General features: G+C 43.4%; 2 protein-coding genes across 5 annotated transcripts in view; both read right to left on the bottom strand.

Annotated features, from left to right (window-relative positions):
- Positions 1 to 15,523, bottom strand: part of Dhx9 (DExH-box helicase 9) — a 34,212-nt gene extending 18,689 nt beyond the window's left edge. The window contains exons 1-7 of one of the 2 annotated variants that reach the window (XM_055624542.1): positions 15,400 to 15,523; positions 12,960 to 13,092; positions 11,966 to 12,106; positions 7,659 to 7,773; positions 4,403 to 4,518; positions 3,649 to 3,797; positions 1,319 to 1,365 (exon numbers count right to left, since the gene is read on the bottom strand). In XM_055624542.1, the coding sequence (XP_055480517.1) occupies positions 1,319 to 1,365; positions 3,649 to 3,797; positions 4,403 to 4,518; positions 7,659 to 7,773; positions 11,966 to 12,106; positions 12,960 to 13,070 (679 nt within the window). In that variant the 5' untranslated portion in view covers positions 13,071 to 13,092; positions 15,400 to 15,523. Of the gene's footprint in view, positions 1 to 1,318; positions 1,366 to 2,064; positions 2,199 to 3,648; positions 3,798 to 4,402; positions 4,519 to 7,658; positions 7,774 to 11,965; positions 12,107 to 12,959; positions 13,093 to 15,399 lie in introns of those variants that run through there. The other variant, XM_055624543.1, reaches the window with a different exon arrangement.
- Positions 15,524 to 27,060: 11,537 nt separating this feature from the next.
- On the bottom strand, positions 27,061 to 68,519 carry Npl (N-acetylneuraminate pyruvate lyase). Of its 3 annotated transcripts, none has more exons than XM_055624360.1 (12): positions 68,332 to 68,397; positions 64,487 to 64,570; positions 53,882 to 53,955; positions 52,296 to 52,383; positions 49,256 to 49,313; positions 45,921 to 45,996; positions 44,059 to 44,151; positions 38,829 to 38,977; positions 38,671 to 38,717; positions 34,889 to 34,973; positions 32,709 to 32,748; positions 27,061 to 27,185 (listed from the first exon to the last, which is right to left on the bottom strand). In XM_055624360.1, the coding sequence occupies exons 2-12, from the start codon at positions 64,552 to 64,554 to the stop codon at positions 27,082 to 27,084; spliced, it is 882 nt and encodes a 293-aa protein (XP_055480335.1). In that variant the 5' UTR covers positions 64,555 to 64,570; positions 68,332 to 68,397; the 3' UTR covers positions 27,061 to 27,081. The 3 variants fall into 3 exon arrangements, with proteins under 3 accessions (XP_055480335.1, XP_055480337.1, XP_055480336.1); XM_055624362.1 differs by lacking the exon at positions 27,061 to 27,185 and adding an exon at positions 27,352 to 27,752 and having other exon boundaries at positions 68,332 to 68,519; XM_055624361.1 differs by lacking the exons at positions 27,061 to 27,185; positions 32,709 to 32,748 and adding an exon at positions 27,646 to 27,752.
- Between the last annotated feature and the right edge of the window lie 2,701 nt (positions 68,520 to 71,220).

The following is a 71,220-nucleotide window of genomic DNA, read 5'->3' as shown; positions in this document are numbered from 1 at the left end:
CCATCATCTCACATGAATGACCTCACATGAATGACCTCTCAGGGTTTAGGACTTTCTCATGGTTGGTTGCTTTTCATTTAACCAGAACACAGTATCCAACAGTCTGTAACAAAGGATAACTTTTAAGTATTTGTGTTGTTTTAAGATTGAGAAGCTCTTATGTAGTCCTGAATGGCTGGCTACTCCCATACTTTTCTGATTCCCTGCCTCATCTGCCAGTGCTGGGCCTGTGCCACCTTACCAAGCTTATGTGGTACTTGGGATCAAACACCCAGGCCACAGAAAGTTATGCAAACACTTTATCAAATAAGCTTACAACTAGCCCGGCCCTTATATTTCTCAAGTTTTGGGTCTGTTTTGTAGAAGAGATGCAATCAGGACCTCACAACCATTGAGACACAGGACTCCCCCAAAAACAAAACAAAACAAAAAACAAACAAACAAAAAAAAACCCACACAAAACAAACCAAAAAAACCCCAAAAAACAAACTGCACAAGATACTGATACAAAGCCCAGGGATTTGTTTCATGGCAAGCAAGCACCTTAGCTTCTTGTGGTACAGGGGACTGAACCCCTTAGCCTACAAGCAAGCATTCTACTAATTTGAACTATCTCTTAAATCCATAAACTTACCTATTTACTTTCTAACTACTTAACCTATTTTTTTTTTTTTTTTTTGAGACAGCGTTTCTCTATGAACCCCTAGCTGTCCTGGAACTCACTCTGTAGACCAGGCTGGCCTCAAACCCCGAAACCCACCTGCCTCTGCCCTTTGAGTATTGGGATTAAAGGCATGCACAACTGCCCAGCATTTTTTATTTTTAAATAGTTTCACTGTATTTCATAGGCTATCGTCCTACCTTAGCAATCCATACAAGGAATAGTGGCACCCACCACCATATCTACCATTCACTACATGGCTCTCAAATGTAACTGTTACCACCTTCAGGTATTTAATTCTATTACCTTATTAAATTCCATCTTCCTACTTTAATCTTGAACTCTGAAACTCCTTGGTGCATCTCCTTTACCTCCTAGATACCCAACTCTTCCATATCCATGAAATTACATACCTATTTCTCACTTTACAGTATTAGCAACTGCCACAACCCTACATGTTACTCAATCTCCTATTGTTCTTTCCCATTAACAAATGGCACTTTATCAATTTATGCAATAGTCTAAAATCATCTTCACGAAAAGTTAGCTTTATAATTTCTCTGTAATGTTATATGTTCTACCATAGAAGCCCAAGCCTCTAATTTGAAAATATCTCTGCAAAAACATAAGGAGTACTAAAAAAGCAATTATACTTACTTCTGCCCAGCTGCTTGATATAAATGGTCATTTCTGCAATAAAGCTCCTGTAACAACATATACAAACAATGTTAGTAATTTACCATTGTAGATTGCTAACTCCGCTAGCTCCCTGGTCAGGGAGGTTTTCCAACTGCATTAGGCAAAATTATAGCAAAAACCATTCTGAACACTTATTTCTGTCCAATCCTAGAACAAAAAGTATGTAAACTGCAAATATATATGACATTAGTTATAATCAGCTGATGCGCTTTCATGAAAAGAAAATGTTACGGTTTTGAATTACAAAATTACTTAGTTTTATTCCAATGTAGAGTTTGAATATGAGAATGCTTTCAATGAAAGAAAATTTTGTTTATCTTGGAGCTAAGAAAAACACCAAACTCAAATTATCTATGTACAAATTTACAACTGCAACCTGTTAGGGTAAGTTTATACATGCAACCACTATATACCAGTAGCTCCTGTGGCAGAGTCCGGATTTATCTATAGCTGGAAGAAGTCCTTGGTAACAAAAAATTTAGCCTACTTTTAGATATTTAAACCAGGGCCTAGAGAACAAAAGTCACACAACTAAAACTGCTAACAGGTTCTAAGGAGTAAATTTAGGTTTTTAGCAAACATATACTGGTCCTTCACTGCTCAGGTACATTCAAAATTGTCTTTGTGCTGTGAATAAAAAGGTTAGAGGAAGCTTAAGGGGAAAAAAGTGTTAGTTTCCTTCCTGTACTTCTTTGTCAACTGACCTTCAGGCACAAGGGCTTCAAGGGGTCAAAGGCCACTGGCTTTCAGGGGAACAACATCCACCCTTTCATTAATGACACCGATGACAGTATGTTTCTCAGCCAGGCTTAAAGTCAGCACTCAATCTCATTCTCCTCCACCTAGGGGGGAACAGCAACACCAGAAATCAGTTTACAATAGTAGCCCATGTGATTGCTTAGTTCAGCCTAAGCATCAGCACATGTGTATATGAACACAGACCTCTGGTGTTGCTGTCTGTTATGCCTTTCATTAAGGACATACAGGAGCAATGTGTCCCAGCTCCAACTGTCTGCCTCTTACATTGTCTTGTCCTGAATTCTTTGTTTTACATCAGAAATCAGTAAGATACATCAAGGGTTGGTGTTTTTTGGGAGGGCAGCAATTTATTGAGTTTTAGGCACTTAGGTATATTATAATTTTTAATATAATAAACATTACTGATGCTGGAAATTTGAACTCAAGGCCTCACATATGCTATGCAGACGCTCAACCCCTGAGCTCTACACCAGCCTTTCTAATTACTCTTTAAAATGCTGCCATGTCCAGTAAGTTGTAGGCAAAGCTTTAACAAAAACAAATTATTTCTTCTTATGGCCTCAGAGTTTTGTTTTAAATTCTGACACCAAAATGGAGAAACTATTAAAAAATGACACTGAGCATATAATATTTGAGAATTCAGGACTGAACAAAGCAGTAGGAAGCAGGAGGAGCCATGCTCTCATCATTTTGAATATGTGGTCAATTTTTTGTTTTGTTTTGGGTAATGATTTTAGGGGTTGCTACTTGCAACCAAGGGAGAACACTGATTTAAAAAAATGTTTTAAATTTATTTTTGGATAATTTCGCATAATTAATTAATTAAATCGAATCAAGATGTTTTCCAGAACCACTTCCTTTCTCTTCCAATAGAAACGCAGTGCCTCCCTGTAGAGTCTAATCTGTATGAGCCTTCCTGGGAGTAATAAGTACTACACCCTGGAATGCTCTTAGGAAGAACATCAAGCAGGCTGAGAAACATACGGTCACATATCTTCCCTTACATTCAGTTTTATAAGCTTAACAGAAAAAAAGCATTCTAGTTTAAGCCACGTATTAAAACTTCGCGATCCTTCAACTTCATGGTACTCAAGTAACAGGATTCTTAAAAGAGCTGCCAACATCAAACTGAGTCAAAAGTTGAATAGAGGTAATACAATCTACTTCTAAAAAAAGGAAACATACCAGAACCATTTAAGTACTTAAAAGTTATCGCCAAACTATATTGAACATCAAACAAAATCACCACCTCTGGCCAGTTAAAGCCAATTAGGAGCAAACCATGACTGTAGATGTTAACTATGGCCTTCATCAAATAAAAATCTTTAAGTCCAGCAAGGTATTTTTGCAGGACTCCTTATAAATACATTAAGTGAAAACTATAGTAAACTGCAAGTTAATTTTTATGCATATTTATTTTTTCACAATTCACTGCTAACCCGCAAAATAAACTGGGTTACACTTGGCTAATAACATTAAATAGTCAAAACACCTTAACTTTTTACAAAGAAACAGTGAAATAAGCAAACCTGTTGTGGTCGGGACCCACTTGGGTGTACTTATATTCTCCTTGGATCTTTTCTTTTTGGAAATACTGGTTCAGACGAGCCTTAGCATTTTCCAATGTCCAGTTTCCATGAAGCCCAGCATTTAAATCCACTTCTTCTGACTCAAGAGTCTGTGGAATCAATGATGTTTATTATATTGGGCTGTACTACTGGTACTTAGCCATACTTAAAGGTATGGTAAGATCATGTATCTATTTTTTTGTTTGTTTTTTTTCAAGACAGTGTTGCTCTGTGTAGCCTTGGCTGTCCTGGACTCGCTTTTTAGACCTAGCTGGTCTCAAACTCAGAGATCCACCTGCCTCTGCCTCCCATAGTGCTGGGATCACAGGCACGCACCCAGCTACAAGTGTTTTATTCAACACAAAAGCCAGGATTTGTTCGCAGTGCTGAGATCCAGAACCTTGAACATGGCTAGACACTTTCTTACTGAACCTGTTTTTGAGATAGGATATCTCAGAACTCTGTTGTCCAGGCTGGCCTTGAACTAGCTCATTCTCCTGCCCCGTACTTCCTAGTGCTGGGACTAGCAAGCATGATCACCATGCCAGGCTAGGGCTAGCAGCTAGTAAAAATTAGCCTTTTACACTAGGGCCACTGGACTGAAGGCCAGCCTGAGATTAAAGAAACTGCTTTAACCTATGGAGGTCTCCAACCCTGCTGAGGTAAATTCCAAATTCTATTTTCAAGGAAGTTAACACAACATGAGGTCACTCACCGCTTGCACTTCCTGCTCCTCCTTTCTGGAGTAGTAATCCTTTAAATTGGCTCCTCGGTCCCAGGTTGGTCCAGGAGAACCATAGCCAGAAGACGACTCAACTCCAGAATTATTTTCTAATAAAAAAATAAAAATAAGATTGTTCTTTTAGGTAATCAGGTGGGGGAATAGGTTTATTTTTTAAAAATGTCCCTAATAAAAATCTGACACTCCTTTTAGATGTGTTTTCAATAATTTGGAAGAACTGTCTTGAAAATTTTAAGTTATTGCCAGTCCAGTCTGTTTCTTTGTGGGTGTTTATACTGTGCATGTGGAAATCATTTAGTCTGAAGACTGACTTTAATAGTCAGTTTTACTCTAAATCTCCTGGTAATGCAGTCCACTTGAGATTGTCTTGGTAAAGTTAATAGAGTAGCTAGCCTTGCCCACTCCCAAGTACTCTATTCCTTGGACTATGAAAAATAAAAACTATGGGCTAGGGAGATGGCTCAGAGATTAGGAACACTGGCTGATCTTCCAAAAGTCCTGAGTTCAATTCCCAGCAACCACCTAGTGGCTCATAACCATCTACAGTGAGAGCTGGTGCCTTTTTTTGGCATGCAGGCAGAACACAGTATAAATAAATAAATCTTAAAAACAAAACAAGACAAAACACCAGGGCTGGAGAGATGGCTCAGTGGTTAAGAGCATTGTCTGCTCTTCCAGAGGTCCTAAGTTCAATTCCCAGCAACCACATGGTGGCTCACAACCATCTACACTGGAGTCTGATGACCTCTTCTGGCAGGTGTACATGCAGAAAGAGCACTCATATACATAAAAATAAATAAAAATTAAAAAACAAAAACAAAACAAAAAAAAAAAACCCACCAAAATTAGGAACAGCATAAAACCACTGCTCTCTTGCTTTTCGCAAAGTAACTATGTCATGATGGATGGTGAAGCAGAATAAATAGCCTTTCTCCCTTAATCTACTTCCATTGGGGTACTTCTTCCCCCTCATAAAACCAGAAAAGTACATTAAAGGTAGCTTAGCTAGCCAACTTCCCAGAATCCCATAAGTCTCTGCTCATGGATGCTGCTGCATATAGAACACAAGTCCTCATGCTTGGTTATCTCTCTCGCCTCAGCACTAACATGCATTTTTATATGCAGACTTGTTTTAGCAGTTTTTACATCTTGAACAAAATGAGGACAAACCTATACAGCTAGAAAATGTTTAGCTGGGAAAGACAAGAGCCTAACTGACTTCAGTTTGTATTAGATGGTGAATGTCTTGTCCTATCTTTCTATAAACTTGTGCTATGAAGGAACACCTCAAATACAAGGATGTACACAGAAACACACACACAAACACAAGGGGAGGTCTGTCTATGCAGCTTTGGCTGTACTAATACTTGTTATGTAGACCAGGACACCTCTGAGCTCAAGAGATCTACTTGCCCATAGCTTCCTAAGTGCTAGATGTGTCCCACCATGCCTGGTTCTAAAATAATATTTTTTCTAAAACTTTCTGGAGAGGTTGGAAATGAAGTTCAGTTAGTAGAACATGTTTGCCTAGTAAGCACCAGGTTCAACATCAACCAGAGTAATGAGTATGACAGACAAGCCCAGTTCTAGAGAGGTAGAAACAGAAGAATCCAAAGTACAAGTTCATCCGCCAAATTACAGTCTGAATAAATACAACAAAAACCCCCAAACCTAATAAAGATGATTCTAGACAAAACAAAACAAAACAAAAAACAAAAAACAAAAACACCAGGTCGTGATGTGCACATCTTTAAACCCAGCACTTAGGAGGCGGGCAGGTATCTGTGAGTTCACGGCCAGCCTGGTTTATTGAGCTAGTTCCAGGAATGCCAAGGCTAAACAGAGAAAACCCTGTCTCAAAAAAAGAAAAGAAAGCTAGTCCCAGGACTACTGATTGAAATAAGTAGCCCCTGAAGATTTTGGACTACATCAAAAATCAATCAATCAATCAATCAATCAATCAAAAACCCAGAGAGGGGCGCTAAAGTGATGGCTCAACAGGTAAGAGCAGTGGTTTCTCTTACAGAAGACTTAGGTTTGATATCCAGCAGCCATATGTAGGCTCAGTTTAACTCCAGTTGTAGGGAAATGGCGCCCTCTTTTAGCATTCACAGGGACTGCAGGCAACCACCTATACTTTAGAATTAAGTGATAGATTACTGTAGTTTTAATACATTTTGTTCAATTTTTACTCCACAAAATGGGATAGATGGCTGTAACTGTTTAAGAACTATTCCAGTATTTAAATAGTCAAAATCCTACTCTACTCTTCATACCCCACAAAAAACTTTCAACTGTGTATTAAACTCAGCAGGGCTAAAAACCACAAAGAAAACAATCCTGTTATAGGTTATGAGAAAAAAACAAACTAAAGATGGGTGGAGTATAAAATTCAGCTGCAGAATATCTAATATGTGCAAAGACCTAAGCCTGACTCACAGCTACATAAAAACAAAGGCAATTCATAAAATTTGTAACTATATGTCCTAGCCTATGCTAAAATCTATTTTGGACAATTAATTAAAGGTAGAAAGGCACCTGTCTTAGGGTCAGCATAGCCTAATATTCCAAGCCAGCCAGAGCTACAGTATATTCTATATTTAAAAAACAAAATAAGCAAACAGGGACAGGGCATGCCTTTAATTCCAGCACTTGGGAGGCAGAGGCCAGACTGGTCTACAAAAGTGAGTTCCAGAAGAGCCAGGGATACACACACAGAAATCCTGCCTTGAAAAAACAAGGGGGGGGGGGGGGGGGGGAGGGGGAGAGAAGAAAAAAAAAAAAAAAAGGTTAGAGGGGTGAGAGAAAAAAAAAAAAAGAGAAGGAAAAAAAAAAAGGGGGGGGGGGGGGGGGAGAGAGAGAGAGAGAGAAGATAAAACAACAAAAATGTTTAGAGGGCTGAGATGTCAGGGATTAAAATCTGAGTTCTTACTTTTGCAAAACATCTGGGTTTAGTTCCCAGCACCCACATGGTAACTTACAACCATCGATAACTGTAATTTTGGGAGTCCAGGGACACGAAACATATAACTACACAAGCATACTTGCATGCATAATACCTATAAAAATTAAAAACCTTCAAATAAAACAAATCCTAAAGCAATGGCTGCCTTTAGTGGTATCACCTAGTAAACATGTTTATTGATTTTTCTACACAAATGACAAGGTAAAATGATAGCAAGCATGATTCCGTTACCCTCAGTCAAGTACACGTATTTAAGTCTCTTACCTGCTTTGAGAGCCAGATGTGGAGGAAGTGGTCCTCCCATTTGTGTTGGTAAGCCTTCTCCAGTACTTGCTGTGCTATCAGAGGTGTCGCTAAGTATGGGTGGGGGTGGTACAATCTGTAAGAGAATAAGGCAAAAAGAGTGTCAGTGCTTGTTTGTTTTTTTAACAGACTTTTTCAACAATATTTTCCAAGCTGGTTTTGGAGACAAAGTTTCATGTAACTTAGAATAATGAACTTCTGCATACCCCACGCTCACTTGCTGGGTTCCTAAGTGTCCTACTACAGCCTGGCTATCACCATTGGTGTTTGGTTCCTCAAAATCTGACCATCTTTTTAAGGATGTCCAAATATTACATCATTATCAGAAAATAATACTATCTTCAACAGTGTATATGGCAGCATACACACAAAAAGAAAAAGAAGAAGAAGAAAAAAAAAAAAAGAGGTGGCAGCTCTTCCACTGTTCTAGAAGTGTCCCTTTAAAACTGAATACAAGAAAGCCTTAATGAGAAGGCTTCAGACTCTGAGGGTCCAGGGTTCAATTGCCTGCTACCTCTCTGCTGGGCAATGGTGACACATGCCTTTCATCCTAGCATTAGGGGAGTTAGAGGCTAGGCTGTTCTACAGAGCGAGTTCTAGGACAGCTAGAGCTATATGCAGAAAAATCCTATTTCAAAATAACCAAGACTGAGTACAGACAACTACAGTACAAACCTACTGTTATTTTCAATTCTCACCTCTGCCTGTGTTGTACAAAAGTCTGGAGGACAAGAAGAACCACTCCAAGCATAAATTTCGCTGTACCCCTTGTGTTATTTGCCTTGGGGAATTCTGTGTTGTCAGCATCTATGAAACCCTGGTGGGCTAAACTTCAAGTGTGCCGAGTATTTTAAAATATCAAATTAGGAGTTTCTTTTATTCCTTTGTTGTTCAGAAAATAGACCCAGGGCCTTGGGCATGCTAGATAGCTTTAATGTTATGCTGTACCCTATGCCCACATTAAGAGTTCCTGGATTACCTTTTCCTAAAATTGTCTTTTTAGGTCCTGCAAATTGTATTTTCTACAGTAGACAACTTGGTGCTGCCTTAAGTATACAGTGATTTTTGCTCTATGATACTGAACCTCAAGCTGTCTAAAAGAATTGGCTTTGAGTTTTTTCTCTGGCTCAATTTGCAGAAATCCTCATGTTCTTCCTATTTTTATATTAGATTATTATAGGCATGAGCCACTACACCCAGCAGTAACTTTTTAGAACTGGTGCTGGATATAGAATCTATTTAATGGTCTTGCATAAACTAGACAAACATCCTATCACTGCACTCATTATCTCTATAGGCTAGTCCTGTCTTCAAATTCTGAAACTCAAATAACCATAGGCCCCTAAACAGCAGATAACCAAAAATTTAAGGCCAGTTTGGACTACGAGTGGATTCTAAGTCAACCCGAAGAAAAAGCTGAGGATTCTTAAAGAATAAAAAAGCAGCTGGGAGTATTGGTACATGTTTAACTCCAGCAATGAGGAAGACATATAGACTTTCTTAAAAAAAAAAAAAAAAGAAAAGAAAAAAATTAACTTCCTTATGCCAAATATGGTAAAGCATCACTTTAATCCCAGCAATCAGAAGGCAGATAGCTATAAATTTGACACTTAGAGCTGTGTCAAACTTCTAACTAAATGTTTATACAGTTAGTTATAGAAATTATCTTTTGGGGTGGGGTGGGGGGTGAGACAGGGCTTTTCTGTGTTGCCTTGGCTGTCCTGGAACTTGCTTTTGTAGACCAGGCTGGCCTTGAACTTAAAGCCATGTGCCTGCCTCTGCCTCCCTGAGCACTGGGATTAAAAACATGAGCCACCACCATGCCTGGCAACAGGGTCTTACTGTACACTATCCAAGTCAAATAAGAGTGTGAACCTCTATACTAAGATGTCTCAATAATGTCCCTGGACGGGATCTGTTTTGAAGATATCATAAAATAGCCTAGTTGACCTAGAACTTGGCATGTAACCCAAGATCTTGCCTCCAGTCTTACATGTGCCAAAACAGGCACCATCAAGCGTAGTTTGTTTCCATTTTTAAAAAAAAAACAGTATCAGAGGGGCTAGAGATAGCTCAAAGGTTAAGAACACTCGCTGTTCTTCCAAAGGTCCTGAGTTCAATCTCCAGCAACCACATGGTGGCTCACAACCATTTATAATAAGATCTGGTGTGCGGATAGAATGTTGTAATAATAAATAAATGTTGTATATAAAAAAAAAAAAACAGTATTAGAAATGGAGACACACACCTTTAATCCCAGAACTTTGGAGACAGTGGCAGATGGATCTTTGTTGAGGTCGAGGCCAGCCTAGTCTCCATACTAAGGCCCTGTCTAAAGTCAAGTCAGGGGGAAAAAAAAACACACACACACACACACACAAAACCCAAACTACACAACAGTATTAGGGAAACAATTAAATGACAGGGTAGGTAAAGGCACTTGCTATCAAGTTTGACTCCTGGAATGCACACAGTGGAATGGGGACTCTTACAGGTTTTGCTTGGGACCTTGTAGGCCTATTTAAAATATCAAAATCAAAAATGGACCCAAGTATAGTGCCACAGCCATAATTCCAGCACTCCAGATCTTTGCAAGTTCAAGATGAACCTGGTACAAAGTTCCAGGGCAGCCGGGACTATGTAGAGAACCGGTTTCAAAAAGCAAAAAACAGTATCACATGACTTCTCTCTGCTCTTAAGTATCAATAGAATTTTCATTTTCTTTTCTTTTGTTTTTTGACATGGTCTGTTTGTGTAGTCCTGGCTAGGCTCCAACTCAAAAACCTGCCTACCTCTGACTCCTGAGTGCTGGGATTATAGGCATGTACCACTACACCTGGCTCAGATTTTTTTTTCTTTCTTTTTTGAGATAGGGTTTCTCTATATAGCCTTGGCTGTCCTGGAACCCTCTGTAGACCAGGCTTGTCTCAGATCTCCTTGCCTCTGCCTCTCTAGTACTGGAATTAAAGGCTTGGGATACTACTAAGTGGCCCAACTGACTTTTTGAAACTTAGCATACAATATACAGTGGAACCTATCTAGGTATAACTTATTTTTATATTTCATTAAAGAATTATGTTTGGGGAACCAGGTATCATGGCACACACTTGTAATCTAAGCATTTGGGAGGTGAATGCAGAAGGATTAAAAGGTAGAGACAGATCAAAATCATCCTTGGTTATATAGCAAGCCTAGGATATCTGAGATCCTGCCAGAGTTCTCAAAATGCTAATTTAAGTCTGAAAATCTAGCTGTGATAAAAACTTGTAAACACAGAATATCTGAGAAGCATGACAAACTTCTGAAACTTATAATAACACACCACAGTTCTTTAACTGTACCAGAGATGGTCCCGTGGTTAACAGCCCTTGCCGCTCACGCAAAGGGACCTTAATTTGGTTCCTAGCACTCATATGGTGGCTTTCAACAATCTCTAACTCCAGTTCCAGGAGAACTGATGCCCTCTACTGACCTGTGGGCACTAGGCATACATACAAATGCAAGCAAAACATTTATACCTGCAAAATAAATCTTAAACACACACACACAAAATATAGCCTGCTGGGCTTCATGACCCAAGCCAATAATCCCAGCTACGTTACTCTGAAGACTCAGACAAGGATATCTAAGTTCAAGGTCAGCCTTGGCTACAGAGAAATGCAGTCTCAGAAACTTAGTAAGTATAAAGCTTCATGGGTCTTAGCTGGGGGCGGGAGGTTGGGTGGTGGTGCAGGCCTTTAAGCCCAGCACTCAGGAGGCAGAGGCAGGCAGATCTCTGGGATTTCTCTTCAAAGAGCTATTTCCAGGACAGCCAGAGCTACACAAAGAATCCCTGTATTGAAAAAACAAAAAAAGTCTGTCTTCATACAAAATTTTAGGCATGCATCTTTATGTAAGGGGAAAAATGAAGGGAGAACACCCTCCTTACAATTGAATTGCAGTAACTACCACCTAAAAATTGTGGCTTCTGAAGTTCAAGGATAAGGTACTTTAGGTAGGGAATAGTCACAAATAGGGGGAGGCCTTATCTCTCCCAAAACAAATTCACCTATCCTAAACCTTCTTTTGCCCACCCCAAATCTCACCACCTGAGATGTTTCTAAAAACTCACTGCATTTCTGTATAAGCACTATATTCATATGATGCTCATGGACAGTGTATGTGTTTACATACATACAACCCTGCAAACCTTGTGTTAATTTGAACTCAAGGTAGAAAGATGAAAGCGAACATAAAAATAGCTCAAGTTCTTGGTCATACATACTTACCCCAACAGCTGGAACTTCTTCACTCTTTACTTCATTTATTCGAACCAAATAGTTAACAAAGTCTCTAGCAGCATTGCTCTGTGCATCTTTTTTATTGGTGGAGTTGCCCATACCAGCATAATTAAACCCTTCTACTCGAACCTTTAAGATTCAAGGAGAAAAAAGGTTGAATTAAAATGGAGTTATTCTAAGGTTTTAAAAAATTAAATCATTAAATAACCAATTAAAAATAAAACCACTGTTTTTCAGACATACTCTATAAATGCACTTTTAGTATACCCATGGATTATTTTATTACAAACACAGAATTGTATTGTTCATTGATATGCTGATTCAACAATATCAATTCAAGTGGCTCAGGTTCCCACAATTAAGTATTTTAGGCTTGAAAATCTAACTAAGCTCTGTGGGACAGTGCTTGCCTATTTTACCTGGCCTTATGTTCCATTCCCACCACCATTAGAACATGTTGTGGTTGGTAGGTGGGACAGCAGGATGACTCAGCAAGGGCACCTGCCTCCAACCTGATGGCCTAAGTTGTATCACCTAGGTGAGCACAGCAAGAGAAATGAATCCCCACAGTTGTCCTGACTTTCTCGTTTCTGTGCACACACAACCACATAATTTTATAATAACTAAGAGAAAAGCTCTCTGCTTCTCTAAATAAGTTAAAGGAGCCAGGCATGGTGATATACACCTTTATTCACAGCACCTGGGAGTTAGATTATTACTCTTGAGTCTTGTGCCAGCCTGATCTATAGGGGTGAAACTTTGTCCCTTCCCAACAAAAGAAAGAAAAAACACAAGCACTTGTTTTCTGAAATTACTAGCACCATTAGAAAAACTTTCCTAGCAGTATTATGAAACAAGGTTCTAGTCCAAAGTTAGTCTTCCATAATCTGCAACACCTTAGCTTTTCAAAAAAAAAAAAAAAAAAGCCTTCGTAAAACATAAATAAAATTCATCAAGCAAATAAGTAAGTTTTCTTTAATACCTCACACATGAATTTCTGTCTGTTTTTGTTTCCTACTGCTCTAATTTCATAGGCTGGGGTCATCTTCCTTTTGCCACACCAGGCATACAGAAAATTTTTAATGTCACCCATGATTCAGGTGTCTTCTTCACACCTAAGAAAACAAATTAAAAACATTATGATAGCAAAACCTCAAAACAGATCAGAAACCACTGTAATCTTACCTAAGAATAAGACATTCTATCATACCATTTAGGAAATTTAAATAATTTAAGAAGTCTATGGCATAGTTAAAAAAGATACAAAGTGTATCCTTGAATTATGCACACTCTACAATGGTGTGCATAATTATCCCTGTGGCATATTTTAACTTAAATATTTTAAGTGTAAGTACATTCTACAATGTGTATCTTACATACTTTAAAGTTATCACTCTCAGCAACGAAAAACATGACCCATTTTATTATTCTTTTTCAGAGAATTTTAAGTAAAAATAGTATAGAGAAAATACATAGGTCAGTGGTTAGGAGCACTTGCTGCTCTTGAAGATGACAGGTTCACATGGACTGGCAATCCTTGGGTTCAGTTCTAGGGTATCTGACTTCTGAAATCTGAAGGTATCTGTCATACAAGCAATACACAAACATACAGAACACTCATACATATAAAATAAGCATCTTAAAGATAATTTAAGTAAAAAGTTCCATGTGACCCATGGTGAAGTCAAACCTAAATCCACTATACTAAGAAACACCATCACACACACAAAATAAGAGCGGTAGGGTGGGACTCATGACCCTATTAGCATCAATAAGCTGCAATTAGAAGCTGTTTAATAACAAAGGCTTGCCTGAAGTTACTCTCAACTGGGGGGAGGGGGGGACGGACAGAAATAGCCAATAATTTGCATATAATGAATGCAAATAAATTAGGCCTTCATTTTGACTTGTAGCCTAGATTGACCTTACCTTCAATAAACAATTTTTTTTTCTTGTTTTTCAGAAAAGAGTTCTATTTTAGGTCTGGCTGTCCTGGAACTCATTCTGCAGAGCAGGATGGCCTCAAACTCAGATCCACCTGCCTCTGCAGGGTTAAGGCATATGATATCACTGCCTGGCAATAGTTTTTTTTGTTTGTTTGGGTTTTTTTTTTTTTTTTTTAAGAATATACTAAAAATCAGGAAGAGGCCAGCAGTTCTGAGAGTTAAAGACCACCTTGATTTACAGTTCCAGGCCACCTAAGGTTACTTAGCCAGACCATCTCACGATAAACGCCTTGGGGCTAGTAAGAAATGGCTCAGTGATTTTATCGTGCTTCTCTTGCAGGACCCAGGTTTGACTACCCAGCTTGAAACTGTATGCATAATTCTAGTTCTAAGGGGTCCAATGTCTTTTTCTAGCAAATGGTGCACATACACACACTAACTTGGCATCTCTGAAAGAATGTTTTCTGTTTCACGAGACAGTTCCTGGAACTCACTTTGCAGACCAGGCTTGCCTCAAATTCAATAGCTCCAAGAACTTATGATCCCCAACCCTCCAATCCTGCTGGCGCATGCCTGTAATCCCAGCACTCAGGAAGGCAGAGGCAGGCGGTTCTCTGTGAATTCGAGGCCAGCCTGGTCTACAAAGCAAGGACAGAACAGGCAAGGCTACAGAGAAACCCTGTCTCAGAAGGAAAAACAGACAAACAAACAAACAAACAAACACGTGAGCCACCACTTCCGGCTCCGAAATTCTTTTCCATTCTTACAACCTTGAAACAAATGCTTTAATCTCTTTCATCACCCTCAGGTCCCGTGGCCTGTCCCTCCACCCCCGGTCAGTATAAGTAAGGCTTTAGGCGTAAATAATCCCTCTGCATCTTTGGAGGAGATACATTCTGCGCCCCAACGCCAGACTCCGGCCCGAGTAACACTCAGACTGCGAGGCGCCGTCCCCGGAGACCGTTATCTGGAGTTGGGCGATCCCGTTGCACGGTGTAATTCCGCCGTCGCTTACTAAATCATGCATACATTTTCCTGCTCCTCGCTCCGCCCCACCCATCCCCAGTAACCTGTGCCGACAGGGGAGAAACTGTATAGAAGCCACGTGTGCCAAACGACGGACCCCCACCCCCAAAGGGGCCCCGGTGTCCCGGATGAGTGAACCGAGGGCTCCGGGGACCGTCGGGCCGCAAGCACTGCAGGCGACTCCAGATACCGACACCCGCCGCGTGACGGGCCGGAGGAGGAGGAGGCCTTCGAGAGCAGTCAACCCGTGTGAGGAGGCCCACAGCGGAGGGCCGGGGCCACGGGGCAGCTCCGCCGCGCGAGTACGCCACGGCCGGCGCGCCCACGGCCAGTAATCCGGGCACCCGCCCCTCCCCCACCCGCCGCCCGCGCCTCACAACAAAGCCACGGCACAGCCGGGGAGGCCGGCGGCTTCGAGCCGGCGTCGGGGCCGCCACGCTGCTCCCTTACCCTCCTCCACTTCTCGGTGCCCGAGAGCACAGCCTCGTTAGACGGCTTCGCAGCTCCAATCTTCCACGGAAACGGCGAAGGAACACACCTCAACCCGCATGGAAGCAGCGGCGAAATGGCTCCGACCGGGGGACCGAGGAGGTGGAGTCAGCGGCTCACGCTTGCGCAGAAGGCTAGCTGCTGAGCCGGCACGCCCAGAAGGGGGCGGGGCTGCAGCCACTTCCGGGCGCCAAACCTGAGTTCCCGCGTGAGATCCGCTGGTTTAGGCCTGCAGTTTCCTGTCAGGCGCCTAGCGCCTTGGTTTCAGGAAGTTGAAGTCCCGTTGCTTTTGTCTTTGTAGAACCGGCTGGCCTGCATTTTAACGCCTTGTCAGTGCAAAATTTACAGGCATGCCACCACGGATCTCCTTTTATACAATGGGCAGTGTTGCAGAATTATTCCTTTCAGAACTTTATCAGAATAGCCTTTTTAAGACACGCCAAAGAAGCCGGGCGGTGGTGGCATACGCCTTTAATCCCAGCGTTTGGGAGGCAGAGGCAGGCGGATCTCTGTAAATTTGAGGCCAACCTGGTCTGCAGAGCGAGTTCCAGGACAGTCAGGGCTACACAGGTGGACCCTGTTTCGAAAAACAAAACAAATAAAAGGTCTGAAATATTTTTGCTTCACCAAAATGCTGTAGGCAATGCACAGCATAGTGGCACATGTCTTCAATCACAGCACCCAGGAAGCAGAGACTAGCAGACCTCCGTTAAGTTTGAAACCAGCCTGGCCTGCATGGCAAGTTCCAGGCCAGCCAGGCTTACGTGGTAAAACCCTGTCTAAAACAAACAACAATAACAACAAAAACTAAATAAATAAATTGTGCAGACATGCCAGGCTGAGTCCCAGGCTAGACAGTTCCATACAGGAAAAAAACTCAGCTGATGAAAATGGGCTTTTCTATGTATTTGTGACATCTTTTCACAGGAGTTCTGACACCTGGCCCAACTACAGATTCCTACAGGTAGTTGTTACCTGGGAGATTTCATCTGCATAGTAATAAACAAACAAATAAGTAAATAAAACGACTCCTGGGCTGGAAAGATGGCTTAGAAGTTAAAAGCACTTGTTGCTCTTGTAGAGGACTTGGGTTCGAGTCTCAAGCACCCACATGCTGGCTCACAACCATCCATAACCTCAGTTCCAGGGATCAAACAGGCAAGAACCTGGTGCACTTACATACATACAGGCAGGCAAACATTCATAAAGGGATATAAATCTAAAAGAAGAAAGAGAACCCTGGCTTATTGCCAGAGGTGGTTGTATATGCCTCTAAGCCCATCATAGTGAAACCCAATCTCTTCTCCAACTCCCCCCCACATATAAAAGGAAAACCCTAGCTCAAGATGCATCTCCTAACCACGCTCCACTCCATTTCCCAATTATCTCTTGTCTCAAAATTCTACCCCTTGGTTTAACTTCAAATGTGAAGGCTCTTTTGTTTGGGGAGGGGGGTGTATTTTTGAGGTGCTGAGGAGTAATCCAAGGTTACCCTACTGCTAAACTTTCAAATCCAATATCCCTAACCAGTTTATCTGCTTATTGTTGTTTTGTGCTAAACTAGCTTGCTTCAAGCACTGGATTCCATCTCCACCCATGTAAACAAAATACAAAATTATTGAAACTTCAAGAGGAAGAATGTGTTTAAAACGTCCCAGGCCAGAGAGTGAACACAGCTCTCTGCTGGCATAGTGGCCTAGCCTGCAGAGGCAGCGGATTTAAACTCCCGAGCTGAGATAGAGCACATGGAAATTTCACTTCTGCTTACTTTCACCAACCCTTCCTCTGTTTTAAGGACCTGTCTCTTTCATGTGACAATCTAACTTCTAAAGGGCCCCTGTGTCGGCTTCCTCCTCAGCTCATATGACTTTGTCTGAAGATAAAATGCAGACATTGACCCCAGGAGATCCCACTTGTAAACTTTTCCAAAACCAACAGAAAAAGTCCTAGAGAGAAAGACTCTGCCCATTGAGAGGATTTCCTAGCCATTGTCTCACTGTGACTTTTTTTTTTTTTTTTTTTTTTTGTATTTTGAAGCAGGGTTTCTCTGTGTAGCCCTGGCTGTATGGTCTCACTATGTAGACCAGGCTGGCCTTGAATTCATAAAGATCCTACTGCCTCTGACTTCCAAGTTTTGGAATTAATAGTGTGTGCTATCAAGCCTGGCAAATGAAATGTTTTTCCAGCCATTCTTTTAGTTATTTTATTTTGATAGTGTGCTTGTCCTTTTTAAAAATTTATTATTTATTTGTTTGTTTTTTGTTTTGCAAGAGAGGGTTTCTCTGTGTAGCCCTGGCTGTCCTGATGTAGATCAGGCTGCCCTTGAACTCACAAACATTCGACTGCCTCTGCCTTACCTGCCTCAGCTGGGATTAAAGGCCTGTGTCACCACCACCCAGCAACTTCTCACTCTTAAACTTAACCCGAGAGATTTGAGTCAGAAAGATATTCCCCCAGGGACAGTCTCTAATAAATCTATTTTCTCCCCCGAATTTCTGTCTCTTGGGTTTTTTGGTAGAAAGAAGAGCAGTGTGAATCATTGATTCCAGTAAGAACAAGAAAGAAAGAAAAAAAAAGCTGGAAACTGACTCAATTGAGAAAGTGCTTGCTTGAAGTGCCTGACACCAACTCTAGCATCAAAAAAGGTAGGCACAGTGGCTAACAGCATGGAGACAGCACCACCTGCCAAAACTAAGGCAAAGCCCCAAATCACCAAAGTCTGTAATCATGGAAAAGTTTCTAAATATACTAACCTTGCTTTTTTTCTTCTGTAGTTCTGCTTCTGGTTAACTGTTCTTCTAACTGAAGTATGCCAACCCAGAACATGGATTTTGTACTTAAAAGCTCACCCTAAGAAAGGATTAGAGCTACAGTGGGATCCTGAACACCCAGAGTCGTCTTTATTGACATTGTTTGTTTGCTTCTTTCTGAGACAGGGTTTCTCTATGTAGATTTGGCTGTCCTGGATTTGCTTTGTAGACCAGGCTGGCCTAACAGCAACCTACTTACCTCTGACTCCCAAGTGCTGGGATTACAGGAGTTCGTGCACCGCTCCTGACTCTATACTGCTATTTTTACAACAAATATGCTGCCATGGGAATATTTTAAATATTTTTCTTAAGAGCCTGGCAGTGGTGGCGCACGCCTCTAATCCCAGCTCTTAAGAGGCGGAGGTAGGTAGATTTTATGAGTTCGAGGCTAGCCTGGTCCACTGAGTTTCAGGACAGTCAGGGCCACACAGAGAAACCCTATCTCAAAAAAAAAAAAAAAAAAAAAGAGTAAATCTGCTGGGATTACATGTGTGCATCACTGAGTCCATCTTAATAAAGACTTTTTATTGGCTTAAACCCATGTTTGAGCAGTTTTCTCTGCTGAACACCCCTCAACAATCCTAAAACACTCAAGACCCTGCCACAAAAAAACAAAACAACAAAAACCAGAAAATTAACAAGGGTGAGGTTACTAAGTGAGCAAGAGACCTTGGCTAAGGAGCCTGGGGACCAAAGCTTAATCCCCAGGACCTACAAGGCAAAAGGAAAGAACCTAGTCCCTCAAATTGTCCTCTGTCCTCCACACACATGCCATGTTGTGCTTCTGCACATGCACATGCTTGAATACATGTAAGTGCATACTTAAATGCAGGCTACGAAATACTAAAGCAAATACAACATGTTAATGAGATGAGGCTAGAAGTGTAGTTTACTGGTAAGGGTTAGGTTTAGCATTCCTAGGACCCTGGCTGTAAACTCTAGCACATCCATATTGCCCAAATAACCAGGCCCAGCACAGCAAGCCTATAATCCCAGCTATTTGGGAGACAAAGGCCGGAGGACCACAACTTCAAGGCCTTCTTGGGCTACAGAATGAATGAGCTCAAAGCCAACGGGGCAACTTGTTCTGAGACTCCATTGCAAAATAAAACGGGGTGGGGGTGGGGCAGATGGGAGGAATTGGGAATATAGCCCAGGTGTGAGAGCAATTGGTCAGCATGAATGAAGCCCTGTGTTCAATCTCGAGAGAGACAGAGAGAGAGAGAGAGCTTTGGACTGAGAACTATTAGGTTATAGGTCATCTGGCTGCTGGTCTCTCCCTAAAAATCTGGGCTTCCCCCCAAGGTCTCATATTTTCTGTTTCTTCATGCCCTTGTGCTGTAACCTTGAAGCTCTCACAGAGTTTTCTCACTCCAGCTTGCTGCACCTAGCTGCAGACAAGCTCAGCTCTCCCACTGATACCAAGGCCTGAGACAACTTTGAATTGTAACTTTTTTCTCAGGGCCCTTCTCCATTTCAGGGGCCATGTAGGCTAGGTTAAAAGTAACTTTCTCTTCCCTGTTCCACCACTTCAGAAAACCTCTAAGAACCTTTTCTACTCTGGATTTGAAGACTCTTTCCCTTCAATGCACCATATAGTTGCATTCTCTCTCTCTGTCTCTCTCTCTCTCTCTCTCCTAATTGCTCTCCCACTTCAGGGCCACATCATAGTTTGCTAGAGCCATGAGCTTATAAACTATCCTCATAAAGTTTTTCAGCAAGCGTCATGTAGCCAAAAGTAAATAGGAAGTGAGCATGACGATTTTATACATGTGTGTGTGTGTTATATAATTTTGAGCTAGGGTATCACCATGTAGTACTAACTGTCCTGGAACTCGTTCTATAGACCAGTCTGGCCTCGAACTCACAGAGATCCTCATCCCTCTGCCTCCTGAATGCTGGGATTAAAGTCTTCTGCCAACACCTCTGTCCTGAGAGGTAATTTCTTGTTTTTCTCTGAACCTGCAGTAATTTCTGAAAGGGATGTAGCTCAACCGGTAGTGTTGGCCTAGTACAGTGGCACAGAACATAATCCCAGCGCTCAGGAAGCAGAGGCAGGAAGATCAGAAGTTTGAGGTGTTCAAGGCCAGCTGGACTTTTGAAACTCTAACTCAAAAGAGAGTTGGTGTGGCAGTAAATGCCTGTCATCCCAAACTTTAGGGGGCTGTTCAAGTATGAATTCAAGATCAATCTAGGTGAGAGGAGATTCTGTCTCAAATAAATAAATAAATGAGATGGTGTATTAAGAGGGTCTATGTAAGCCCTAGCACAAAATGGTTGTCCAGTGCATTCGTTAATAGAGTGATTGTGAAAGCCATCACAGGAAATAAGCTCTGTGACCACAGTGACATATGTTGGCTGGCTAAAGTCACTTACTAGAACCCGTAATATCTGCATTTTGTAAACTCTCAGCATTAGTTTAATGTATAAAGCAAGAAATGTTGTTTTATTGGATAAACTGTTTCCCAAGAATTTGAAATACATTCTCTCTGTTTGTTTGTTTGTTTGTTTGTTTGTTTGGCTAGGATTTTCAACACATGGTAGTTTCTCTGTATAACAGCCCTGGCTGTCCTGGAACTGGCTCTGTAGACCAGGCTGGTCTCAAACTTACAGAGATCCTCTTGTCTCTGCCTTCCAAATGCTGAGATTATAGACGTATGCCAACACACTAGGCAAAATACACTGTCTCTTAAATATTATTATTCCTTTAAATTTTCAACTCCAGTCTTTATTGTCAATCAGCTTAAGCTCAGAGACTGTGAAAGCATAAGAACTTTATTGGGGTCTTAGGTGAATGGGAAAAAAAAGAAATAAAAAGGAAGGACATGACTTCTTCCAGATATGGTGAAGGAGAAGGTTTATTGTAAATAAAAGGGAGATTATAGGCGTTTATTGTAGATAAAAGCCAGAGATAGGGACATCCGAGAGAGTCCAGAATCAACATGACCCAAACCAGGTCATGTGAGGAGAAGGGAGAGGGAAGAAGAGTACATAAAGAAAGGCAGGTAACCAAAATTGCTGGGTTACATAGGGAAGGACAGTTGGGGAAAGGGCTGCCCAGCCCCTGGGCTGGAGAAGTTTAGGGTAGGGGAATGGAGTATGCCAGCCGTACCCTGAAACAGATAGGAACTGAGGAATGTTTGGGAGAACCTGGTACTCAGGTCCGCTTTGATATGTTAGGAATGGCACCAAGGCTATCCCAGGATTGAGACCTAACATTGGGAATTGCAACTGGGAAAATACAGCATGCATTTGGAAACTTTTCTTTTAATACTAAAAAGCACTGACCCCTCTTCTTTGAAGAACAAAACATGATTAAAAGTAGGATGAAAGCAGGCCTGCTTGTGCTTGCTTTTAATCCCAGCAAAGAAAGTTCCAGGACAGCCAGGGCTGTTACACAGAGAAACTCTGTCTCAAAAAAAAAAAAAAAAAAGTAGGATGAAAACCTGACTCTCTGTCTCAAAGTGTCTGTCTGTCTAAAAAAAAAAAAAACAAAAACAAAAACAAAAAAAACCAAACACTGATATCTGACAGGTGGTGGTGGTGCAAGAGGCAGGAGGATCTCTATGAGTTTGAGGCCAGCCTGGTCTGCAAAGTGAGTTCCAAGACAGCCAGGGATGTTACCCAGAGAAATCACCCTGTCTTGAAAACAAACAAAAAACAAAGAAGCAAGCAACAACAAAAAACCCACCCCTGCTACCTAATCTCATTTTTTCTTCAAGGCTGATGGCACAGAGATGAGAGGATCAGCTTAGCCCAGCACCCTAGCACACACCTGTGATCCAGCACTCTGGGAGGCAGAGGCAGAGGCAGGTGGATCTGTGTGAGTTAGAGGCCAGCCTGGTCTATAAAGCCAGTCCAGGACAAACAAGGCTACACAGAGAAACCCTGTCTCAAAAAAAAAAAAAAAAAAAAAAAAGCGCTCCGCTTTTTACAATGTCCTGTTCAAGGTGCCCCTCTGCCCAAAGGCCAGTCATTGTCATAAACCTGAAGTCATCCTGAATTACAGGAAAAGCAGGGCCTCTAGGGATAAACCAGCCCTGAGATGAGGGCAATCATCTATGATGGCAAGGCTGCCCTTTGGCAAAGCAGGTAGCATCTCCAGAGAACCAGCTTGTCCTCCCAAGCCCTCCTTTAGAACACCTTGCACAACCAGACCTGAGGCCTGAGGCCAAAAAGTCATGCCTATACCAGACTGTGCCTACCTTTTGCTCAGTCATTCCCTCCATTCTTTCCCTACTGGGATGTATCTTCCGCTACTCTTCACCTTACTGGTGTGTCTTGTTTAGTTAATTAAATTAATTAATCAATTAATATTAATTAGGGTTTTTTTTGTTTGGTTTTGTTTTTGTTTTGTGTGTATGTTTTTGTTGTTGTTTAGGTTTTTCAAGACAGGGTTTCTCTGTGTAGCCTTGGCTGTCCTGGACTCACTTTGTAGACCAGGCTGGCCTCCAACTCACAGAGATCTGCCTGCTTCTGCCAGGATTACAGGTACGCACCTCCACACCTGGCTAATATTAATTAGGTTAAGTGAGGGCAGAAAGATTCAATCACTGTGGGAGGTACTATTTCCTGGAATGAGATCCTGGACTGTTTAAAAAAGTGAGCCTAGGCAAGGCATGGTAGCACAAACCTTTAAACCCAGCAGAGGCAGGTGGATCTCTGAGTTTTAGGCTAGCCTGGTCTACAGAGTGAGTTCCAGGATAGTTAGGGCTACACAGAAGAACCCTGTATCAAAAACAAAAAATAGAATAGAGCTAATGAAAATGAGGGATATTGATTTGGACTGGAGAGATGGCTCAGCAGTTAAGAGCACTGGCTGCTCTTCCAGATGAACCTGGGGTTCAATTCCTGGCACCCACATGACAGCTCACAACTGTCTAAAATTCTTGTTCCAGGGGATCCAACTCTCTCATAATATGCAGACAAAATTCCAATATACAGAAAATAAAAATATATAAACAAATTATTAAAGAAAAAAAGAAAGCTCCATTGTATTCAAGATAGCAGGAGGATCACCAGCTATATAGAGCTCAAGGCCATCCTTGATTATAGTGGGGACACTCTCAAAAAAATGCAAAAGAAAGAAAGGCAGGCAGGCAGGAAGGAAGGGAAAACAAACAGAAAGTGAGCCTTACCAGGTGAACTCCTTTAATTTCAACACTAAAGAGGCAAAAGTGGGCAGATCTGTGAGTGTGAACCCAGCGTGATCCACTTAGAGAGTTTCAGGCCCGTCGGAGAAGTGAGCTGAGCACAGGCATTAATCACTCTCAGGCTCAGGACCACAGGCGCAGGTGAGCAGCTACTTCAAGCTTCTGCTGCAGTGATTTTCCCGGGGGGACTATGACCTCAGGTAAATCTTTCCTGTCCTTCTTTGCTTCCCACTGGGCACTTTATCAAAGCAGCAGGAAAAGTAACGAATGCTCAGGGTAACCTTGCATGAGGCAAACTGGACTTGGATTTAACCCCCGAGATGCTGAGGTACTTCCTCAAGGACATGTACTTGCTAATGGCTGAGAAGGTGCCTTCCTCACACCAATGTCTGGCGCTCACAAGGACCCTGTACCATCATACCCAACATCTGGCTCAACTGTAGGACACTGGAATTTATGAGGTGCAGTCCATTAGCTGTGGTTCCCGTGGTGGTTCATCTTTCAGAACCTGAACACTGCCATGCTCAAAGGGAACAAGTCCGGTTGGGATATGGGTTCTGTGGGCATTCCGCTTACTAGTTGTGTGACTATGATTTCAGACCATCCTTCCGAATTTTCCTTGGTTGTCTAACTTAATGCTAACGTGTTCCGTGTTTCAAATTGCTTCATGTCACCAAAGCACAGTCTAGCTCTTTTGTTTACTCAGATGAGAAGTGATGAGAAGTGATGAGAAGTAATGTTCGACCTTTAGCTAGCCCTAGGAGCTGCCATTTGCCGAATCTTGGTTTGAAGCATCCTTCTTGGTTTCACTGAGGAAACCCCAGTGTCTACCCTAGGCTCCTGCCCTCCTCCAGCTACTCACCCTTCTTATAACCAGCTTTTCTCACCTTCTCTTTCTTGCTACTTTCTTGTCCTCACTATGCCCTATTCTCCATCGCTTTCCATCTCACCATCTCCACTATAGATAGATAAGCATATGGCAAAGAGATGGTGCGCTGATGGTAGTGTGATGTGCTGTTTGCTCCCATATGATGAGCTGTGGCCTCCACAGCTCCTCTCCCCCATGCGAAAGGACTACGAGGCAGGAAGATGTGTGGGTTTGGGTTGTGATCATTCTAGAAAGTCCCCTAAGAGCAGGGAACTCCCCCAATGCTTTTCGGATAATAATAAAGGGGATTTTTTTTTCTCTTAAGTGCAGAGTTTTTCTAGGCAAGTGCACACATTACTCCCCACTCCTAATTCCGTGATCTGCCCACGGCACTTTCCTACATCTTTAAATAAACCCACAAGAAGTCCCAAGTACAATCAGTCTGTGAGACTGCTCTGTACTGCCAGCTTTCCCAATGAGCTGACTTCAGATTTTCATCTTGAAACAGGGGTTACAATACTCAGTATACAAAGTTAATTCCTGAGCATTTGGATGTCTAAGAAGATAAACCTGGCTCTGTTCATTTTTAATTATCACATTACTTTTATTTTAAGGAAATATCACCAACTGTCATTTAAAAAGCAAGTATTGGCTGGGTGGTGTAGCATGCCTTTAGTCCCAGCCCTCGGGGCAGAGACAGGTGGTTCTCTATGAGTTCCAGGCCAGCATGGTCTACAAAGTGAGTTTCAGGACAGCCAGGACTGTTACATAGAGAACCCCTGTCTGGAAAAGGAAACCAAGTAACATTTTTAAAAAAACAACAACAGAAATATTTACTTAGTGGCTATGCAATATTTATTTTCATGGGAAAATTAATTCATGTGGTAATTTGGCACATACCTGCAATTCCAGCACTCAGGAGGCAGGGGCAAGAGGACTATTGCAAGATCATTGCCAGCCAGAGCTACATAGCAGGAAGGAAGGAAAGAAGAAAAGAAGGGGAAAGGAAGGGAAGGAGGGAGAGAGAAGAGAAGAGGAGAAGAATAGAGAAGAGAAGGTATCTTAGTTGTGTTTTGTTGTTGTTTGTTTAGGACTCAGTATGTCTAATCTTGAACTATAGGATTTCTGGAACTTAGATAAAAGCCAGAATTCTGCAGGAACTTGTTAGACAAGTTCCCACCTGCCACAAGGAGTCATTCATTGCCCTCACCTCAAGTGAAAGAGGCATATACTGTTGTGGGGTTCACCTAAACCCGACATAACTCAAACACCCGGTCAATGCAGATGACAGAAATTTATTTAATCAAGTTGCTACTGATCAGTCATATGTCCAATATACGGGGCTGACCTCCAGGCTCCCTTGGAACTTATTAACAAGTACTTGTCAGACATTTCAAAGCGTCTACCCTAGTCTCCTGCCCTCCTCCAGCTACTCACCCTTTCTATAACCAGCTTTTCTCACTTTCTCTTTCTTGCTTCTTTCTTGTCCTCACTATGCCCTATTCTCCATCGCTTTCTATCTCACCATCTCCACTATTCTTTTCTGCTCTCCTGCTTCCCTAGTGCTGGCCATGTTTAGTCTGCTTCTCTTTTTTTCTCTGCTCTGGAATTTTCCAGATGCTTCTGGATATTTTCTCCCTCTAAATCACAATAACGGAACTGTCATGTCGACAGTTTTTAATTTTATTTATTGTGCATTAGTATGAATGTGTCCGATCTCTTGGAAATGGACAGCTGTGAGCTGCCATGCAGGCGCTGGGTATTGAACCTCAGTCCTTTGGAAGAGCAGGCAGTGCTCTTAACCACTGAGCCATTTCTCCAGCCCCGACAGTTTTTTTCTTTTCTTTTCGAGACAAGGTTTCTTTATGTAGCCATGGCTGTCCTGGACTTTGTAGACCAGGCTGGCCTCGAACTCACAGAGATCTGCCTGCCTCTGCCTCTCAGAGTGCTGGGATCCCAGGTGTGCACCACGGCACCGGCTCATCAACAGTTTTACTGCCCCACCTCACATACAGTTTTTTTGTCGACTTAACAGAAGCTAGAGTCATCTGAGAAGGGGAAACCTCAGCTGAGAAAATCGGATTGGTCTGCAGGTAACCCTCTGGGGCATTTTCTTGACTGATGCCTAATCTGAAAAGAGCCCAGCCCACTGTGGGTGGTGTCAGACCTGCTCGAGTTGGGATGTGTAAGGAGCAAAGCGAGCAAGCAGGAATGGTCCCCACAGACTCGTGTTTGCATGCTTGGCCCATAGGGAGTGACACTAGTAGGAGGTGTGGCCTTGTTGGAGGAAGGGTGTCACTTTGGAGTCAGGCTTTGAGGTCTCATATGCTCAGGCTACACCCAGGGTGGTACAGTCTCCTTCTTGCTGCCTGCGGATCTGGGTGTAGAACTCACAGCCACCTCTCCAGCACCATGTCTGCCTGCGTGCCTTCATGCTTCCGGCCATGATGACAATGGACTAAACCTCTGAAACTGCCCCAATTAAATGTTTGCTTTTATATGGTGTCACTCCACAGCGATAAAACCCTAATCAAGACAATACTCAGATCACAAAACTTTGAAATAAGATTAGGACAGTGGGGCTGGAGAGATGGCTGCTCTTCCAGAGGTCCTGAGTTCAATGTGCAGCGAGCACATGGTGGCTCATAACCACCTATGGTGAGATCTGGTTCCTCTTCTGGTGTGCAGGCATACATGCAAGCAGAATGCTGTATAAATAATAAAAAATAAATCATTTTTTTAATTTTAGATTTATTTATTTATTATGCATATAGTGTTCTGCCTGCAGGCCAGAAGAAGGAGCCAGATCTCATTATAGATGATTGTGAGCCACCATGTCCATGAACTCAGGACCTCTGGAAGAACAGTCAGTACTCTCAACCTCTGAGCCATCTCTCCAGCCCATAAAAAATAAATCTTAAAAAAAAAAAAAAAAGATTAGGACAGTGAGTGCTGTCCTAGGTGAATGAAGTTTATTAACCAATAATATAATTAATACAGTATTTAATACAATAACAATTATACTAATTAATGTAATTAATTAAGAATTGTAATTATTATTACAATTTTCACTTGATTCCATTGTATCTGTATAAGCAAAGATTTCTCTACAATTTGTGAAATAAATGACTTAGGTATCCTTTACAACACAGAAACTTTTAGGTTCATAATTGACATGTAAATATTTCTTGATTGGTATGGGATTCCATTTGCTAAAAGAAAGCTTAGTTCAAATTTATCTAAGAAGTCCCTGAGAAAACAATGTGGGTAAACTGAAGGTGCCCCGACTTAACAGGCATTAGCTAGAGGCTCCCACGGTCTCATCCTTTAAATCAGAGAAGGAAAGGAAATTCAGGCTCTTCAGCTTGGCCTCAGCATTAGCAGTAAACTCCTTGGTGGCCTTCTGCAGGGGCAGCCGGGGTGGGCCCATTGGAATCCCAGAGACCAGCGTCATGATGGCTTTGGTCTGCGACACTCCAAAACCTAGACGGGCGGGTGGGGGGAAGCATATCCAGTACTGCCCACTTTCCCACAAACCACACAAAGGAGACATTCTATGCAAGGTAACTACTGCAACAAACCTCAAAGATAAGAATGCTTGCAGTCAGTTTGACTGAGCCGGGCGCGGTGCACACACCTGTAATCCCAGCACTTGAGACGTAGAGATTCAAGAACCAAGAGTTCAAGGCAACATGAGACCTCGTCTCACACACACAAAGAGCAGAGGAGGAATCTCCTCTCAGGACTGGAGAGATGGCTCAGCACCGCAGATGCACTCCCTATTCTTTCAGAAGGTCCCAGTTTGGTTCCCATCACCAACGCAGAGTGGCTCAGACCCCCTTGTAATTCCAGCTTTAGGGGATCCAATATTCTCTTCTGGCCTCTGAGGGCACTACATCCGTGTGCAAATACTCATACCTGCCCCAGTGCCTCCCAAACACATACTAAAAAAGAAATGAATTTCTTTTTCTAAAAGAAATCATCCTTTTGGGCCTATGAGAGGGCTCAGCTGGCAAAGGCGCTTGCAGCCAAACCTGACACCCTAAGCTCAATCGCCGGAATTTCTGCACGTTTCCCCCGACTTCCATACTCCGACATGAGCATGCACAAATAAGTGGAAACATGTTAAAATAAATCCCTCTTGCTTATGTTAACAAATTAACAGACTATAAGACAACACGAGGCTGCGAGTGTAGCTCTGCAGTGGAGTGCTCGCTTAGTGCATGAGTCCCTGAGTTCAAATCTCTGCATCGCAGTAAATAAACAAACAAAATAAAACAACACAAAAGCAAAAGTTGGTGTCTGCAATGGGGTTTGGCAGGTAAAGGCAGGTGCTGCTACGCCACTTAGCTCAATCCCCAGGACCCACATGGTGGAAGAACCGATTCACTCAAGTCGGCCTCTGCCATCCACATTTGGGCTATGGTACACTGTAAGTTCACACACAAACTCAGAATAAATAAGAAAAATGGAAACAAACAAATGAAAAACCCCTTAGAGCCAAAGGCCTTAAAAGTAAGGAGCCAAGCATGGTGGAACAATCATCCCGGCATTTAGGAAGTGGGGCATGAGGATCAGGAGTTCAAGGTGTGTGTGTGGGTAAAGAGACGGCTCAGTAGTTAAGAGCACTGGCTGTTCTTCCAGAGGACCTGGGCTCAATTCCCAGCACCCACATGTCGGTTCACAACTATATGTGATGGTAATTGGAGGGGATCCAATACCTACTTCTAGCCTGCTTGCCAGACACACTTATGGACCACAGGCATACATGTAGCAAAACACTTTTTTTTTTAAAGATTTATTTATTTATTATATATACAGTGTTCTACCTGCATGTACACCTGCACTCCAGAAGAGCGCATCAAATCTCATTATAGGTGGTTGTGAGCCACCATGTGGTTGCTGGGAATTGAACTCAGGACCTTTGGAAAAGCAGCAGCCAATGCACCTAACCTCTGAGCCATCTCTTCAGCCCCCTCCCCCTTTTAAGATTTTTCTTTTTTTTTATGTATGTGTGAGTGTTCTATCTGCATGTACACCTACAAGTCAGAAGAGGGCATCAGATCCCATTGTAGATGGCTATGAGCCACCATATGGTTGCTGGGAATTGAACTCAGGACCTCTGGAAGAGCAGACAGTGCTCTTAAAAGCTGAGCCATCTCCCCAGCCCAACAAAACACTCTCACACATAAAATAAAAATAAAAATAGCTGGGTGTGGTGGCTCATGCTTGTAATTCCAGCACTCATGGAGGCAGAGATCTCTATGAGTTCGAGGCCACGGCTACACAGAGAAACCCTGTCTTGAAAAACCAAAACCAAAACAATAAATAAATAAGAGTAAAAAAAAATTTAAAATAAATAATAGAGCTGACTTAAAAACAAAAAGTTCAAGAGTTCAGGGTGGATGCCTGAAGCTCAGTGGCCAGGAAGCCAAGCCAAATCAAGACCTTAGTGCAAACACCTTTCTCAATAATTAAAAATGGTGGACAGTCAGTCCTAAACAAGGTATCTTCATGAACTTCCCTCCCCCACTCAGGGAACTGTGGGGAAGAGGAGGTGGAAAGATTGGAAGGGACAGAGGGAACAGATGACTCCAAGGAAACGGTGTTTTCCAGACACAACAGAACTGATGGGAACGCTTCCATTTCCCCCTTGATGTTGATTTTTTTTCCTTTATTTTATTTTTTTTTAATTTATTTATGTGTGAGTGTGTGCCATGTGTGTCAGCAGGCTCTCATGGCCCAATAGAAGGTAGCTCTAAGCGGTGCTGGAATTTGAACTTTGGTTCTCTGGAAGAGCATGGACCATTCTTAACCAGTGAGCTATCACTCCAGCCTTTTTTTTTTTTTTTTTTTTGGTGGTTGTTGTTTTGTTTTTTAGTTTTTTTCGAGACAAGGTTTCTCTGTGTAGCCTCAGCTGTCCTGGATTTACTTTGTAGACCAGGCTGGCCTCGAACTCACAAAGATCCTCCTGCCTCTCTGCCTCCCTGAGTGCTGGGATTACAGGTGTGCACCACCACGCCCGGCTCACTCCAGCCTTTTAAAACTCCCCTTTTTTCAAAATGTATATTTTATTCTATGTGTATGAGTGTTTTGTCTGCATATATGTTTTATACCATGTGAGTTGTACCCATGGAGGCCAGAAGAGAGTGTTAGAGCCCCTGGAACTGGAGCTAAGATGGTTGTAAGCCACCTTGTGGATGCTAGAAGTTGAATCTGGGTATTTTGAAAGAGCAGCCAGTGCTCTTAACCACTGAGCCATCTCTCCAGCCTCTAAAATCCTTTCAGAGATAAGGTCTTGCTACATATCCCTGGCTGTCCTGAACCTTGTAGTTGGCCTAGAGCTTGTAAAAATCCTTTTGTCCGTTTTCATGGGGCTAGGATTACAGGCATGCGTTACTATACCCAGCTATAGATATTTTATTTATATTTCATTTCACTATTTATTTTGACAGGCTCTATAGTCCAGCCTGGCCTCAAAGTCCTTTGCAGGCAAGAATGACCTTGAAATTCTGGTCTCTCTGCTTCCGCTATCCCAGGGCCAGGATGACAAACAAGTACTACCATGCTTCATTTTCCAGTTAATTTTCTACCTTAATGCATTTTGGAGACACATAATTACTATATTAAAATCACAATCTTTGTTAATTAAACATATTGGTTAGGACAAAGGAACAATAATGATAATTAGCAGAAGCAGTGTCACTATGACAAAAGTAGGAAAGCAAATGGAAATACTCTCTTGGAGGGATTGGGAAAGCCAGCTGAAACTGTGGGAATGAGACCAAGGAGACAATAGGTGCTTGGGCAGAGCAGAGAGTTGCGACAATGAGGCAGAGAGGCCCTGAAAGGGAGATGGGAGGTCTGCCAAGAGCACACTGAGAACCTCTGGATTTGACCCACATCTAGTTGTCCCCAGGGCCTGTCTCTTGCAGCGCTGGAGTGAATGGCAGCACCTGTCCTTGGCTGTGCAGTAAGTTAAGACACTCTGCAGAGGTTCCTCTGCTCAGACTCAGTGTTTTCCCCTAACTTTCCTTTGTCAACCAAACCTCCATCCGTTTTAATTTACTGGTGTTAATAAACTCATTTTAAATTTCAAATACTCTTGAAACACTCTTGGGGGGAACTGTCAGTCACTCACAATTTAGTAAGATCTGTTTTCAGATTGCTTTCCTCCAAGTACTTAGTATGAAATCAGCCACAGTGCAGCAGTAGAATTTTAATGAGCTGAGGCAAATAATTGGAGAGCCGACACTATAAGGAATAAGGAATAGAAAATAGTGTGTGTGTGTGTGTGTGTGTGTTGGTGAGCACAGTACTGGGGTGGAGGAGAAAGATTTGTTAACTTGATCATGTATTCGGTTGCCAGTGAAGGTCAGGGTCAGGCCAGGACTCTGCTCCCAACTGAGTACCACCAGCATGCTGGCTGAACCCTCCTAAGGAGTGATACAAACCCATTCTTTATACCTGGTCAGTTTTGGGGACCAAGGATCATGGAGGTGGCCTGGTCTAGCTGACCTTGAGAGGGATGTGTCATGGGTTTTTCAGGAAAGAGTCTGTGGCTCTTGGGGCACTGTGTGCCTTCCAGTTCTTTAGAAACCCAGGCATTCTCTCAGGAAGTGGAACATTCAGGCTGCCTGTGCAACTCAGTATTCTCTAGAAGCCAGTGAAGCACATAGAAGCTTGACAGAACAATCAGTTTTAGACATTAATCTTATTGCAAACTGGTAACTACAATTGTATTCCTCCTGGCAATGGCCATTTTATATATATATATATATATTTTTTTTTTCTTTTTTTTGTTTTTCAAGACAGGGTTTCTCTGGGTAGCCTCTCTCTGCCTCCCAGAGTGCTGGGATTACAGGTGTGTGCCAGTACACCCAGGTTTTGTTTGTATGTTTGTTTTTTGTTTTTTTGTTGTTGTTTTGGTTCTTTGAGACAGGGTTTATCAGTGTTGTCCTGGCTGTCCTTGAACTTGTTCTGTAGACAAGCCTGTACTCAGAAATCCACCTGCCTCTGCAGGCAGGGACTGAAGTTGTGCACCTCCACCCAGTTATATTCTGTATCTGATAGGAGTATCAAAAGTTCGATTGCGCCAGTCCGTAATGCCTTTAGTCCCACGATGCAGGGGCAGGTGAATATTACTGAGTTCAAGGCCAGCCTGGTCTATAAAGTGAGTCCTAGGACAGCCAGGGATGTTACACAGAGAAACCCTGTCTTGGAAAACAAAAAAAAACAAAACAAAAACAAAACAGCACCTCCACCCCAAAATTTGGTTGCTTACAGTAAGCTTGTGACAGCCTCAGTCTTGCTGTGGCCCCTCTGTCTCATGCCTCATAGATGACATCCCCTCGAACCCTAATCAGGGAACCCTAGCTCAGTAAACAAGCGCTGGCGCTTTCAGTCAGCAGCAAGGCAGAGAAAACCAGGACAACTCACCTAGCTTGATCACATAGTTGATAAATCTCTGGATAGAAAACTAGAACAAACAAGGAAATCAGCGTCATCACGTTGTAAAAACCATTTATATAGTTCAGAAGTTAAGTTAGAGAACCTCTAACAAAGTCCAGCCACCTTAGTTTTCTGTAGATCTATCAGAGTGAAAGAAACCAGTCAGTGAGGTTGGCAAAATCTGCTAAGGCTATGACGGGAGAAAACCAGCTTCCCTGAGCTGTCCTCAGATCTCCATATGTACCTGTACATATGCATACAATAAGTCAACAAAATGATGCAAAATATATATATATATATATAAAACCATTGAGTTTTGTTAATAGGAAAGGCATCCTAACTTTCTATATCTAGAGTTTTACCTTTCACAGCTGCTTCTCAACAATCACCCTGTGATCTCAGTTAAACTTCTTTGCAACCCATTGAAGACTGTAATTTCAAAGCATCCCGAAATCCCATCTACAGCTACTGTCTTTACAGTAGAGTGCAAGCCTCTCTTGAGAAGGTTGCACACTGCTCTTAGGCCCATGTTCTCTGTTCCCAAGCTCCTCACTTTTCTATGAACCTCCATGCTGTAATCTATATTAAACTCTTTTTCTTTTCCTAACAAGCTCTAATCCTGCTTCATACTGGCTCCTCATAAAAATCTTTTCTGTGGCAAAGTCAAGAATGTTCTCAGGGAAGATGTAGCTTAATTGGTAGGGGCACTCTCCTGGAATGCAAGAATTCCTGGGTTCAACCTGGAGCACTTCATAAGACCAGGTGTGAGCCTGGCATGGTGGCTGTCATCCCAGAGGTGGGAGGACTCATAAGTTCAAGACCAGCCTGAGTTACAGAACAAGACCTTATCTCAAAGCGCCAAAATCAAAACAAAACTCACCAAACAAAAAAGATTCTAAACCAAAACCAAACAGAAACCCTCCAAACCTTCTGTGATGGTATACATTCCCGTAATTCTATGTTCTTCCTTTGCTTTAAAAACTGCAAACGCTCTGCAGCTACTGAGACTGGCTCTCCTCTGCCAGGACATCTTGGTACAGTGAGGCTGCCCTCCAGAGAGTGTATATGCACAGTGGCATGGAACTTGTATCTTTGTAACACATCAGGCCAGCCTCTTTTTCTGTTGTAGGAGTCCCAGCAGGGTGTGGGGCTTGCAGAAACACTTGCAGTGGGGGAGGAGGCGGCTTGAACTGCTTTCAGTTCAAGGATAGCCAGGGTTGGGTAGCAAGATCCCAACTCAAAACAAAACCAGGGCAGGGGAAGTGGCTCATCCAACAGAAAAAAAAAAAAAAAAAAAAGGCTGTGCAAAACTGACTGAGTTAGATCCCTAGAACCCACATAAAAGTTGTTCTCTAAAACAAGCGCACACAGACACAAACTCCTCAAAGCCAGTGCCTCCCTCTGTATCAACAAAAAAATGTAAAGCTTGCTTCAAATTTGGCTCATAGTTGAGCTGATGGTCTTCCTATCAGCAGGTGAGATTAACGCTCTGTGCTCTGACTCTTCCACATCCTCTGGATATTCTCTTTGTCTTACCCACAATACCCCTCTCTCCATGGGGCCAGCTGTCCTGTCAGTTTCTTTACTGCACTTCCTCACACACAGCAGCACTGGAGAGCGTCAGGTAGGAGAACTGCCATGAATTCCTAGCTAGCCTGGGCCAGAGTATGAGGCCCTATTCCCCAAACAAAACAATAACAACAAAAATTAAGTATAGATGGGACTGGAAAGATGGCTGAGAGGTTAAGAGCACTGGTTTCTCTTCCAGAGGACCTGGGTTCAATTCCCAGCATACACGAGGCATCTTACATCTATCTGTAATTCCAGTTCCAGGGGATCCAACACCCTTACATAGATATATATGTGGGCAAAACACCTAAGGATGGCATGTAGTCACTTTCATAGAAATCTGTGACCATTTTTTTACAATCCCCAAATACTTTGAAGATAGAATAAAAATAAGATCCTTTGTAGGAGGAAGAGAGGAAGGACTCTTTCCCATATGGGCCTTGTATCCCCTTAGATATGGGGACAGGGAGGATGAGGATGGTTCCCATTTTAAACAAGAAAGATAAGGAGGCAGCAGGTTGACCTTCAAGTCTGCCAAGGAGAGAGGATAAAGGAGCCTCAAAGAAGGCAGCTACTTAAGTGAGGGGAGAACGGTTTACCTGGTAATTCAGTGCTGAAGTGAAGTCTTTCTTTTCAAAAGCCTCCAACATCTGGTTTGTCTTTTTCCCCAGGTAGTTATAGGTACTGACGAGACAACAGAAAATATTCCAAGCTTAATAATTCAGTAGGAAAGATCCAAGTGTTAGTATTTAGGCAGCCTGCTTCTGGGTTACCTAGCAACCTATGATGTCATCATGTGTCCCCAGGCCAGCTAGGTAGTCCCACCTGGCGGGCATGGTTTGGTTGCTCCATAAAAGGACCAACCTGCCACTTTGTTGCTCTCTTGCCTTCTTGCTCTTGCCCTCTCTTGATCTTCCCCTCTCTGTTGGGGTGCCCCTCCCCCCATGTCTTTCTCTCTCCTTCTCTCTCCTACCCTGACTGGCTCTGTGACCCCTCCCCTTCCCTTAATAAAACCTCCCAGGTGGAACCAGTCACGTGGCGTGATTTATGAACCTGCTGTATAACTCTGCTTCACAATCCTAACACCAAGCTCTTTATACTCATGTGATGTTTAAAAGGGCAGAGATAGGGGTTGCAGACTGACCCTGTGATAGGGCTCATCTAGCACAGGCAAGGGCCTAGGCTCAGTCACAACCCCTAGGCCTTTAATCTGAGGCAGAAGACAGAGGAGCGCTGGGAGGCCAGCTTGGTCTACAGAGAGAGTCCAGGACAGCCAAGTGTAGTGGAAGTTTTGGTGTTTTTAAAAACTCAGTTTTGTCTTGTAAATGTTTTTGTTTAAGTCCCAGGTGTGGGATATGGAGCTGATTCAGACTGTCCGCAGAAGCAGACTATTTGCCTCCTGTGGGCCCTGAAAGGGGCTCTCTGCCAGCTGCAGATAATTTAATTCTGAGGATTCTGGAGAGGGAATAAATGCCAGAGCCCAGAGAGAGTTGGGGGCTCTGAGAAAGAAGGCTGCTGCTCCCCCCTGCTGCTCCTGGTTGTTGTTGATGCAGTTTGGGGAGAAGTTGGAGATATTCTGAAAGGAAGATTGGGCTTGCCCAGCAAGAAATAGCTAAGGAGAACTCTGCCCTCTTTCCTCTCTAACCTTCTTTCTCTCCTACTTGGTTTTGGGGTGTTGGAAGGGATGAGGGTGGAGAAGGGAGGTAGAGGCGTAAGAATCCAAATAAAGTAGATTAAAAAGTATGGCTGCAGCCAAAGCTACACAGAGAAGCCCTGTCTTGAGAAAAAAACCCCAAAAACCAACCAAACAACCAAACAACTGACTTAGTCCTCAAACAGAAACTAGGTAGATGGAAACAGAAGGATCAGGAGTTCAAGGCCACCCCAGCCTACATGGTGAGTGTGAGCCTAACCTGAGCTACATGAGATCTTGTCTTGAAGAAAAAAAAAATCAACACAAACAAATATAAAGGAAAAAATACACCGAGAGCCCCCACTGGTCAATTTGTAGGATCAATTGATAGAAAAACCAGTCTGTTTTCACTTCTGAGTTCTCTAGTAACACAAAGCAGGGCCAACACAGGAGGCAGAGAATGACAGAGGGGATAAAGAGAGGGAAGAAGTTTTAAATCAGAGAGTAAAAGTTAGAGGTGTATTTTAGTCAGAAGAGGACAGGCCAACAGTGTTATTATTTTTAAAAATGATGCACACAACAGATAGTGGTTTATTGGATGGAGATGGAAAAACAGCAAGAGAGAGAGAGAGAGAGGCAGACTGGCCACTAAGTACCTGGCCTAGATGATGTCATAGAATGCAGGTATGACATAGGACATTGTCAGGACCCTAAAGGTCCCTAAGGGAAGGCCAGTTGAATAACATTCACCCCTTTTTGTTTAATTAAAAATGAGGAGCTAACAGCTGCCTAGGGCACACTCACACAGACCTAGCAGTAGACAACAGAGGTTTACATGGAGCCCCTGAGGTAAGTCTGGAAAGCTATATGCTGCAGTGCATGTTCACGTATGTCTGTAATCTCAGCATCCAGGACGCTGAGGCAGGAGGACTTCTGAATTTGAGGCCAGCCTGGGTTGCAGAGCAGGAGGATCAAGAATTCAAGGTCAGCCCAGTGGTGGTGGTACACACATTTAATCCCAGCACTCAGGAGGCAGGGGCAGTTGGATCTGTGCGAGTTCCAGGCCAGCCAAGGATACAAAGAGAAACTCTGTCTCAGGAAAAAAAAAATTCAGCTATCTAGTGAGTTCCAGGTCAGCCAGGGCTACACGAGACCATGTCTCAAATACAGAAACACCACCAAAAAGACTATCTAAATTGGGCTGGGGGGCGGGTAGCGTGTTGGCGCAGTATGCGTTTAAGATTCATGAGGCGCTGGGTTTGAGCGCCTCATGAATCAACTGGACAGTGCTTATCAAAGGCATGTACACCAAGACTCACTGTGAATAGCACCTTAGCTACCCCGAGGAAATACACTTCCAGCTGCCGCAAACTGTCCGCTGCACCTGCAGCATTCCCTGTGAAGTACCAACTGCCTATGCTGTTTGAACTGCCTGTCTGGTGCTAAGCAGGCACCGGGTCACGTGATCCTGTTTTCCTGGCCATGGTGGACTTCAGGGGCTGGCAGCATTCATCTCTGTTGAGTGTTATGTGATTTGTCAGCATTTTTACCTCATTTTTAAAAAATATTTATTTATTTATTTTATGTACGAGTGCTCTATCTGCATATACCCGTGCATGCCAGAAGAAGGCATCAGACCCTAGTATAGATGGTTGTGAGCCAGCATGTGGTTGCTAGGGAATTGAACTCAGGACCTCTTCAAGAGCAGACAATGCTCTTAACTGCTGAGTGAGCCATCTCTCCCGACCCTGTCAGCATTTACTTTTTTTTTTTTTTTTTTTAAACGCAGGTTAGCTTGAATGGGTTTCTCTCATTTGTAACTAAGTTTCTGACAATTCAGCTTTGAGGTACTGAACATCAGGGTCCACAGAGCTAACAGTAGGCCCTGCTAAGCTGGAGCCACTGGGTCCCAGCCCATGTACTTACCTGCTTGATTGCAATGGATACTAGCACATAACAAGTTTCTTCTTTAAGATTTTAAAAATACTTATTTGTTCTTTTTATAGGCATGTGTGTGTGCCTCATGAGTTTGTGTACACCATATGCATGCCAGAAGCCTGCAGAGGTAAGAAGAAAGTGCCAGATCCTGAAAATATAGTTATAGGCATTTGTGAGTTGCCATGTGGGTGCTGGAAATTGACTCCAGGTACTCTGCAATAGCAGCCAGTAATTGCTTTTTCCTTCTAAAATAGCGTATTTCTATTAGCTACCTCAAAGCCATGGCTATCCTTCCACGTCAGTCCTTGAATGCTGTTTACAGGCATGGATAACCATAAGTGACCACCCCTGAGTATTTTTATTTGTTTTGCTGTCATTGTTTTGAGACAAGATCTGTGGCTTCAAACTTTCTATGTAGTTGAGGGTAACCTTGAAATTCTAATCATCCTGCCTGTGTCTCTCTGTGTGCTGGATTACAGGTTTGTGGCAAAATTCCATGCCTCTCCTTCCTCCCTCCCTTCCTGCCCAAGTTTGAGGATCATTCCATTAGCATTTGAGAGAGAAACCACAGAGTGAGCAGAGGGGAGGACAAGATGAAGAAGGGAGAAAGCCATTCGTTTTCAGTTAGGGTCCAGCTTTCCATGACAGACTCTAACAAATGATGGCAGCTTAACTCAGTTTCTTCTCAATGAAGGGTATGTCAATGACAGGGGACTTCTGTTAGAAAGGATGTGCATGCAAGAAGCCCGTTTAGTCCAGTGATGAGTGATTTTAAAATTGTAGTCACAAGGAAAGCCAAGTCACACTTACCTGCCTACTGCTCCAGTTGCTCCCATGACCAGAGCACTCAACAGTTGCTGATGAAAGAGAGACAAAGAGATTCAGGCTTTTGAGAGAGAAGAACCGCGATTTCATGAACAGCTGAATGGATCACTTTCAAGCTGGGATATGCCCAGTGGGTAACTTACCTCATCCACCCCAAACAGCAGGTCAAACTGTCGCTGGTGATTCTGATCAACACACTGCCCAAAGTCTAAGAGGTCAGTGTCACTGAACTTCAGTCCTTGGAAGGTGGGGATTTTATCCTGAATCCCATCTAGCAGCTCCTCGGCACGAACTTCGGAACAACAAATGCTTCAGTAATCCACACAGCAACAGAAACTATTAAACGCCATCCTGAGTTGGCCTTTTGGCACATAACTATAATCCCATTCCCACACAATCTGAAGGCTGAGGCAAGGTGATTCTGGGGCCAAACTGGGCTACATAGTGAATCTGAAGACAGCTTGAGCTACACAGCAGGAGCCTGTCTTTAAAAACAGGCTGGTGCACGCCTGCAATCCCGGCACTCAGGAGGCAGAAGCGGACAGTCTCTGTGAGGTTGAGGTTAGCCTGGTCTTTATTTCTGGGCCAGACAGGGTGGAATACATAGTGGGACTGTCTCAAACAAAAACAAAAAACAAACAACAACAACAGCATCACAGGAAGGTGGATCTGAGTTTGAGGCTGGTCTGTTAGTTTCAGGACAGCCAGTACTTTTTTTTAATCTATCTATCTATCTATCTATCTATCTATCTATCTATCTATCTATCTATCTATTATATTGAGAAATGGTTACCTGTAACCTAGGGTGGTCTCTCAAATAGCTGCTCAGGATGGCTTTGAACCTTGATGATCTTCCTACCCCCACCTCATAAACTCTGGGATTATAGGTGAGCGCCACCATGCTTTGTTCATATGGTGCTTTGCATATCTGAGCATAGCATCTTAAACTAAACTCCACCTCTAGTCCATCTTGTGTTCTAATGAGGTGACTCTAGCCGGGCTTCTGGATGGGACTGATTAAAGGAGAACCAACCAGGTGATTGGGGGAGGAGCTGAAGGTTGACTTCATCACCAATGGCCATAATCAGTTATAACTATATGATGAGGTTTTTACAAAACCTCAAAATAGGACTCAGAGCTTCTGGGTTGGTGACTACATGGAGGCCCCTCTGAACCTAGAGATGACATAGAAGATCCCAACATCTCTTCCTACATACCTTAAGTATCTTTTCATCTTTGTAGTAACAGGTAAGAGGATTCCTTTGAGTTCCAAGAGCAGCCCTAGCGAATCATTCAAATGCCAAGATGGAGTTATGGAAACCCCATTTTGCCACTGGCATTTGAAGTGTAGACAGACTCCTGGGTCTGTCCTGCAACCTGCCGCTAACCTGCTGCTGTCTCCAGGTAGTCACTGTTAGAATGGAAGTGGAAACGCTGAATACCACCTCACCTCCAGTGGAGAACTCGCTGCTGGCAGAGAAAAATCCCCTCACACATTTCATTTGGTGACCAGAGGCGAACAGTGCTTTATGTGTTAAGTGATAAGAATGAGAAAGTACAAAAAAAAAAAAAATCACTTCTTTTCCAGAATGTGTTAGCCTTGGGCTGGGGATATCTCAGGAGTAAAGGAGCAGCCTAGCATGCATGGAGCCTTGTGCTTGATCCCTGGCAACACACACACACACTTAAAGGTGTAACTCAGGAGTAGAACATTTGTTCAGAATGCACAAAACTCCAAGCTTTACCGTTGGCACAAAAAGAAAACAACAACAACAACAAAAAACAAAACCTACAGGAAAAGTCAGTGCAATCAGAGAGCAGAGGCCTTCCCGCAGGCTAGGCACTGGACCACAGAAGAGTGAAGGTACAAACAGTTCCTCTCTAGTGCAGTTTGTAGGTTCTGATCTTCCAGTATACTATGCAGAGGGTTTAGGATGTAGCTCAGTGGTAGACCACTTGCCTAGCTTGCCCAAAGCCCTGGGAAGCTCTAGCTCCCCGCCCCCCCCAAATTAAATTTTTGACTAGGATAGCTTAGTGGTAGAATACTTGCTTAGCTCATATGAGTGACACCTTGGGTTCAAGCCCCAGTATTGCAAAACTAACCAAGTAAATGAACATGGAGATTCTAAGGGGTTACTATATATACCTCGGCTGGACTGCAACTCACGGTGTAGTTCTTCTCTAGCCCCTAGCTTCAAGCTTGTGGCAATCTTCCTGCTTTAGTGTGTCAAATTTTCTTATTCCTTTTCTTTTAAGACCAAGTCTCATGTAGCCTAGGCTGGCCTTGAACTTACTGTATAGCAGATGATAACCTTGAATTCCTGGTCTGACTGTGCTTGCCTGACCTAGTTTTATCAACTATTCTTTTTAGCTTAAGAACTTCCATATAGGGCTGGAGAGGTGGCTCAGAGGTTAGGAACACTGGCTCTTCCGAAGGTCCTGAGTTCAATTCCCAGCAACCACTTGGTGGCTCACAACCATCTGTAATGAGATCTGGTGCCTTCTTCTGGTTCACAGGCACACATGCAGACAGAATGCTATATAAATAATAAATAAATCTTTAAAAATGTTTTAAAAAAAAAAAAGAACACCCATATATCTGGGTGCAGTGGCATATGCCTGTAATCCCAGCACTCAGGGAGGCAGAGGCAGGCTCTGTAAATTTGAGGCCAGCCTGCTTTACAAAGTTAAGTACAGGACAGGAGAGTCAAGGCTACACAGAGAAACCCTGTCTCAAAAAACCAAAAAGAACCCCGTATAGAGAGGTGAGCGGCATGCTGTCCCTTGAGCTTCGCTGTTCAGCCCACGGCTCTGCCTGCCTTCCCAAGGAGGCCTGCTGGCTCCAAGAACATGCAGGTTAATCCATATGTATCAGTCTGCACAAAACTCAAGTTCAAGTGGCTCAAAGAACTCAACATAAAACCACGTACACTGAATCTAACAGAAGGGACCATGGGAAACAGTCTTGAGCACATTGGTACAGGAAACAACTTCCTGAACAGAACACCAACAGCTTAGGCACTAAGATCAACAATTAACAAATGGGACCTCATGAAACAGAAAAACTTTTGTAAGGCAAAAGATACCATCAATAGGACAAAACAGCAGCCTACAGAATGGGAAAATATCTTCACTAACCTTACATCCAACAGAGGGCTGATATTCAAAATATATAAGGAACTCAAGAAAATAGAAATCAATAAACTAAATACCCCAATTAAAAAATGGGGTACAGCTGTGAGTGGTGGCACACAGCTTTCATCCCAGCACTCAGAGGCAGGTGGATTACTGTGAGTTCAAGGCCAGCTTGGTCTACAAAGCGAGTCCAGGACAGCCAAGGCCACACAGAGAAACTCTATCTTAAAAAAACAAAAAACAAACAAACATAAAAATGGGGTACAGAGCTAAACAGAGAATTCTCAATAGAGGAATCCCTAATGGCTGAGAAGCACTTAAAGAAATGTTCAGCATCATTAGTCATTTGAGAAATGCAAATCAAAACAACTCTGAAATTCCATTCTATAACGGTCAGAATGGCTAAGATCAAAAACTCAAGTGACAGACATGCTGACAAGGATGCGGAGAAAGGGGAACACTGCACCATCACTGGTGGGAGTGCAAACTTGTACAACCACTTTAGAAATCAATCTGGCAGTTTCAGAAAATTGGGATTAGTTCTACTTCAAGATACAGCTATTCCACTCGTGGGCATATACCCAAAAGATGCTCCACCATCAACAAGGACACTTGCTCAATCAACTGTTCATAGACACTTTATTCATAATAGCCAGAAACTGGAAACAACCTAGATGTCCTTGAAATGAAGAATGGATAAAGAAAATGTATATTTACAAAATTGAATCAGTTATTAAAACAAGGACATCATAAAATTTGCAGGCAAATGAATGGAACCAGAAAAGATCATCCTGAATGAGGTAACCCAGACCCAGAAAGACACACTGATGAGTGGACATTAGCCATAAAATACAGGCTATACTATAATCCACAGACCCAAAGAAGCTAAGTAACGAGGGCCCAAGGGAGGATACTTGAATCTCACTCAGAAGGTGAAATAAAATAGACATTGGAGGTAGATGGAGGGAGGAAACTGTGTGAGAGGGAGTGAGGAGGGGAATGGGATGGGGGTCAGGGGAGGGGACAGCAAGGGGAGAGAGGGCTGGGAGAGAACGGAAATAGGTGGCAAGGGGAGGTTGTATCTCTGGGATGAGCCAGAGACCTGGGAAGGGGTAGCTCTTAGGAGTCTATGGGGGTGACCCTACCTGAGACTCCTAGCAATGGGGGAGATATGGAGCCTGAAGCGGCCACCTCCTGTAGCCAGGCAGGACTTCCAGTGGAGGGGTAGGGATACCAATCCACCCACAAAACCTCCAACCCTAAATCTGTTGTTGCCTACAAGATGTGCAGTGGTAAATATGGAGCAGAAACTGAGGAATAGCCAACCAATGGCCCAACTTGAGATCCATCCTATGGAAGAGAGCCAACCCTTACGCTATTAATGACACTCTGCTCTGCTTGCAGACAGGAGCCTAGCATAATTTCTCTGAGAGGCTTTGCCCAAGAAGTTGTTAGAAACAGATGCAGATACCTACAGCCAAACATTAGGTGGAGCTTGGGGAGTCTTGTGGAAGAGTGTGGGGAAGGATTGAGGGATCAAGGAAATCACAAGAAGACCTACAGAGTAAACCGACCTCCATATAAAGTGATGTGAATGACTGATAAGTGCTGAGGTATTAGAATGGCCCACTTTGGAGCAATTTTAACTGCCTCTTCAGTGCCCTGTCTACTTGGGTAGGGTGGGATGAAGAGGAGCTTTTGTTTTGTTTTGTTTTGTTTTGGGACAGGATTTCTGGCTGTCCTGAAACTCACTCTGTAGACCAGGCTGGCCTGGAACTCAGAGATCTGCCTTCCTGCCTCTATCTCCCTGAATGCCGCTGGGATTAGAGGTGTGAGCCAACACTGCCAGGCATAGTAGGGTTTCTTGATAGATGACGTAGGATATAAGAGCTGGAAAAAATGTAAAAAAGAAGGGGTGGGGAGGCGTAATAATCAGGTTTTGGACAAATGGCTCAGTGAAGGAACACTGACTGTTCTGGAGGGCAGTATTTCAATTCCCTGTACTCATATAGTGGCTCACAAACATCTCTAACTCTGTTTCAGGGAATCTGATGCCCTCTCTGACCTCCATGATCACCAGGCACCCATGTGGTATAGACATACAAGCAAAACATACACACGCACACACACACACCACCACCATCACCCTCACACAGACATACATGCAGATAAAATACCAATGGAGATAAACTAATAACTAAATAAATGTTAAAAAAAAAAAAGCTAAACCATACTTACTCTTTACCCCGGTCAATGACGGAATGTGATAGTAATAAAATGGCAAGGCAGGAGCTTTGGCAGCCACCTCCTTCAGGAAACTTATCAGGGCATCTGAAAGAACAAAGAGTCACGTGACCAAGAACAAACCAGTGGCCTTTCTGTATTAGAAAGTGAACCATTCAGTGAGATGCAGCCATCTACGGGGAAGCTGAAGATGCCTGACTGTGAGGCTGCAATGTCACTTCACCTAAGTTTTCTTTTTCTTTCGGTGGAAAGGTCAAAATAAGGGGGCTGGAGAGATTATCCAGCAATTACAAGCACTGGCTGCTCTTTCAGGGGACACAGGTCTGATGTCTACACTCACAAAATGACTCAACCATTTATTACTTCAGTCCCAGTGGATCTGATTCAGTCTTCTGGTCTCTGAGGGCACCAGACATGCACGTGGTTCAGAAATACATGCACAAAACACCACACACACACACACACACAAACACATATATACACACAAATAAAACAAATCCAGGGCCAGCTGGATAACTTAGACATTTTCTAAAAAAAATTTAAAAAAGAAAGTTCAGTATATAGCTCAGTTGTAAAGTACAGACCTAGCCATGCTTTAGGCCCTGGGTTCAATCCCTAGTGTTTTAAAGCTTTTTTAAAAAAAGTGTGTGTGTGTGTGTGTGTGTGTGTGTGTGTGTGTGTGTGTGTGTCAGGGATAAGAGTCATGGCTCATGTCATAAACGCTCAACAGAGTTGGCACTTTTTCCTTTTGGACTGATCTGGACAGAGCAGAAGCCTGGCTCTGGTTTACTGAGGAAGTGGAATCCTTTGGTCATCAAGTCAACTGAGGCGCTCCCACAGAGGACAGCGAGCTGGCTTATGCTGTGGATGAGGCCCCAAAAGTGGAAGAGACGATTTTATGTGTCATGCCTTCTCTGCATACTGTGAAAATATGTTCAGCACAGGGAAATACTTTAGATAAGATTATTATGCATAATTCATTTCTCTGCTCAGTTTTCAGAAAAGCTGCTCATTTCAAAATTTGCAAAATAGCACGAAAAGAAAAATATTCATTCTAAATTCCCAATCAATCAGTAAATAAGTTACTTACCTGTATATACGAGTGACTGTTTTCTATCTGCTAACAATTAGTGACATTTCATGACAATTTACGCATTCAGTGATGATTTTCATCCTCTGTACAAACCTCTCCCTCTACCCCGTCCCCCAAATCAGGATATCATATACCCTAGGTGAATAAATAAAAAAAGAAATAAAAAGGAAAAGGAAAGACATGGGTGGCCCTAGGTATGGTAGAGGAAAAGGTTTATTGTAGATACGTGGGAGAGCACAGTTAGAGGCAGACACATCTGGGAGAGTCTAGAGGGGGAGGGGAAAGGAGAGGGTAGAGAGGAGCACCAGGCAGAGCATCCAGAAGGCCAAAGGAATAAAAGGGATGGGTGACTAAAGCCTTTGGGGACTAAAGCGCAGCCCAGCCCCTGGGATGGCGTTCATGGGAGGGCCCTGGGTATATCAGCAATGCCCTGTAGCAGGTAGGAACTGAGGGATGCTGGGAGAAGCAGGCGGCCAGGTCTGCTTTGATAAGTCATATGACTCTGAAACCTCATAACTTATTTCACCAGGAGTGCGCACGTGACCCATACAGAAGCGCTGACCAACTGGGGCTTAGTAGGTGATCAGCCAGATGGGGTGGCAAAATAATCCAAGTGCTTTGATACAGTCTTTGCTATGCATCTTGGAGAAGGAACAGTATTCCACTGCAATGTCATGCCTCTAGTCTATAGGACTTTGCCTTTATGAATTAAGTATACGTATTTTTCAACGAAAGCAAGAGGTGGACCAACTCCCTTCCTCACCTTTGTTCTGTGACTTGAAAAAGAAAGGTGCAATGACAGCAATGCCACCAGCTCCAATTTCTGCTGCATGTTGGGCCTTTACGAGAAAAAAGGGAGCATAACAGAGTAAGTGCTCGTGTCTCATAGATACTACCCACAGACAGACACTAGAGGTCAGCAATAACCTCTTCAAATTTGCCAACTAACTCCCCAACTAGAGAATGGGAAGATTAACCAGTTTAATGAAAACAGCGGTTCTCAGCCTTCCTAATGCTGCCACCCTTTAATACAGTTCCTCATGTTGTGGCCACCCCCAACCATAAAACTGTTCTCATTGCTACTTCGGAACTGTAATTTTGTTACTGTTATGAATCATAATGCAAATATCTGTGTTTTCCGAGGGTCTTAATTGGTCCTTGTGAAAGGTTTGTTGAACCTCCTTGGGAGTTGTGGCCCACAGGTTTAGAACCACTGTATTAAAACCTCATTGCGAGGAACGTCCCAGGTTGCAAAGCAGCGCTGCCTGGTTCAGGTAAGCTGAGTGCTTCATTTTATTTTTGCAAGTACTTTTGCTCACTGAGTCATCTCACTGGCTCCTCTTGGTTTATTCTCACTGATTTAAAAATTAAAAAAAAAAAAGATTTATTTTTATTTCTGTGTTTGTTCAGAGCCATCCAGAGACCAGAAGAGGGTGTCAGATCCCCTGGAGCTGACATTAGAGGCTGACGTAAATCTCCTTGTGGGTGGGTGCTGGGAATCAAACCTGAGTTCTCTAAAGCCAGCACTCTAACCTTTGAGCCTCTTTTGTGATCACCCAGGATATTCTTTGCTTGCTATTTTTTTTTTAAGATTTATTTATTATGTATACAATGTTCTGTCTGCATGTACACCTGCATGCCAGAAGAGGGCACCAGATCTCATTATAGATGGTTGTGAGCCACCATGATTGCTGGGAATTTGAACTCAGGACCTCTGGAAGAGCAGCCAGTGCTCTTAACCTCTGAGCCATCTCTCCAGCTCCTCCCTTTTGCTTTTTGACACAGGGTCTCACTATATAGCCTTGGCTGGCATGGGGCTCCTATGTAGACCAGGCTTGACCTTATAGAGATCCACATGCTTGAGCCTCTGCAGTGGTGGGGTTAAAGTGTGCCACAGCTGGCTTTCTCAGGCTCCCCTAGGCTATTCTCCAACTACAGATCTGCCTGTTTCTGCCTTCTGAAACACAGGGATTCCAGACCTGGGCCACCATTCCTGGCTACTTGTTTGGATTTTAGTCAGTACACACACACACACACACACACACACACACACACCAAAACCAAAACCCTACCACACCACCAAAACCGCTTTGCTAAGACACGAGCATTTCCTTTATAACTGTTAACAGAGAAACTTGCATGTACAATTTCTCTTCCACTGTTCTGCCCACTCAGTGATATTATCTTTCCCATGGGATGGTATAACAGTCATATTTCAAGTTGACATTACAGACTGGGAATGTGGTTGAGAAAGGTTAAGAAGAGAAAGAGTATATATATCACAGATGACACATAACACTATATTGACAGCTTCTTCAATTCCTATAGCAAAAAAAGAAAAAAAAAAAAGGACATTTCCTCTCCTCGGGAATTTATAACACTTTAAAGATTTTATTTTATTTATTTGGATCCTCTGGAAGAGCAGCCAGTGTTCTTAACCACTGAGCCATCTCTCCAGCCCCCTAACATTTTAAGTCTACCTTAGGTAGAGTATCAAGGCAGCTTTGAACTCTGATCCTCCTGCCTTCCCCTCATGCTGTAAGACAGCTGTACTAGGTGACTGCCCTCCAGCTGGAGGGTTAGTGCCCTGGGACAGGGGACAGATCCTGTTCACCCCTGTGTCCAAGCCAGTAGTACAGCACACAACACTACTCAGCATATGCTTGCTGACTGTATCAGGCCATGTCCCATAGCCAGAAAGGAAAAGGGGCTTGTCTGGAGACAGTAACCTGAAAACATCAGCACCTAGCAGACATAATTAACTTTTTACACGAGGATGGGAGATTTCGCTCAATGGAAGAGCACATGTTTAGGTTTAGTCTCCAGCATTAACAATCAAATAAAACCTTCCCACTGGAGTAAATCATACAATTAAAAGAGAAGTTAGGGATATAGTTCAGAGACCAGTGAAGACACTGGGATCAGCGCAGGGTCAGAATGGCTGTGGGTGAACCACTTATTTATTACTCTGGGTAAGAAGAAAGACAACCTTAGCTGACAGGTGAGAAAAGGAGACACCAAAAGGGAGCAGGTGATGGCAACTGTTTAAGGTTCAGTAGGGGCTAAGCAGACACTGATATTGCTGCTTCCCCATTATTGATATTCTAAGAGCTCGTCCCTGTAGCAAAGGATGCCATTCATGATCCTCTCTGTACCAGTTGTGTTCAGCTGTGTCCTTCCCACCTGACATGGCAACATTTCAGTCTTTAAAGATTTATTTTGTACATGAGTATTATTTATGTACATGAGTATTTATGTGGGGCCAGAGAACAACCGTAGGTTTTTTTTTTTTTTTCTTCTTCCGAGACAGGAGTTCTCTCTGTAGCCTTGGCCATTCTGGTCTCACTCTGCAGACCAGACTGGCCTCGAATTCACACAGATGTGCCTGCCTCTGCCTCCCAAGCACTGGGATTAAAGGTGTGCGTCACCACACCTGGCTGTACTTTCTTCTCCTCATCATTTCACCCAGACCCCAGAACTACCACCACCTACTTTTGCTTTTTTTTCTCTTGAAATCAAGTCACACAACATGGTGCAGGTTGGCTTCCAGCTCCCATTCTCCTGCCTCAGCCTCTGGAGAGCGAGGGTTACAGGTGTGCACTGCCATGCCTGGCTCCTGTCTGGCGTTTTGCACTGACATAGCTTAATCGCTAAGCCTAGAGCAAGCCACGTCTCTGCATTCCTGATCCTGGCTGAAGAACGTATCTGCATAGTTTCTACAGTTCTGATGAACAGGGAGCTCATTTCTTAGAGGTTTTGAACTTCTGAAGAACCTCATTCTCTAGAGTAGCTCCATTTCCTATTCCCTTTCTGTCCGGCAGATGGCCTCGACCTTCACTTTGCAGAGAATACGGACACATTGGCTCAAACCTTGCAGACGCAGCTGCATTTACATCCAATCTCAGAGCTCTTGGAGGAAGTTCCTTTGTCCCTTGTCCCCCAGTTGGCATCTCTTTGAAATACTGCCCTTCCATGGCCCCATGACTGTTCTAGCGGTCCCACACTTGATCTCTTCCAGCCAAATATAGGATTGGTATTAATTCTAGCATAAAAATGGAGGTCCCTGCAATGGTCTCATAGGGGGACTCACAGCCATACCAGTTCTTGTGACTCTTTCAAGCTTAGTGCTCCCACGTGAATCACCACTTGGTCCAACCTGCAGAAGACAAGCAACGTGAATCACAGGGAGTTTAGAAGGACACAGAAGGGCTGCACCATCCTGGTTTGCGCTGGCTTAATAGTTAGCTTCCAGACTGAAGAGATGGTTGAATCAACTCCACCATTATTCCTGGGGGCTGCATCATGAAGCAAGAGACTCCATTCACAAAAGTTGTCCTTTGACCTCCATACACATGCCACAACACAAACCCCAATGCTAGTCAGGAATGTATGAAAACAGGTCTGGTGGCACAGGTCTGTAATCCCAGCTACTCAGAAAGCTAAGGGAGGAGGCTCTCAAATTCAAGGCCAACCTGGGGAATTTACTGAAATTATTTGTTTTCAAAACATAACAAAAAGTTAAAAAACTGCATTATATAGAACTCTCAAAGAATTTTTAAGACTATTATTTAAAAAATGAAAAAGTAGGGGCTAGAGAGATGGCTCAGTGGTTAAGAGCACTGGTTGTTCTTCTGGAAGATCCAGGTTCAAATCCTAGCACCCATATGGCAACTCACAACTGTCTGTAACTCCAGTTCCAGGGGATCTAACAACCTCAAACAGATACACATACAGGCAAAACATTAATGCACATGAAATAAAAATTAATAAATTATTTAAAAAATTAAAAAGTAGCTGGGTATGGTGGTGCATGCCTTTAATCCCAGCACTCAGGAGGCAAAGGCAAGTGGATCTCTGAATCTGAGGCCAGCCTGGTCTACAGAGCAAGTTCTAGGAAAGCCAAGGCTACAAAGAAACATAAGAAGCATCTTTAGGATTTGATCCGTAAGCACCTTTACCTACTGAGCCGTTTCCTCTACCCGTAAGCTATTTTATTTATTTATTATTTATTTTATTTTTTTCTAGGATACATTCTCTCTATTATGTAGCTCTGGAAGTCATTATGCAGCCCAGGCTGGCCTCAAACTCCCAGAGATCCATCTGCCTCTGCCTCCCAAGATATCGGATTAAAAGGTGTACCAGCATACCCAGCCCTCCAAAATTGTTTCAAATTGCCTTTTTTTCTCCCAATTCACAAAAAACTCATTTGCTACTGGTGTTGACTACCTGATCAGAAGCACTTGGAAAATTATAAGAGTTCCATATAGAGGCAACACACTTTCTACACACAAGTAACACACTCGGGGACTGGAGAGGTGGCTCAGAGGTTAAGAGCACTGGCTGCTCTTCCAGAGGTCCTGAGTTCAATTCCCAGCAACCACATGGTGGCTCACAACTATCTATAGTGAGAACTGGTGCTTTCTTCTGGCATGCAGGCCCATATGCAGGTAGAATACTGCATAATAAATAAATAAATAAATAAATAAATAAATAAATAAATAAATAAATAAATAAAATATTTTAAAAAGCAACACACTCAAGTGCATGTAGAAAGGAAATTTTTATAAAAAAGCAGAAGTCAGTTCTTTCAGGATCCAAATTTACATAGGTTTTTCTTCAAAACATCTGGAGACAGGACACTTCTATTCAAGAACTTCATATCAAGTAGAAGATATGAGCCAGAAATGTGGGTACATGGGCTGCATCAGGTCACTAGGTCCTGGCTGGCATAAAAGGGAGCTTGTGCTTAGTTTCCAGGACATGCAGGATTCTGAGCTGGTCCACCAAGAGCATAACATCAGGCAGGAGAGATGGCTCAGTGGTTATGAGCATTGGCTTGGTCTCTCAGAAGACCTGGGTTCAATCCCCAGCACTTACATGGCAGCACACAACTGTCTATAATTCCAGGTCTAGGGAATCTGATACCTTCTTCTGGCTTTTGTGGGCACCAAGCACACATGTTGTATATATACATACATGTAGGTATGTATATATAAAACATGCTATGTATACATATACATATATATATATGTATATATATACATACATGTAAAACACACATAAAATAAAATGAATGAATAAAAAGATCTTTAAAAAGAAGTGAGAGAAGAAAAAAAGGAAGAAAAACAGGCAAACTACAGAGGAAAAGAATAATCTTCTGTAGGAAGCAGAAGGCTGACCTTAACTTCCCAAAGCTGAGGCAGCAGGGCCGGGCTTCCTCTTCCCATCCAACAGAGGAAACCTCAGCTACCAGTTTCTGCATTTTTTGACCTCACAGCTTCCCTTCCCTAGCTAGAATCCGCCTTCCCACTGTCACAGAAATGGCCCCCAGGGCTGACTGAAAGAGAAACCTCACATAAAGATAATATAATTATAATCCTGCAGGGGCTAGAAACAAAAAATATTAAACTAAAAGAACATAAGAGCAACATAATGGAGGGAGGAAGGAGAAATGTCTTTGACATTAGTTAGTATGACTGAATCTTAGAAAGCAAGCATGGTGACTCACTTGTGGGTCTTGGTGAGTTTGAGGCCAGCCTGGTCTACGTAGTGAGTTATAGGATAGTCAGGATTATGTAGAGAGACCTTGGTTCGAAAAATCAAAAAAGAAAAAAGAAAAAAAAAAAACAACAACTGATCAAGCAGCACTCCTCCATGGCCTCTGCATCAGTTCCTGCCTCCAGGTTCCTGCTCTGTTTGAACTATTGCCATGACTTCCCCCCAGTGATGTAGTATGATGTGGACGCATAAGCTAAACAAACCCCTTCCCTCCAAACTGCTTATGGTCATGGTGTTTCACCATAGCAATAGAAACCCTAACTAAGACAGAGGAATAACACACACAATGGCAGGTCACTTCCTGCTCTCTTCCTCTTTCAGCCCAAGAACGGGAGACCCAGGGAAGACTGGCCTGACAGGTGGATGAGAGGCAGTTTCTGAATGGGAACAGGTGTGTTTTGTGGTCTGGCTGCTCTTCCACAGAGAAGGGAAGGAAGCTCCTCATGAGCGTGGAGGCTCAAGAGCTCCTGCTCATCTTCCTCCAGCTGGCTAGGAGGTGACAGGGGTGGGACAGTGGGAAGAGCCCTGCTCAGTCTAGATCCAGCCCAAGAACTGCATTTGTTTCTCTGCAGTTACTCACTTGTTCTTCCCTTGTGTCACCCATTCCTCCGCCACCCGGCGACGCTCAGAGACACTGAGGGACAGGCCTTCTCCTGTGGTGCCATTCACTGTTTCAAACAAAGGGGCAGTCAGTGGAGCCAGCCCAGGCCTTCTGCAAGGGTAGGGTCTGCAAGGCCTGCACGACGGGGAAGGGAGCACTGCACAATGAATCAACAGAGACGGAGCAGGGGGCGGGGAAGAGCCACTTGTCCATTTTTATTTCAGACTTGGTCTTTTTTCTACCTTCATCTCATCAAAAATAGTGGGGAGTTCATCTGTGACTTGCGGTTGTAAGTCTCTCCTTGCCATTAGGGACAGATGGAAATTTAAAAAAAAAAAAAAAAAGATTTATTGTTTTTACGTATGTGTGTCTCTGTGGTATGTATGTGCCCAAGAAAGCTAGAGGAGCGTGCTGGATCTCCTGGAGCTGGGGTTGCAGGTGGTTGGGTTGATGTGGGTGCTGGGAATCAAACCCCGGTCCTCTGCAAGAACAGCAAGAATCGTAACCACTTGAACCACCTCTCCAGCCCATTGGTTTTGTTTTGTTTTATGGTATGCCTCTGCCTCCTGAGTGCTGAGGTCAAATGCATGTGGCACAATGCCTGGCCTCCATTTTTTTAAAATTATTTTATTTGCATATGTCTCCATAAATGCCTGTGTGAGGGGTCAGATCCCCTGGATCTGGAATTACAGACAGTTGTAAACTGCCATGTGGGTTCTGGGATTTGAACCCTGCTACTTTGGGAGAGCAGCCAGTGCTCTTAACCACTGAGCCATCTCTCCAGACCTTTTTTTTTTTTTTTAAAGGCAGAGACTTGCATTGTATCCTAGGCTGGCTTTATGATCCTCCTGCCTTACCCTCTTACATGCTGGAACTATTGGTACATGCTACCACATTGGCTTAACTTTTATTTTTTATTATTAAACATTTTATTATTTTAAATTTTATTGTTAATTTCTTTCTTTTTTCTTTTTTGTAATTTTTAAGTTACTGTAAATTTATTTTTTCTCTATTCTTCTTTCTATAATACATTCCGACGAAAGCTTCTCCGGCTTCCACTCTTCCTAGCTCCGCCCTCATCTCTCCTCTCCCCTAGATCCATTGCTCCTCCATTTTCCTTCAGAAAAGAGCAGGTGCAATTTTTTTTCCCCCTGAGACAGGGTTTCTCCTGGCTGTCCTGGAACTCACTCTGTAGACCAGGCTGGTCTCAAACTCAAAGATCCACTCCTCTGGGATTAATGGTGTGTGTCACCATGCTGGGCTAAAATGTTACTTAAGCTGGGTTTGCTGTTTTCTATCCTCTTTTGGTTGCATGACCTCAAGAGTCTCTACAGCATAAAGTTTTATCTCCAAGTGGAGATAAAAACAATGTATTTGTTGGTATACTGCCAAATAAGATACTCTTAAGGAATCTGTAGAACACTCAGAACTTTTAGTTATCCTAGTATAACCCACCATGACCCTTTGACCTCTGACACATGCCCTGTGACCTCCTGATCACGTGAGATCTACTACTTGCTAAGGCCTGAGCTAGACACATACAGAGAACTCTCAAGATGACTTACCAAAAATGTTCTTCACTCCCTGTTCCTTCACCAGGTAATCCACATACTGACCAATTACAGGAAAGTTGATTTCTCTAGAAGACAGAGGAAAGAAGGGAATGATGCATAGTCAGTCTTTTTCAGATGCTTACTCAGCCGATTCCCAGCTCATGAACTGCTCATATTAATTATTAAAAATCTACTGCAGAGATCAGTTGATAGATGGCTTGCCAAATCTGTACAAGTCATAAACTGGTCGTAGTGATGCAGTGTGTGTGTGTGTGTGTGTGTGTGTGACACAACAGGTGTGCAACGGTAACTCTGTTTTCTGTCCATCATGTGGTTCTAGGGATTGAACGAAATCATCAAGTTTAGGAGTGCAGCAAGCACCCTTATGCACTGAGCCATCTCACCGGCCTAGAGTCCTTTCCTTTATTGTCAGGAGAAACTTTATGGAGCCAGCGGAGCATTCCCAGAGGCATTTCTGCCGCTTTAATGTTTGGTCAGTGCCCCAGGACTTTGAGGCGAGCATGCCTCCAAATATTTCCACCATCTCTTCTAAAATTACGACCCGGGACCACAGGGATGGTTCAGCCATTAAGAACACTTGTTGCTTCTGCAGAGGACCCAGGTCTAGTTCTTAGCATCCACGTGGTGGCTCGAAACCATCTGAAACTCTAGCTCCAGAGGATCTGACACTGTTTTGACTTCCTCGGGCAACAGCCATGCACATAGAGTGCATACATACATAACAGGCAAAACACCCATACGTGGGGGCTGGAGAGATGGCTCAGAGGTTAAGAGCATTGGCTGCTCTTCCAGAGGTCCTGAGTTCAATTCCCAGCAACCACATGGTGGCTCACAACCATCTAAAATGAAATCTGGTGCCCTCTTCTGGTGTGCAGGTGTACATGCAAAACACACATTGTATACATAATAAATAAATAAATCTTAAAAAAAAACCCACCCATACGTATAAACTAGAAAATAAACAAATCTTAAAAAAAAAAAAGTATGACCTTAAATGCTCATCAGTGACCTCGTAACTGGATATGCCTAGGACAAAATGTCCAGAATTCCTAGCTCAAATCCCCATGCTTCCTTTGCTGGGAGAGAGCACTGTTTTGGAGATAACTCCCATATTCTCCTCATCTTCATTGTTTGTCTTAGATGAGCTCTCTCAATAAGATGTGAATCCACTATGTCCAATCACAATCATGTAGCTCAGGCTGGCCTATTAGCTGCAGCTGGTCTTGAACTCCTGACCTGCCTACCTCAGCTTCTCAACTGCTGACATGGCAGGCATGGTCTACAGTAATTGGCTGGGAATCTGCATTTTTAACAGGCTCCTTATGTGACCTGCCTGCACTTTTCAGTCTGAAGCACAATGGACTGTGAAGATCTGATGCTTAAGGTGATAAGGGCACTTTCTGTAAAATCATATTAATGTAAAAATTGATAAGTGGGCTCAAAAACTGCCTTTAATCTCAGCACCTGTGAGACAGAGGTAGGTGGATGTTTCTGAGTTCAAGGCCAGTCTGGTCTACATAGTGAGCTACAGGAAATCCAGGGCTGCACAGAGAGACCCTGTCTCAAAAAACAAAAACAAACAAAGAAAAAAGTCAAAAAAGAAGAAAAGAAAAATTAAGGTAGGGAGAATAGATGACGCAGAGTAAAAATTCAAAGGAAAACTGTGGCGTGTCTGGGTTTACTGTTGCAGAACCTCAGTTACGTTGCCAAGAACACAGAGAACTACATGGCTGTCATTTTACGCTTTTAGGTTTAGCCTTATTATCATCATCATTCTTTTCATCTTTACTTATTCTGTCTCTTATACAGCAATAAAAAAAATAATCTAATGTATCTAGAAAACAGACATCAAAGGGTATTTCAACCAAGGGAATAGAAACAAATAGAGGAAAGAAGAAAGGGGCAGATTTTGAGATGAAAGGAAAAGATACTAAGAGCAAAGACTGCACTGTGAGCAGTGACTGCCCACAAGGTGAGGGGAGACATTGGATTACAGTCAGGAAATGGTGTGCCTAGAGGCAGTTTTAAAGCCGTGAGGGGAGGGCTCTTTCTACTGTGGCTCAAGCCCCAACATCACAACACAGCCCTCTCTCTGCCCCAGTCTGTGCTTCACAGAGACCACAGGGAAGTGTCGATGTGGACACTTTTGTCAACTTCATCTTCAGGCCCTCATACTTCCTACGTGATATTTTGTACCTTCACTATTATGCTGAGTAGAGGAGGTTATGTGTGTATTTAACTAAAACATGTCAGGTATGACTAACTTAAGATTTAAGCACATGGGGATTCAGATGAGGGAAGGGTAAATCCCAAGAAGGGAGGCTGGGAAGAAGTCATGGTGCCGGGCTTGGAGAGGGAACTGGGGTAAAATCCTGCCTCCTGTTTCCTCCCACTTGTCTCAAAGCTGCTACCATGTCTGGTTCTGTCCTGGTATGTACTTCTTTCTAGGAAGCTGGCAGTGCCCTTAGGCAGATGAAGCTCAAGTTTCTTCTTCCTCAATGAACATCACTTTTTTTTTTTTTTGGCTCAGTGGGAAGGGGTTCCACCTATACTCACCCCTTTCCTTGCTTCACTCCTTTAAGCTGAACTGGGTGACAATTCTACTTGGGTTTGTGGGAGATGTGTTACCTGTCTTTTTAGGAAAAGGGAAAGCACAGCCTGGAGACGCTTTTAAATGCCTTTAGGAATGGCACCAAGGCTAGAATTTCTAGGGCAGCAGGAGGATCATTTACAAAAAGTTCTCAGCCTATGCCCTTTTGGAACTTCAGCCCAGGTAGAAAAGGGGGCAGCCCTTTAGAACAACTTCTCTTTGACTTTCACAGTGTTAAAGTTTCTTTCACATGGAGAAAGACTTTTGGGCTGGGGACTTAGCTTAGTTGGTGAAGTATTTGCCTTGCAAACATAAGGACCTGAGTCTGATGCATGAAATTGATGCAAAAATATATCAGTGTTGGGTGGCAGTGGACTCCTGAGGCTCACTGGCCAGCCAGCCTAGCCTACTTGTTGAGTTTCAGGCCAGTAAGAAACTCTGTTTCAAAAAATAAGGTGGATGGCATGTGAGGAACAATATTGACGTTGTTTTCTGCCACACACACACATACAATATCATGTATCCTCACAAATGACTGAAAAGCCAGATATCTAACAAGGCTAGGATTTTTTTTTTTAAACAGGGTCTCACTATATAGCCCTGGCTATCCTAGACAGGGACTTTCCAAATAGCCAAGGCGTATTTAGGGTTTCTCTGTGTAGCTCTGGCTGTCTTGGATTCACTTTGTAGACCAGATTGGCCTCAAACTCAGAGATCTGCCTGCCTCTTTCCCTCCCTTCCTCCCTCCCACTATTCTTTTTCTCTCCACTCTTTAGTTTACTATGTTGCCCACTTTGAAACAATCTTCTTGTCCCAGTCTTCTGAGGAGCTGGGCTACACGTCCTTGTAACTGTAGCCATAATACAATGACTTATAGTTTATCCAGCTGTGAAATAGAGCTGCAGGTCCCTGACAGGAGCTGTCAAAATTGAACTGGACTGTGAAAATAAGAAATTGGACTGTGTAGATAAGACACCCATCATGATGATTGGCATCCGATGTTTGCTCGACCTTGCACTAACTTCCTTTCTCTCTTTTATTTGACTGTCACCATTAGTCATCCCTGTGGTATATTCACTGATAAAATGATGTGCCAACTCTATTAGATGTTGAAGGTATAAAGAGAAACAAAATACCTGTTTGGTCCTTGTGTGTTGCCTACTGTCAGTAAATACAGGGCAAATCAACGGGAAGCCTGCTGGAAGATACAGGCATGAAACAAAATGTTATCGCAGACTGGCAAGATGGCTCAGTGGGTAAAGGCACTTGATGCCAAGCCTGACAACCTAAGTTTAATCACTGGGATCCACATGGTGGAGAGATCTGACTCCCGCAGTTCTCTTCTGACCTTCATGTGTGTACTGTGTCCCCACACAGGCATCGAATAAATGAATAAAGAAGTTATCGAACAGTCATTACAAAACAGGTAACTGTGGTGCAAAGTAAAGAGGTCTACACAGAGTACCATGAGGTCATGGGGTCACATAGGAGGGAGCCTCTAGGATTTTTTTTTTTTTGAGACAGGGTTTCTCTGTGTAGCCTTTGTTGCCCTGGACCAGGCAGGCCTCGCTCACAAACATCTGCCTGCCTCTGCCTCCTGAATGCTGGGATTAAAGGCATATCCCAGCACACCTGGTCTAGCATTTTTCTTTTCTTTTCTTTTTTGGAGAATGACAAAGGATGAAGTTAGGGATTTGGAAATGATACGCCATCTTATGATGCTTAGCACACTGAGAGCTTTTGTTAAAAATCCTCAGAATCGGGGACTTTCTGACCTGCTGTGTCTTCTCGTGGGTACAGGGTGGAACACTCTTTGATATTCTCTTACTAGACACTTCTCCAGAGGAACAACTGCTGTCCAGCATCCTCCTGAAACCTTACCTAGAAAGTCGACTGGATGCCAGAGCAAGATAATCTTTCTAGAGAAGCACTTACAAACCACTATCTGCTCTGGGCTCACTTATCTTCCTTCTAGAAGTGTCTGCAGCCTTCCCCCACGAGCTAAGAGGGTACTTAAACTTAAACTACCACGTCATCCTTTATTTATGTATTTATTTATTTATTCATTTATTTAAAGACTACAGTGTGAGTTTATGCCACAATTCCTTTTTATAGGCAAAGCATAAACAAGTCACATCAATACAAAAAGTTCCTAGAACTGCCAAACTTGTTTTCTAAAACTACTTCCCTGTAGCAGATATGGTCCCAGGTCACACAAGCAAGTTTTAAGGAACTTGGTGAAACATCCTCTTATCTCTGTCTCACAGTGAAGGCCAGGATGAAAACACGTTTTTCTAGGAATACTCAGTAACAGAGCAGCTTGACAAACATGCAGCTCTCCACAGGCCTCCCTTTTTTCGTATTTTAAAAGATCATAGCGTAAGAGCTATGGCGCAGAAGATTGCACCTGTCTTAGGTTGCCTCTCTTGAAAGATATATTCTTACCCATTATTGGTACATGAATTCCATCATTCATGCCCTGTCTTGGTCTGAAAATTCCTCAGAGAGCTCTGATCCATTTTTGACCACCAATCTCTGCTAGGGTAGACACTGGAGTTTAATCTTATGCAGATCTGCTTTAACATTCCAGAAGGCCTTGATGAAGGTTTTACATATCACTGGTAGGAAACATGCTCCTAATAAGAGTAATAACCCAGGTCCTATCATACTCTACAAAAGTGAAGTGAAAAGATGACCATGAGGGCCATAATACCTGCAATTATTAACCCAACCATTCTTTTAGGTCTGCTTCTAGCACTTGTAATCTCTTATCAGAATACCAAGCCTGAGAAACATTCATAAACCAGAACCTGTTATCCATTTGAAAGCTTAGAAATACAGTTTGTTAGTTTACATTGATGGGAAGGAACATTAAAGTTTGAATCTTGCATAAAAATGTTAACATTTCTGAACGACAAAGCATAAGGAGGATTTAAACAGGCAGTTACAGGGCTAATAGTTAATTCTGCTACAAAGCCTCTGTGGTCATAAAAATTGGATTCTACAAATAGCAAGGTGTTTTGTCTGTCTGTTTTGAATATATAAGTTTATCATGTTCTATATGTTTTGGTTATAGATTATTCACCATTTTGTAGTTTAAAATCTGTAACATAAACTTAAACTTAAAACCTTGGGACATAACTTATATCCTAGAATTTGGAAAACTAAAATATGTTCATGTAACAATTGATACTTTTTCAGGATTTATCATGGCAACTCTCTTAACAGGAGAAGCCACCAAACATGTTATAAGTCATTGCTTAAAATGTTTTGCTACAATTGGTATTCCTTCCATTATAAAGTTTGATAATGGTTCGGGAGATACAAGTCAAGCTTTTCAGAGTTTTTGTGCTCAAATGAATGTAAGTCATAAAACGGGTATTCCATATAATCCTCAAGGCCAAGGAATTGTTGAGCGTGCCCATGTATCTCTTAAGAACCAATTGCAAAAAATAAAAGAGGGGGAGTTATAACCCCACACATCACAGAATTATCTTAATTATGCTCTCTTTACTTTGCATTTTTTGAATGTGGATCTACAAGGCTGTTCTGTGGCTGTTTGATTGTGACACCGTAACACCAAAAATAATTCTGTCCAAGTGAAATGGAAATATCTGAATACTGGATTATGGCAGGGCCCTGACCCTGTATTATTGTGGGGAAGAGGCCATGCCTTCCCTTTAAGTGTCATGTTGTGTATGGTCGCTGAGCCCAGGCCTGGCAAATAAGTGTTCTATGCTCTTCTCCCATCTGTTGCTGGTGTATTTCAGGAGATGGGAAGATGAACTCTTCAGAGGGAGAGGAGAAAATTCCCTTCAACCCTGCAAATGCTCCAAGGTATTGAGCCTGGAAAGAAAGGCCGTGATGCTGTTTGAGGAAACAAACCGAAGAAGCAGAAATAAAAGGTAGACTGTGCAGGACTTCCTAGGCTGGCTCGGGAAGTTTGGCTTTTATCTTCAGGTTAATTCACCTCAGAATTTAAAGGACCACTGTTCAGGGTCAAGTTCTGCCTAGTGCTGTGGTACTGGAATAACTGGTTTAAGGCCCACACAGCAAGAAGCAAGGTTTTGAGAGAGGAGAGTCAACAGACTCCAGTGGAGGAGAGTGACCTGCCAGGTTTATTTTCTAGGATGCTCATTAAACTTCAGGCTGGGGAAAAGTTTCAGGCCAGCCAGGAATAAATAGACCATCTCTTATCTATGCATATATATGTATATATATATATACACTTTATATATATATATAAAGTCTCTCTATATCTTGCTATCTATTTATCTATCTATAGACAGCGTCTGTATGCAGTCACTTGAAATTATGGAAGCTTTTCTATTGTAAGTCAGGTGAGAATCACTGTCCAATTCCATATCACCTAGACGAATTTCCACATATTAGAATCCATGTGCCCTTTCTTTCCATCTAATGTTTTGGAAACATGTCAAAAGGGCAGATTTTTTTTTAAAGATTTATTTATTTTATGTATATGGGTGTTCTATCTGCATTTACACCTGCCAGAAGAGAGAATCTGTTCACATTATAAATGGTTGTGAGCTATCATGTGGTTGCTGGGAATTGAGCTCAGGACCTTTGGAAGGGCAGATAGTGCTCTTAGCCACTGAGGCATCTCTCCAGTCCCAAAAAGGGCAGATTTTACTGTGGCTAAATAGGTTAATGTCCACTAGTTCTTGGGTGTTCTAAACTTTTTGTATATAAACAAGTGGTCTTGTTTGCTTTAATTTCTTTTAGATTTATTTATTTAACATGTCCGGGTGTTTTGCATAAATATAAGTCTGGGCACCATGTGCATTCCTGGTGCCCAAAAAGGCCAGAGGAGGGCATCAGATGCTGGGACTGGAGTTAACGGACAGTCATAAGAAGCCATATGGATGCTAGGAATTTGACCCAGGTTCTCTGGAAGAGCAGCCATGCCTCAGCCACCATAAGAGTATTTTGATGGAGCAAGCCTTGAGAGAAAAAGGGAGTTAACACACCTCAGGCTGTCCCTGCACTCACCAAGTAATTAAGGGAGGCCTTCAACTGAATCTTTCACCTCTCCCTCCCAAGTGCTGAGTCTGCAGATGTGCACAAACACTCCTGGCTCCAGAGACCTGTTAATTATCTCCAGTACCTTGGGTTTGTGCTTCCAGATAACAGTAGAATAGGGAAGAACACTCAGCGTGTCCCAGATGAAAAGCGAGGCTATTTGGAGGAGCCACTCCAGAGGTTAATGGAGCAAGAAGCAGATGGAATGTGCTGAGCTGTGTTACAGACAGGATTTTACTCTGTAGCAGGAAGTAAAGCCAGCCTGCTCATGCAGTCACATGTCTCTGGCTTATTTACCCAACATGTAGCTGATGCATTGAGAAATAGCTGATTTTAGCCTTTCCCAGAAGTTCTGGAAAGGGAGAAGTAACAGAAAAAAAAAATACTATGAGCCAGCAGAGTGATCTAAATAATACTTCAGCAAGTTAGATCCAGGACAGACAGATATTTTTTCGTACATCTTAGAAGTCTTGGGCTTCAGATAGCTGAGGGAGCTGTGATGTGGCCACCTTTGAATGAGCCTAAAGAAAGGCCTTTTTGTTTCTTTGATTTTGGAGACGGGGTTTCTTTGTGTAGCCGTGGCTATCCTGAACTCACTTTGTAGACCAGGCTGACCTTGAACTCACAGAGACCCACTTGCCTCTGACTCCCAGAGTGCTGGGATTATAGGAATGTGCCACCAGGCCTGGAAAAAAAGGCCTTTTAAGAAGTATTAGCCAGGTAGTGGTGGTGCATGCCTTTAGTTTCAGCAATCGGCAGGCAGAGGCAGGGGGATCTCTTGAGTCTGAGGCCAGCCTGCTCTACAGAGTGAGTTCCAGGACAGCTAGAGCTACACAGAGAAACCCTGTCTTGAAAAACAAAACAAAACAAAACAAACCACGAGTATTATCGGCCCATCTTCCTCGTATCCTCATCCCTTGCCACAGTGACAATTCAAACCTGTTGTCCTAAGTGCAATGACCAAGTGCCGTTGCAAGGATCATCCTATTTAATGTTCATCTGTCTGCAATGTAGGTATAGTGAAAAGAATTTTTTTTTTTTCTGACAGGAGGAAGAAGCTTAAAGAAGGCAGAATTCACCTCCAATGGGTCCATAACACTCAGATTCGGGGAGTACCCGCCCCCTGGTGTCTGGTGACCAAGGAGAAGTTTCATACAGTACATAATCACGTATGACGAGTGGCCATTATCTGATCATGGAAGCAAAGGGGCTGCCACAGCCTGCCTCTGGAAGTCAGGAGTGAGGGAAGGTTCACTCAGCAATCATTAGCTGTTACCTCTGCTGCCTTCCCTCCTTCCTCTGGCCTCACCTCCCAACATTTAATCAATTTCTAAATGAGACTAGAAAAACGCCTGATGAGTCCACCTTGCTGATGTCTTCCCCTTTCTCATGGAGTAGTGTACTTCCAAAACACTGGTCTTCGATAGTTGTATGGAACTTGACACAAACTAGAGTCGTTTGGGAAGAAGGACTTAAAAAAAAAAAAAGCTCCATAAGATTTGCGTATAACAAAGCTGGGCCTTTAATCCCAGCACTTGGGAGGCAGAGGTAGTCGATGAGTTCAAGGACAGCGTGGTCTACATAGGGGGTTCCAGGAAAGCCAGGGCTACATAGTGAGACCCTGTCTCAAAAAACAAAATCAAAAAACAAACAAAATTCAAAAGATTTGCCTATAGGTAAGGCTGTACCTGTACCGCAGTTTCATAATTACTGATTGATGTGGGAGGGCCCAGCCCATTGTGGGTGGGGCCGTCCCCTGGGCGGGTGGTCCTGGGGTGCTATATGAAAGCAGGCTGAGCAGGCCAGGGGGAAGTAAGGCAGTAAACAGCACTCTTCCATGGCCTCTGCATCGGCTCCTTGTTTGAGTTTCTGCCCTGACTGCCTTTGATAATAAACTGTGATGTGAAGTATAAGCCAAATAAAGTCTTTCCTCCTCAGCTTGCTTTTGCTCATGGTTTCATCACAGCAATAGAAATCCTAAGGCAAGCTGGGCAGCGGTGGTGGTGATGCATGCCTTTAATCCCAACCCTCAGGGAGGCAGAGGCAGGCAGATCTCTGTGAGTTCAAGGCCAGCTTGCTCTACAGAGTGAGTTCCAGGACAGCCAGGGCTAAAACAGAGAAACCCTGTCTTGAAAAACCAAAACCAGAGAGAGAGAGAAAGATACAGAGAAACAGAGAGAGAGAGAGAGAGAGAGAGAGAGAGAGAGATCCTAAGACAAGTTTATGAACAGCCTGCTTTGTTTTCTTTGTGGTTGTGTGTGTTGAGATGTCTGTAATGTGATCTGGACGTGTTTCTGAGTATACATGTGTATGGGTACATGTTTACATGCGCATACAAATATATGAAGGCTGGAAGCTAACTTCATGTGTCTTCCTCAACTGCTCTTCTCCTTATTACTGGTATTTTTTGAGGCACTGTCTGAACTGAACCTGAAGCTCGCTGATTTGGACAGACTGGCTTGTCAGCAAGCTCCCCAGGTCCTCCTGTCTCTACCTCTGCAATACTGAGATTATCTGATGTTTACGAGGATGTTGGTGAGCCTGCACCTGGTCTTCATGTTTGGCAGCAAGCATGGTCGCAGCTAAGCCACCTCTTTAGCACTGTCCCTCCAGTTTTTCGTTGTGAGTTCCACGGATCAAACCCAAGCACTGACTCTACAATGAGCCACACTGCCAGCTACTCAGTGATATCCAAAGTGACAGGATTCCCGAGAGAGACCAGGACAATACTCATGCTAAGATGGGAGTCTCCTCTAATTCCACTGGCCCTTTCTGGGCTTAAAGGCATTGGGAGAATTTCCTTCCCTCTTCCTTTTTTTCACCAGGATGATGACCAGCCCTTTCCTGACTTAGGGGGACAGGCGCAATGTAGAAGCCACCCCAGACGGAGCTGCAGTGACTCCTGGAGCTTCTGACCTTCTCGGTGAATGGGAACAGGTCCCTCTCTGGCCCCCAGTGATAATTACCCATTCTCAGTCATTGGAGTGATGGTGGCAGCAACGAGACCCCGGAGTTTCTTCTTAGGGAAGGCCATCGAGCTGCTGGAAAGTCTGGAAAATACACAGTGGCAATTGCTCTCTTTCTTCAAGGAATGTCAATTAATGACCAAACTCCCAGGCCAAAGTTCATTCCCGGTTTAGAATTGTAAAATACTTTAGAATTGTAAAATATACTTATAACATAGAAGGACCCAGAGCAAGTAGAAGAATGTAAAAATTTAGAGCTGAATTACATTGGTGGGGAAACTTTAAGACAAAGAGAGGGTGGGCCTGGGGAAAATACTGTCTGGAAGGCCTTCCATTTTAGCTATGTAGAGAGCTGGGGAAAGCCCAGACCTCAGGAATAGGAGTGAAAACCAGGAGACCCAGGATCCGAGCTGTAACTTCACTCAGGGGCCTCAAATGTATGAGGCTGCTATTACTTAAAAGGAAGATAGTCAGAAAGAAGGCTTTCTTTAACTCTTTATTTCCTTTTATATGCATTGGCATGCTGCTGCTTGCCTGTCTGAGTGAGACTGCCACTGTAACCGGAGTTACAGACAGTTGTGAGCTGCCATGTGGGTGCTGGGAATTGGACCCCTGTCTTCTGGCAGAGCAGCCAGTGAGTGCTCTCAACCGCTGGGCCATCTCTCCAGCCCCAGCATTCCTTTCTCTGTTCATATCTTAAGCTGGAGTCCCAACCAAAACCCAGCACTTAAGTGCTATCATTCAACTAACCGAGTACCCTCTGATAGTCTACATTTCATTTATTTATTTGTTTTGCAGCTTCTCTAGGCTTTTCTCTTTGTCCCACTTCTTTTTAACATTTACTCATTGTGTATGTGCCTATGTGTATGAGCGCACACATTCTACAGCACACGTGCAGAGGTCGGAGGTCACCTTGTGGACATCAGTTCTTTTCTTTCGCCATGTGGATTCTGGGAATCAGGTTGTCAGGGTTGGCAGCAAGCTCCTGAGCCTTTTGCTTCTGTGAGGCTGGGTCTCTGTGAGCCCCACTGCCCTCCTTTCGCTATGTAGTGGAGGGTAGTCTTGAACTCCTGCTCTTTCTGTCTCTCTGAGATTACAAGCTCTCCTTGTAAACTGAACATTAAAGGCACATGCTACCACACAGTTAAATTATTTTTTTTCCCTGTGGTTCAGGACAGAACCCAGGTTTTTGTGCATGACAGGCACTTAACCAACTAAGCTACAACCCCAGCTAACGTCTGGTTTTCCACTCATTCAGACTGTCCTGATGGCGACTTCCCTGATAGATACCCAAGTGTGGGAGCAGGCAATCCCGTTTCATTCGTTCGTTTGGGACCGATGGACCTTTCCATCAGGCAGAATGAACCTGCCCATATGAAGGTAGAAGACCCAAGAGAGGAAATGGGCATCCTGGGAAGAGCCTGGATTCAGCAGGCAGGTCAAAATGCCTGGCGCATATCTCCACTTGGCACTCCTACAGCGATCTTAAGATACCCAACGTGAACTGACATGTTAGCCTCCCTCTCAAGTTCTTTTTTTTCAAGAAAGATGATAGAGGATAGAGGGTGGCCCTGGAGCCAGGCTGCACAACCATTTAGCGCTCTACGCTTCTTTATCTCTCTGTAATGAGGACAGTAGCAACCTCATTTCCTGGGGTGAAATGAGTTGGCACAGCATGCTTCGCGGCTGCGCCAGGCACACGTATGCAGGCAACACCTGCTCAGTGCTCTCCATGAAGTCCTGTCTGTGGGAGTAGCCCTTTGTGCTGCTGTCTCCACCACAACACTCAGCACTTTTGCTTACTGAGACCCTGAGTCATCTAAACTCTGCTATCTTCCTACCTGGGACTTCTTCCTTCCCCTCTCATGACTTACCCCGTGCTGCCTTTTATCTGGATTAGTGGTCACTGACCCAGGTCCAAGAGGACCTTCACGATATAGGAAGGTTAAAGTGATAAGAAAGCTGAGGGCTTGAGCCAGTTAGCACTGAGCATCCTGGACCAAACGGTCTAATCTGGCTCCGAAGGCTTCCATGCTCTCGTGCTTCCGGCGGCATTGATTTCTTATTTAATAACGACATTCTTTAAATTCTGTTTGGCAGTCTTACTGGAGGCTATTAAATGAATTACTACTTCCATGCAGTCTGTGTATTTAAAAACAATAAGGGCTGGGATCATGGTGAAGCCTCCAGAACAGCCACATTTCTAAGCTTGTCTCTGTCCTATTCAGACGATGTCATCTTCCTGGCCTTCCTGGAAGGTTTCTTCATGCCTGCAGTGAAACCTACCGTTCAAACCCATTCCTGTGGCTGCCGCCTGCCTTTCCCTGTGGCTTGTCTTTGCTCCACAGCATCTGTCTCCCACTTCAATCCCTTCAGTGTAGTCCATTTTTCAAACTCACTGTAAGAGTCAAGGAATTAGCCAGGTGCTTTTAAGCCCAGCACTCAGGGAGGCAGAGGCAGGTGGATCGCTGTGAGTCTGAGGCCAGCCTGGTTTACAAAGTGAGACCAGGACAGCCAAGGCTACATAGAGAAACCTGCCTTGAAAAAAACAAAACAAAACAAAACAAAACAAAACAAAGCAAAACAAAGAGTCAAGGAATTGTTGTGCATCTAAGGACCAGCATCTGGGAAGTGGCAAGAAGGACGGTCAGGAGTTCAAACCCATCTATGGCTACTTAGTGAGTGGAAACCAGCCTGGGTTGCATAAGGCTCAGTTTCAGGGATGTCAAATCACAACAAAACAACAAAATCAGAGGATTCAGCTGGGCATGGTGACACACACCTTTGATCCCAACACTTGGGAGGCAGAGGCAGGCAAATCTGTGAATTCAAGGCTAGCCTGGTCTTCTTATAGAGTTTCAGGACAGCCAGGGCTACATAATAGAGAGACCTAGTCTTCAAAAAGAAAAGAAAAGAAATGAAATGAAAGAAAGAAAGAAAGAGAACATAGGATTTCTTGATCCTCCAAACTGAAAATTATTCAACTTCAGATTTTCTCCTGAACCGCTGTTTTTCATCAAAAACCTCAGAATTATAAGCAGGGTATAAGTCAATGCCTGTCCAAGACTGCAAGCCGCCTGGAGGCAGGAGCTGCAGGAGCTGCAGAATCTGCGGCCAGCTTGAGATATAGGAGTCCTGTGTCTTAGGAACACAAAACACAAGCAGGGTGTCGTGGCATGTGCCTTTAATCCAGCACGTGGGAGGCACATGCAAGCAGATCTCTGAGTGTTCCAGGCCAGCCCGGTCTACATAGAAAGTTCTAGGACAACCAGGGCTACATAGAGAGAGATTCAGTCTCAATGACCCCCTCACAACACAACAAAACAAAAATAGTAAGTTTCAAGAGCGAATAATCAATTTTTGATACAAAATTTAAGATCAACTTGGGAAGTGTTACGCTTTGGAATCCTTCATAGTTTGAATTAAGAGCAAATGCTCACAAGATGGATCACAAGGTTCTCACGCCCTTAAAGTGAATTTGGAAAAGTTCTAGCTGAGCCGCTGGGGAGGGAGTAGTACCCTGGAAACCCCGCACCGAAGTCCGGCTTTAAAAGCACCAAGTCTAAGAAGGGAGTTGGGTATGTGATGTACTTCTGCACGAGGAGAATGACTTGAGAAATACTTGGCCACACTAGAAATGCGGATATTGAAAAACACAAAACCAGAGGCCGAAATACAAGCAACCTCTCCTAAAGTAAGAGATAGGTGTATCGGAGTCAATGGCTCACCTCCCTTCTGCTCAAAGGCTAAGGGACCGATTCAGACAAGGGTCTGCAAAGTGTCACTAGCCCCAGGCGGTAGGGTCGCCCTTACAGTAAGGCCCCTAGCTCCCCTGCCCAGCGTACCTGCCTTCGATCCTCCAGTCAGCGCCCCTCTCGCCTTGGCCACCGGGTGGTTCCTGTGCTCCGGGGACCCGGTCTTCACGGAGCCGCGCTCTGTCTCTCAGGGGCTGAGGAATCACGTGCGGTCGCGCGGGGAGTCTGGGGGTTGTAGTTCCACGTCTGGCCCCGGGGCGGTGTTCCAAGGGCTGGAATCCCCGAGACTGTGCACTAGTTGCTCCTCCCTGGGTGTGGCCTGAGCCTGTTCTCGAAAAGGCTGGGGCTCCTGCGCCTCTTGGGAGTCCTGGAGTCCTTCCAGTCCAGGTCCTGCAAGAGCGAGTCTTAGAGAGCGAGTCTTAGTTGCACTGGATGTGAGACTGGAGATTTTGTGTCACAGGCGGTTGGAGCACCGTGGCTGCCCAGCGGGTGCTTGGCTCTATCCATGCTGACGCTGCTGCTCGAGCCTTGCTCTTCATAGAGAGAGAGAGAGAGAGAGAGAGAGAGAGAGAGAGAGAGAGAGAGAGAGAAGGCTGCTGGTGGTTGTGTTCGCTTTGAATCCCAGCACTGGGAGACCAAGGCAGACGGATCTCTGAGTTGAAGGCCAGAGTGTTTGGTCTACAAGTGTTTGGAACAGCTGCCTTGAAAAACCAAAACACAACACCAAACAAACAGAAAAAGGAGCTGGGGACGTGATTGGTTCAGTGATTAAAAGGGCTTTCTGGTCTTGCAGAAGGGGGGGGGGGGCACAGTTTAGTTCCTCAGCATCCATATGGTGGTGTCTCACACCTGGCTGTAACTTCAGTTTTAGGAAATGCAATGCCTCCTTGCACACACTCAGACACGAACAAACTATATATATGTATAAAAATGTGTATATGTGTGTGTGTGTGTATGTATATGTATATGCTGTAAACACAGACGGGCGCTTTTTTGCCCTGTTCTGGAGAATAATGGAAAGGCTTTTTGAAAGGCGTTTTTAACCAAAACACCTCTACATTTCTACTTTCGGGAACATCAAGACTTTTTTTTTTTAGAGTTTCTGGAATCCGAATTTGCCCTCGAACTCTGTCTAGGATGGGTTTACACTCTTTATCCCTCTGCCTACACAGCGCTACTGCTGGGATTCCCATGTGGGATCAAATGCAGGGCTTCACGCATGCTGGGGCACCAACGACTGAGGGAGCTACATTGTCCCGCCGGTGCCTGGCTCTTCAAGTTTTTCTACTACCAGCCTCTTTGCTTAGAAACCAAGAACACAACGTAAACAAGTCCACAGCTCTCTCTTGGTGGTGTGAACCGACCTCAATTTTTCATGAAAGGCCATGGCTGATGCTTTTTGTTTTATTTAGGGAAAATATGTTTTCCAAACATCTTTCTATCTGCAAAGTGATTTTTGACTCTGTTGTAGTTCTTTGGATGCATGGGGCTCCAGAGATTATAATCAATAATCAAGTTGTCTGTCAAGTGCTTTCTTTGCTTGCACCATTCCAGCTATTTAACATTTAATTTATAAAGCAAACCCGTGTTGGGGCTGGAGAGATGGCTCAGCAGTTAAGAGTGCTGAGTGCTCTTCCAGAGGACCTGGGTTCAATTCCCCGCACCCACATGACAGCTCACAACTGTCTGTAACTCCAAGATCTGACACCTTTACACAGAAATAAATGTAGGCAAGACATCAATACACATATAATAAAAATAAATAAATTATATAAAAACCCAATTTTGTGTGTACTTAAAAAGGAACTTTAAAAAAACCGATTTATTTATTTCAATTGTATGATTGTTTTATTTGTCTGCCTGTCTGTCTATCTGTCTGTGCAGCCCGGTACCCAAGGAGGTCAGAAGAGGGTACCAGATATTCTGGAACTAGAGTTACAGATGATTGTTAGCTACCCGGTGGGTGCTGGGACTTGAACCCAGGTCCTCAGATAGGGCAACCAGTCCTTTCTCCAACAACAGAGCCATTTCTTCAGGCCCTGTGCATACTTATTGTTTTTTTTTTTTTTTAGACAATATCACATTTATGTAGCTCTGGCTGGAATTAAAGCTCTCTGTGTGTTTTTAAATAATTTATATACTATTGACAAAGAAGAATCTTTCCATTTTTATGGCTCAGAAACTGAGGCCGAAAGAGCTTGATTAACGCCAAATGTTACAGAAGGTGTCGAGGAGTTGAGTTGTAATTTAACTTCATTGGCCTGGAAGTCTTTAGCCTCTTGTTCTCTCCCACTGAAGTTCTGAGTGTCAAACCTAAGGCTTTGGTCTCGGTAAGCGTTTCTATTGCTGTGACAAAACACTGTGACTGAAAAGCCAGCTGGAAGAAAGGGTTTCTACACTGTTCATCACTGAAGGAAGTCAGGACAGGAACTCAAGCAGGACAGAATCCTCGAGGTAGGCGCTGAGACAAATGACATGGAGGGGTACCACTTACTGGCTTGCTCCCCATGGCTTGCTCGACCTGCTTTCTTATAGAACCCAGGACCACCAGTTCAGGGATGGCATCACCCACAGTGCACTGGGCCAGCCCACATCTATCACTAATTAAGAAAATGTCCCACAGTAGGATCTCAGGGAGGCATTTCCTCAATTAAGGTCCCCTCCTTTCAGATAACTCTGGTTTGTGTATCAAGTTGACACAAGGTGAGAGCTCATCCTTGTATATTAACAGCCTTAAAAAAAAACCCAAACAAACAAACAAACAAACAGGATCTCACTGTGTAGCTCTGGCTAGCCTAGGACTTGCCTTGTAGAACATTTTGTTGAACTTGTACAGATCCATTGCCTCTGTCTCCTGAGTCCTGGGATGAAGGGTGCCACAGCTGCCTGTTTTATTTTTTTGAGAGAGTGATATATGTCCTAGGTCGCCTCTGTCAGAGGCATACCTGTAGAACTCAGGACTTTGTACGTGCTAGGCAA

This window comes from Psammomys obesus, unplaced genomic scaffold (genome assembly GCF_907164565.1).
Source record: "Psammomys obesus unplaced genomic scaffold, mPsaObe1.curated_primary_1811, whole genome shotgun sequence".
NCBI classification, from domain to species: Eukaryota; Metazoa; Chordata; class Mammalia; order Rodentia; family Muridae; genus Psammomys; species Psammomys obesus.
Note: the sequence above shows the minus strand (reverse complement) of the source record. Positions and strands in the feature narration are given on the sequence as shown.

Coding starts and splice junctions, on each gene's coding strand:
- Npl (XM_055624362.1), bottom strand. CDS start 64,554: ATGGCCTTCCCTAAGAAGAAACTCCGGGGTCTCGTTGCTGCCACCATC. Junction 32,749..34,888: donor CTTCAGCACTGAATTACCAG/GTAAACCGTTCT, acceptor TGTTTGTTCTAG/TTTTCTATCCAGAGATTTAT. Junction 27,753..32,708: donor CAACTATGTGATCAAGCTAG/GTGAGTTGTCCT, acceptor CCGCCCGTCTAG/GTTTTGGAGTGTCGCAGACC.